This window comes from Choloepus didactylus, chromosome 4 (assembly GCF_015220235.1).
Source record: "Choloepus didactylus isolate mChoDid1 chromosome 4, mChoDid1.pri, whole genome shotgun sequence".
Classification (NCBI taxonomy): domain Eukaryota; kingdom Metazoa; phylum Chordata; class Mammalia; order Pilosa; family Megalonychidae; genus Choloepus; species Choloepus didactylus.
The window spans coordinates 1,313,876-1,385,964 of NC_051310.1; the positions used below are offsets into that span (position 1 = coordinate 1,313,876).

Here is a 72,089-nt window from a genome sequence, read left to right on the forward strand (position 1 = left end):
GCAATCTGACTTTGGGCATACTTCATACAACACTCATGAAAACGTGGAACTGCTGAGATCAGCGAAATCTGTAAGTTTTTGTGGCCAGGGGACCCGCACCCCTCCCTGACAGGCTCAGTCCCCTGGGAGGAGGGGCTGTCAGCTCCGGGAAGGAGAAGGGAGAACTGCAGTGGCAGCCCTTATCGGAAACTCATTCTGCTGATCCAAACTCCTACCATAGATAGACGGAGACCAGACACCAGAGAATCTGAGAGCAGCCAGCCCAGCAGAGAGGAGACAGGCATAGAAAAAAAACAACACGAAAAACTCCAAAATAAAAGCGGAGGATTTTTGGAGTTCTGGTGAACATAGAAAGGGGAAGGGCAGAGCTCAGGCCCGAGCCCAGGCCCTGAGGCGCATATGCAAATCCCGAAGAAAAGCTGATCTCTCCGCCCTGTGGACCTTTCCTTAATGGCCCTGGTTGCTTTGTCTCTTAGCATTTCAATAACCCATTAGATCTCTGAGGAGGGCCCTTTTTTTTTTTTTTAATCCTTTTTTCTTTTTCTAAAACAATTACTCTAAGAAGCCCAATACAGAAAGCTTCAAAGACCTGCAATTTGGGCAGGTCAAGTCAAGAGCAGAACTAGGAGAGCTCTGAGACAAAACGCAATAATCCAGTGGCTGAGAAAATTCACTAAACACCACAACTTCCCAAGAAAAGGGGAGTGTCCGCTCACAGCCATCATCCTGGTGGACAGGAAACACTCCTGCCCATCGCCAGCCCCATAGCCCAGAGCTGCCCCAGACAACCCAGTGTGATGGAAGTGCTTCAAATAACAGGCACACACCACAAAACTGGGCGTGGACATTAGCCTTCCCTGCAACCTCAGCTGATTGTCCCAGAGCTGGGAAGGTAGAGCAGTGTGAATTAACAAAGCCCCAATCAGCCATCATTTCAGCAGACTGGGAGCCTCCCTACACAGCCCAGCAGCCCAGAACTGCTCTGGGGGGATGGCACTCAGCTGTGACATAGCACAGTCATCCCTCAACAGAGAACCAGGGGGTGCACAGCCTGGAAGAGGGGCCCACTTGCAAGTCTCAGGAGCCATACGCCAATACCAAGGACTTGTGGGTCAGTGGCAGAGACAAACTGTGGCAGGACTGAACTGAAGGATTAGACTATTGCAGCAGCCTTAAAACTCTAGGATCACCAGGGAGATTTGATTGATAGAGCCACCCCCCATCCCTGACTGCCCAGAAACACGCCCCATATACAGGGCAGGCAACACCAACTACACACACAAGCTTGGTACACCAATTGGACCCCACAAGACTCACTCCCCCACTCAAAACCAAAAAGGCTAAGCAGGGGAGAACTGGCTTGTGGAGAACAGGTGGCTCGTGGACGCCACCTGCTGGTTAGTTAGAGAAAGTGTACTCCACGAAGCTGTAGATCTGATAAATTAGAGATAAGGACTTCAACTGGTCTACAAATCCTAAAAGAACCCTATCAAGTTCAGCAAATGCCACGAGGCCAAAAACAACAGAAAATTATAAAGCATATGAAAAAACCAGACGATATGGATAACCCAAGCCCAAGCACCCAAATCAAAAGACCAGAAGAGACACAGCACCTAGAGCAGCTACTCAAAGAACTAAAGATGAACAATGAGACCATGGTACGGGAGATAAAGGAAATCAAGAAGACCCTAGAAGAGCATAAAGAAGACATTGCAAGACTAAATAAAAAAATGGATGATCTTATGGAAATTAAAGAAACGACCAAATTAAAAAGATTCTGGACACTCATAGTACAAGACTAGAGGAAGTTGAACAACGAATCAGTGACCTGGAAGATGACAGAATGGAAAATGAAAGCATAAAAGAAAGAATGGGGAAAAAAAATTGAAAAAATCGAATGGACCTCAGGGATATGATAGATAATATGAAACGTCCAAATATAAGACTCATTGGTTTCCCAGAAGGGGAAGAAAAGGGTAAAGGTCTAGGAAGAGTATTCAAAGAAATTGTTGGGGAAAACTTCCCAAATCTTCTAAACAACATAAATACACAAATCATAAATGCTCAGCGAACCCCAAATAGAATAAATCCAAATAAACCCACTCCGAGACATATACTGATCACACTGTCAAACACAGAAGAGAAGGAGCAAGTTCTGAAAGCAGCAAGAGAAAAGCAATTCACCACATACAAAGGAAACAGCATAAGACTAAGTAGTGACTACTCAGCAGCCACCATGGAGGCGAGAAGGCAGTGGCATGATATATTTAAAATTCTGAGTGAGAAAAATTTCCAGCCAAGAATACTTTATCCAGCAAAGCTCTCCTTCAAATCTGAGGAAGAGCTTAAATTTTTCACAGACAAACAAAAGCTGAGAGAATTTGCTAACAAAAGCCCTGCCCTACTGGAGATACTAAAGGGAGCCCTACAGACAGAGAAACAAAAAAAGGACAGAGAGACTTGGAGAAAGGTTCAGTACTAAAGAGATTCGGTATGAGTACAATAAAGGATATTAATAGAGAGAGGGAAAAATATGGCAAACATAAACCAAAGGATAAGATGGCCGATTCAAGAAATGCCTTCACGGTTTTAACGTTGAATGTAAATGGATTAAACTCCCCAATTAAAAGATATAGATTCACAGAATGGATCAAAAAAAATGAACCATCAATATGTTGCATACAAGAGACTCATCTTAGACACAGGGACACAAAGAAACTGAAAGTGAAAGGATGGAAAAAAATATTTCATGCAAGCTACAGCCAAAAGAAAGCAGGGGTAGCAATATTAATCTCAGATAAAATAGACTTCAAATGCAGGGATGTTTTGAGAGACAAAGAAGGCCACTACATACTAATAAAAGGGGCAATTCAGCAAGAAGAAATAACAATCGTAAATGTCTATGCACCCAATCAAGGTGCCACAAAATACATGAGAGAAACACTGGCAAAACTAAAGGAAGCAATTGATGTTTCCACAATAATTGTGGGAGACTTCAACACATCACTCTCTCCTATAGATAGATCAACCAGACAGAAGACCAATAAGGAAATTGAAAACCTAAACAATCTGATCAATGAATTAGATTTAACAGACATATACAGGACATTACATCCCAAATCACCAGGATACACATACTTTTCTAGTGCTCATGGAACTTTCTCCAGAATAGATCATATGCTGGGACATAAAACAAGCCTCAATAAATTTAAAAAGATTGAAATTATTCAAAGCACATTCTCTGACCACAATGGAATACAATTAGAAGTCAATAACCATCAGAGACTTAGAAAATTCACAAAGACCTGGAGGTTAAACAACACACTCCTAAACAATCAGTGGGTTAAAGAAGAAATAGCAAGAGAAATTGCTAAATATATAGAGACGAATGAAAATGAGAACACAACATACCAAAACCTATGGGATGCAGCAAAAGCAGTGCTAAGGGGGAAATTTATAGCACTAAACGCATATATTAAAAAGGAAGAAAGAGCCAAAATCAAAGAACTAATGGATCAACTGAAGAAGCTAGAAAATGAACAGCAAACCAATCCTAAACCAAGTACAAGAAAAGAAATAACAAGGATTAAAGCAGAAATAAATGACATAGAGAACAAAAAACAAGAGAGAGGATAAATATCACCAAAAGTTGGTTCTTTGAGAAGATCAACAAGATTGACAAGCCCCTAGCTAGACTGACAAAATCAAAAAGAGAGAAGACCCATATCAACAAAATAATGAATGAAAAAGGTGACATAACTGCAGATCCTGAAGAAATTAAAAAAATTATAAGAGGATATTATGAACAACTGTATGGCAACAAACTGGATAATGTAGAAGAAATGGACAATTTCCTGGAAACATATGAACAACCTAGACTGACCAGAGAAGAAATAGAAGACCTCAACCAACCCATCACAAGCAAAGAGATCCAATCAGTCATCAAAAATCTTCCCACAAATAAATGCCCAGGGCCAGATGGCTTCACAGGGGAATTCTACCAAACTTTCCAGAAAGAACTGACACCAATCTTACTCAAACTCTTTCAAAACATTGAAGAAAATGGAACACTACCTAACTCATTTTATGAAGCTAACATCAATCTAATACCAAAACCAGGCAAAGATGCTACAAAAAAGGAAAACTACCGGCCAATCTCCCTAATGAATATAGATGCAAAAATCCTCAACAAAATACTTGCAAATCGAATCCAAAGACACATTAAAAAAATCATACACCATGACCAAGTGGGGTTCATTCCAGGCATGCAAGGATGGTTCAACATAAGAAAAACAATCAATGTATTACAACACATTAACAAGTCAAAAGGGAAAAATCAATTGATCATCTCAATAGATGCTGAAAAAGCATTTGACAAAATCCAACATCCCTTTTTGATAAAAACACTTCTAAAGGTAGGAATTGAAGGAAACTTCCTCAACATGATAAAGAACATATATGAAAAACCCACAGCCAGCATAGTACTCAATGGTGAGAGACTGAAAGCCTTCCCTCTAAGATCAGGAACAAGACAAGGATGCCCGCTGTCACCACTGTTATTCAACATTGTGCTGGAAGTGCTAGCCAGGGCAATCTGGCAAGACAAAGAAATAAAAGGCATCCGAATTGGAAAAGAAGAAGTAAAACTGTCATTGTTTGCAGATGATATGATCTTATATCTAGAAAACCCTGAGAAATCAACGATACACCTACTAGAGTTAATAAACAAATTTAGCAAAGTAGCAGGATACAAGATTAATGCACATAAGTCAGTAATGTTTCTATATGCTAGAAATGAACAAACTGAAGAGACACTCAAGAAAAAGATACCATTTTCAATAGCAACTAAAAAAATCAAGTACCTAGGAATAAACTTAACCAAAGATGTAAAAGACCTATACAAAGAAAACTACATAACTCTACTAAAAGAAATAGAAGGGGACCTTAAAAGATGGAAAAATATTCCATGTTCATGGATAGGAAGGCTAAATGTCATTAAGATGTCAATTCTACCCAAACTCATCTACAGATTCAATGCAATCCCAATCAAAATTCCAACAACCTACTTTGCAGACTTGGAAAAGCTAGTTATCAAATTTATTTGGAAAGGGAAGATGCCTCGAATTGCTAAAGACACTCTAAAAAAGAAAAACGAAGTGGGAGGACTTACACTCCCTGACTTTGAAGCTTATTATAAAGCCACAGTTGCCAAAACAGCATGGTACTGGCACAAAGATAGACATATAGATCAATGGAATCGAATTGAGAATTCAGAGATAGACCCTCAGATCTATGGCCGACTGATCTTTGATAAGGCCCCCAAAGTCACCGAACTGAGCCATAATGGTCTTTTCAACAAATGGGGCTGGGAGAGTTGGATATCCATATCCAAAAGAATGAAAGAGGACCCCTACCTCACCCCCTACACAAAAATTAACTCAAAATGGACCAAAGATCTCAATATAAAAGAAAGTACCATAAAACTCCTAGAAGATAATGTAGGAAAACATCTTCAAGACCTTGTATTAGGCGGCCACTTCCTAGACTTTACACCCAAAGCACAAGCAACAAAAGAGAAAATAGATAAATGGGAACTCCTCAAGCTTAGAAGTTTCTGCACCTGAAAGGAATTTCTCAAAAAGGTAAAGAGGCAGCCAACTCAATGGGAAAAAATTTTTGGAAACCATGTATCTGACAAAAGACTGATATCTTGCATATACAAAGAAATCCTACAACTCAATGACAATAGTACAGACAGCCCAATTATAAAATGGGCAAAAGATATGAAAAGACAGTTCTCTGAAGAGGAAATACAAATGGCCAAGAAACACATGAAAAAATGCTCAGCTTCACTAGCTATTAGAGAGATGCAAATTAAGACCACAATGAGATACCATCTAACACCGGTTAGAATGGCTGCCATTAAACAAACAGGAAACTACAAATGCTGGAGGGGATGTGGAGAAATTGGAACTCTTATTCATTGTTGGTGGGACTGTATAATGGTTCAGCCACTCTGGAAGTCAGTCTGGCAGTTCCTTAGAAAACTAGATATAGAGCTACCATTCGATCCAGCGATTGCACTTCTCGGTATATACCCGGAAGATCGGAAAGCAGTGACACGAACAGATATCTGCACGCCAATGTTCATAGCAGCATTATTCACAGTTGCCAAGAGATGGAAACAACCCAAATGTCCTTCAACAGATGAGTGGATAAATAAAATGTGGTATATACACACGATGGAATACTACGCGGCAGTAAGAAGGAACGATCTGGTGAAACATATGACAACATGGATGAACCTTGAAGACATAATGCTGAGCGAAATAAGCCAGGCACAAAAAGAGAAATATTATATGCTACCACTAATGTGAACTTTGAAAAATGTAAAACAAATGGTTTATAATGTAGAATGTAGGGGAACTAGCAGTAGAGAGCAATTAAGGAAGGGGGAACAATAATCCAAGAAGAACAGATAAGCTATTTAATGTTCTGGGGATGCCCAGAAATGACTATGGTCTGTTAATTTCTGATGGATATAGTAGGAACAAGTTCACAGAAATGTTGCTATATTAGGTAACTTTCTTGGGGTAAAGTAGGAACATGTTGGAAGTTAAGCAGTTATCTTAGGTTAGTTGTCTTTTTCTTACCCCCTTGTTATGGTCTCTTTGAAATGTTCTTTTATTGTATGTTTGTTTTCTTTTTAATTTTTTTTTCATACAGTTGATTTAAAAAAGAAGGGAAAGTTAAAAAAAAAAAAAAAAGAAAAACAAGGAAAAAAAAAAAAAGATGTAGTGCCCCCTTGAGGAGCCTGTGGAGAATGCAGGGGTATTCGCCTACCCCACCTCCATGGTTGCTAACATGACCACAGACATAGGGGACTGGTGGTTTGATGGGTTGAGCCCTCTACCATAAGTTTTACCCTTGGGAAGACGGTTGCTGCAAAGGAGAGGCGAGGCCTCCCTATATTTGTGCCTAAGAGTCTCCTCCTGAATGCCTCTTTGTTGCTCAGATGTGGCCCTCTCTCTCTGGCTAAGCCAACTTGAAAGATGAAATCACTGCCCTCCCCCCTACGTGGGATCAAACACCCAGGGGAGTGAATCTCCCTGGCAACGTGGAATATGACTCCTGGGGAGGAATGTAGACCCGGCATCGTGGGACGGAGAACATCTTCTTGACCAAAAGGGGGATGTGAAAGGAAATGAAATAAGCTTCAGTGGCAGAGAGATTCCAAAATGAGCCGAGAGATCACTCTGGTGGGCACTCTTACGCACACTTTAGACAACCCTTTTTAGGTTCTAAAGAATTGGGGTAGCTGGTGGTGGATACCTGAAACTATCAAACTACAACCCAGAACCCATGAATCTCGAAGACAGTTGTATAAAAATGTAGCTTATGAGGGGTGACAATGGGATTGGGAAAGCCATAAGGACCAAACTCCACTTTGTCTAGTTTATGGATGGATGTGTAGAAAAGTAGGGGAAGGAAACAAACAGACAAAGGTACCCAGTGTTCTTTTTTACTTCAATTGCTCTTTTTCACTCTAATTATTATTCTTGTTATTTTTGTGTGTGTGCTAATGAAGGTGTCAGGGATTGATTTAGGTGATAAATGTACAACTATGTAATGGTACTGTAAACAATCGAAAGTACAATTTGTTTTGTATGACTGCGTGGTATGTGAATATATCTCAATAAAATGATGATTAAAAAAAAATGAACCATCAATATGTTGCATACAAGAGACTCATCTTAGACACAGGGACACAAAGAAACTGAAAGTGAAAGGATGGAAAAAAATATTTCATGCAAGCTACAGCCAAAAGAAAGCAGGGGTAGCAATATTAATCTCAGATAAAATAGACTTCAAATGCAGGGATGTTTTGAGAGACAAAGAAGGCCACTACATACTAATAAAAGGGGCAATTCAGCAAGAAGAAATAACAACCGTAAATGTCTATGCACCCAATCAAGGTGCCACAAAATACATGAGAGAAACACTGGCAAAACTAAGGGAAGCAATTGATGTTTCCACAATAATTGTGGGAGACTTCAACACATCACTCTCTCCTATAGATAGATCAACCAGACAGAAGACCAATAAGGAAATTGAAAACCTAAACAATCTGATAAATGAATTAGATTTAACAGACATATACAGGACATTACATCCCAAATCACCAGGATACACATACTTTTCTAGTGCTCATGGAACTTTCTCCAGAATAGATCATATGCTGGGACATAAAACAAGCCTCAATAAATTTAAAAAGATTGAAATTATTCAAAGCACATTCTCTGACCACAATGGAATACAATTAGAAGTCAATAACCATCAGAGACTTAGAAAATTCACAAATACCTGGAGATTAAACAACACACTCCTAAACAATCAGTGGGTTAACCCTGACCCCGACCCCTGACCCCTGACCCTGACCCCTGACCCCGACCCTGACCCCGACCCCGACCCTGACCCCGACCCTGACCCTGACCCTGACCCCGACCCTGACCCTGACCCTGACCCGAACCCCGAACACGAACCCCTAACCCGAACACGAACACGAACCCGAACACGAACCCGAACACGAACACGAACCCTAACCCGAACCCGAACCCGAACCCTAACCCTAACCCGAACCCCGAACCCTAACCCGAACCCGAACCCTAACCCGAACCCGAACCCGAACCCGAACCCGAACCCTAACCCCGAACCCCTAACCCGAACCCAAACCCGAACCCGAACCCTAACCCCTAACCCGAACCCCTAACCCGAACCCGAACCCGAACCCGAACCCGAACCCGAACCCCTAACCCCTAACCCCGAACCCGAACCCGAACCCCAAACCCTCACCCGTACCCTCACCCCTCACCCTCACCCTCACCCTCACCCTCACCCGACCCTCACCCTCACCCTCACCCCGACCCCGACCCTCACCCCGACCCCGACCCCGACCCCAACCCCGACCCCAACCCTGACCCGACCCTGACCCGACCCTGACCCTGACCCTGACCCTGACCCTAACTAGAGATAGTTAGGGGCTTGTTAACCAGTCGAACATCTTTTAACCCTCTCACCTCCTGGGTTAGCCAGGAAATGGGTCTCCATCTTCAGATGAGCCGACTACAACCCAGCTGGTTTGCTCCCCTGGTTCTGTGTCTGCTGCCAGGCTCACGAGTCCATCCCAAGCCTGCAAGTGCCAATTAAATAAAATTGTTTTCCCCTAAGTGCTGGGTGAAATTATTAAACATGAGGGTGAAATTATTAGTCTCCAAAAATTAAGTTGCCCTCTGGGAGGACTCAAAGGAATTATCAAAATGAGTTACTGTCAAATTAGTTGTAAAGTGTAAAGATTAGGAGAAACTGGAAAACCTAGAAGGATCCTGCACTGACATGACCTCGAAGGTGATTTAAAGCTTTCTCTCAACTTTGAAGAAAGTGAAGTGAATCACACTGGCGAGGGTGGTTTTGGCAAGACGATGAGGAGCAAGGGTCACTGGACTGGGACTCAGGTGGCTTCTGATCTGCATCAGAAGGTCGTCACGAACAAAGTCCACTGATACGCTTTAAGGTCAATTTGAACGCACACAGCAAGTATTGCTTTTTAATTCCCCGGCTTTGACCGTTTTTTTAGAACTGCTGGCTCAGGTAAGAGGCTCCCCCGCCTGGACGTACTCCGGCAGCACCTGCTTTTTTTGTTTGTTTTGTGTTTAAGGCAGCAAAGGCCCTGGGGAGGATTCCTAGCCTGGGCGTAAGGTTCAGCCTCATCTCCCTGGAGGTGCTGAAACGTTTTTCCCTGTTCCAGGGCAGAACGGAGGTCCCCAAATCTGTAGGGACACGCCTCCACTCCAAGGTCTAAAGACCCAGCAGGTCCTGGCTCAGTGGGCAGGGGTGATGGACCGGGAGTGGTGGCCTGAGCAGGGGCTGCCCACACTGGATGAGACCAGCCTGGTCTGTATGGTCTCATGTCTTCTTGGCCTCTTCTCTCCATGTTTTTGTTGAGGGCTAAAGTGCTGAGAACCTTAGACGGAAGGATCAGCTTAGAGGAGACCACTGTCCTGATTTAGTTCTAGGCTGCCTGGGTCTGCTTTCCCTGGGCAAACGCAGTCCTGATGGGAAAGCCAATGTCACCACTTTATTCACAGATGTCATTAGATTTGGAGGAAATTTACAACCATGCTGTTTCCTTGACTGGCATTTCCCCATATCCCATGCCCGCCTGACAGGCCAGCCCAGTATGAAGCAAGCCACTTCCATACCCTGGACTGGGGCCATGTTGGAAGCCACTGCATTATCCTGTGGGTGACTTTTGCAGCATGTCTCTATGACTGAAATTAACAAGGGTCATAACTGACATTTGACTTGATACATTGCCTTTGGTTTATGGATGCCCCCCAAATTTCCCATGAGAAATAGGACAAAGAATAAGAAATTGTGGACTGAATAATAGAGTACAACTCAAGATGCCGTATCAAGAAGATCTCATCATAAATGATGGAAGTTCACTTTTCCGTCACCTAGCACGTCAGGGGTGGTTGCGCACCGGGCAATGGTCTGCGTCTAAAGATCAGACCCGCCTACCAAGTCCCTGTCATGCCCTTGGGTGGCTGTTGTTTCTGGGAAGTCTCCGTATTGGAGCTGTCTCCTGTCCTGAGTGATTTTTCACTTGCAGTGAGTTGACTTTCACCGTGTCGGGTTTATTTGGATTCTGGGGAGTGCCCAGGCCTCCACATGGGTGCGTTTCTGGAGCAGCAGAAAGATCTGACTGGCAAGGACCACAAAAGGAGTTAGATTCTTCTCTCTTTTGCTGTGCTGCCACTTTCTGCCACTCTGCACCTCACAGCTCCCTTCATAGGCAAGGGAATCAAATGGAGGCTGAGCTGCCCCCAGGCAGAAAGACGTCCCTGAACTGGTGGAGCCAAATGAGCTTGTCTGGCTTCTTCCAAGACCTCTGACATGGAGCTGTGGCCTCTGGCCACAGAAACCCCCATTTCCTGAGCCCCAAGGTGAATGTAACCACTGAAGTGCAAATGCTTTCCAAAAAGTCTCCTTCCCGAGATTGTTCAGAACTCCTGGGCATACCTAGAGCCAAACGCACCGGCTACTCCACCCTTGCCTTTCATGGTTTTCACCCAGAGACCTGACTCTCTTACCTATTCCACCCAACCCCAGGGATGACCCGGGTCCACCCACTGCCACACCCAGTGGTTGTGACCTAATAATAATGCCCTCTGGTAACCAGGTGACCCACCCAGGCGTGGGAGCCCAGAGCCCTGATCAGCTCTGTGTTGCCTGTGAGGACCTCCCTAGGGGACGTGTCCTCAGCTGATGGTGCAGACCAGGTTCCCTGAGTAAATGCCCTTTACCCATTCTCTTCAGACAGCATCACGTGGCTAGGGCATGAGGCTGAAAGAGGACCGGGGGACTCTCAGGGGAGGTCCCATCTTGCTGCTTGGGCTGTGGGCACTCCTGGGTCCAGTCCAGTGTTCTCCCGGCCGTCCCTTGTGGCGCTATATCTCCTCTGAGGTGGTGATTCCCAGGAAGCAGATGCACCGTGGGAGAGGCATTGAGGTGCCAGGCTGGGTGTCCTACAGCCTAAAATTTAGCGGCCAGAGACACGTCATCCACATGCGACTCAAGAACCTGTTCAAGCCCAGACATCTGCCAGTGATGTCCCAGGATGACCAAGGAGCCTTACAGATGGACTATCCCTACGTCCCAAGAGGCTGTTACTACATCGGCTACCTGGAGGACATTCCTTACTCCCTGGTCACCGTGGACACGTGCTATGGGGGAATTGAAGGTATTATGAAGTTGGATGACTTCTCCTATGAAATCAAACCTCTCAAGGATTCCCTCAGGTTTGAACACGTTGTTTCTCAGATAGTGGCAGAAAGAAATGCAACAGGGCCTTCATATAGACCAGGATACAAAGAGGATACAGACTCCTTGTTCTCTGCAGCAAACATCAGTGCAGCCCCGAGGATATCTAGTAAGTACTTTTCGTCCCATCCATTCAGTATAAAAGGACTTCCTCAATGTTCTCTTTCAATGTATAGTGTATTCAACAATTTCACAAATTGCGTCCACTACATGGTTTCTTTTACTAGTCTAATTGACTCCCTTATATGGGGTCTTCATGGGAGGTACATTATTTATGGTTTGATCATATATAATGCAAAGGATCCGGCCCCTCTAAACAATTACAATGTGCCAGGAAGTCCATTTCATGCATATTTTTCAAGAAACATCTTTCAAACAATTAATCCCCATTCATCTTTCTTGTTGGATAAAAATGGACCTCGTGACTTTGAGTTTACTGCACACCGTTCGAGTATATGCACAGCAAACAGTCTAGTAATGGTTGGCCAACTAGGCAGACATTACTTTTTGATGTCTACGCTGACAACACAGCATGTTACAAGAACTATTGGGGTGGTTTATGATGACCCTTCTTGTTCTTGCCAGAGGAGGACCTACTGCATCATGACCCAATTCCCCGGAATGACAGATGCATTCAGCAACTGCACCATCAAGCAAATTGCAGAAATATTGCGTAGTGGAACTTATTGCTTATATAAATTGCCTGAGCCATTTATGAATGCAACTCTAACAGAGATTCGTTGTGGGAATGGCAAAGTGGAGGCAAGGGAGCAATGTGACTGTGGCTCCCTCAAGCAATGTTATGGCAACCCCTGTTGTGAAACTAACTGCAGACTGACAGCTGGGAGCGTTTGCAATGTGGGAGAGTGCTGTACAAACTGTACTTACTCCCCGTCTGGGACACTCTGCAGACCTATCATAAACATATGTGATCTTCCGGAGTACTGCACTGGGAACACCTTTCAGTGCCCTGATAATTTTTATCTGCAAGATGGAACCCCATGCACTGAAGAGGGCTACTGCTATAGAGGTAACTGCACGGACCGCAACATGCACTGCAGAGAAATATTTGGTAAGCAGGCTGTGAATGCTGCAGACATTTGCTATCAAATAAACACTAAAGCAAACCGATTTGGACACTGTACGAGAAATGTGGAGGATCCGAATTTTTTTGCATGTGCAGATGAAGATGTTAAGTGTGGAAGGTTGCAGTGCAGCAACATCACTCAACTTCCAAGGTTGCAGGAACATGTTTCATTCCATCAGTCCCTCATCTCGGGGGCCTTGTGTTTTGGATTAGATGAACACCGTGCGACAGAAACAACTGATGTTGGACTTGTGAGAAATGGTAGCCCCTGTGCCAAAGGAAAGTTCTGTAATAATACCTATTGCAATGCAATTATGTCTGCAATTAATTACGACTGTTTGCCTCAGAAGTGCAGTTTTAGAGGAATTTGCAACAATCGAGGAAACTGTCATTGCCACACCGGCTGGGAACCTCCACTATGTCTACGAACAGGTTCTGGTGGAAGTGTAGACAGTGGGCCCCCTCCAAGGAGAACCCGGGCCATAACACCACGTAAAGAATCGGTGACTTATTTGAGAGTGATCTATGGTCGCATTTATGGCTTGATATTTGCATTCCTCATTGGGTTGGCCACAAATGTACGCGCTATCAAAATTACTGAAGTAGAAAAAGAGGAAGAAAAAGAAGCAGCAGAAGCAGAAGCAAAAGAAGAAGAAGAAGAAGAAGAAGTAGTAGAAAAAATGCCAGAGAAAGATATGGAGAATGAAAAGTAATAAGAGAGCAAAATAAGTCAGCCCCCTGATTACTGTAAAAATGCAAGACATACTGAGAAGGAAGATATGTGGGGAATTTTCATCACAGTTAAAGAGACTGCAAAACTTAAATCAAGATTTTATAAATTCAAGAAATACAGGAATCCTGTGTGGGACTGGAAGAATTGACCATTTTGAGATCAGTGCTCTTTGAGAGATCCATGGCACTCACTCTGAAATAAATTTTTAAAAATCACACATGGATGTGGTCTACATATTTTTATAAGGTGATAGAAGCTCAAACTGAACTGAATTGACAGAAAGACCCGAGTCAGCATCGGAGTCATGCCTGGAGATTTCTGGGTCCAGAATTAATGGGAATTGGCCAGAGGCTCCTTTGGGGGCACATTCATTCTCCAAAAAGGCGTTCTTGAGAGTGGAGGTTTTCCTTATTCTACAAGTAATCAGTGCTTCTCTAAAGCCAAGGTGGGTTTAGGGGTTATTCAGAATCCCCACTGCCTGCTGCTTCCTGCTGTGGAAGGGAAGGGGGTGCAAATCCCCACCCAGCACAGGCTGTACTGACTTGGGGTGCACATGTCCCACGGGAGCACCCAGGGCCAGAGATACTCTGGAGACAGTTGGGTGGATGTGCCGCACAACGGCGCTGGACGAGTAAGGACAATGGAAACTGGTCTTTCAAAAGGACAGGACTTTGAGTGTGGGAGACCAGACCATATTCCATTAAACAGAAAATAAATTGACTTTTTTTTCAATGTAATTCATGTACATCTATGAAATTACAGCCATATCATCCTCAGAAAACCACTTTAAGGCTATAGTAATATTATTTCCTTTCTTTTCTAAATGCATGTACAGTTAAATATTACTTCCCTCTAACTACATTGTTCTGAAAATCCCTCTCCTGCAAATGCATCTTGATATCATACTCGAACATTCTTTGAGGTGTAGCATTTGATCTATATTTTGCACACTTCTATGGCATTCTGTCTCTCTCTCAACATACTCCATTATTTTGTAAGTGAATATAAAAGTGAAATTTTAGTGTGCGATCAGATGAATTAAATGCTTACTACAATCTGTCCTTTGGACTTGAAGGTTCCCGTCCGCGTTTCCTTTCTCCCTCACCTCACACCTCGCACTGATAAAATCCCCTGGGACTCTCACGTGGGATGCGTGTTGGGTTGTCAGCATTACGGAGGGCGATGATGACAAATAAAGAATTCACTCTTCAAGGTGTAATGGGTGGTCTGAGAGTATTAAACTCAATGTTATTTAAAGTTTAAGAATAATAAATACATTCACTAACACAGATCTGATTTATTTCTTATACAAGACAAATAAAAATTCTGTCAACCACAAGAAACAAAAAGAAAAGCATATGTAAATATTTCACTTGGGGGAACCTTCATCCAATGTAAAGTCTCTTTCAAGAAATTAGACATTAATTTTATTGAGGTTGCTAGGCTTCTGCTTGTAGGGTTTTAAACCATCCACTTGATTTATCCTTGATTTAGACAAGCAGGGATGCAACATAGCAAACACAGGAAAGAGAATTGAAAAAGAAATCCTTCCTTAGGCAACGAGACGTTAAAATGCCCCCAGATGTAAGGGTCCCCCCTGCTCTTCTCCTAACCCCCTGCAGCCAGAATTTCCAGGCCTGGGATGCTGCTCCTTGGGTCCACAGAGACCCTTCCCACTGGGAAGAGGACTGTATGTGTGTAGGAATTTAACCACGTCTATGAACTCGTCTGACTCCTCCACACTGGGTGTTGGCATATCACTGTGGAGACCTGCAAGCCGGGCCTTCTTGCTTTTATCTCCTCATTTATCATGGACAACAGGGATTCAATTGCCTTTTCTAATTCTCTATCAAACTGTTCCTCTGAGGATTATGTGCTACATGACATGTCCCTAAGATGGGATATCCCTTTGCCCTTGTTGGCACTATGGTCTTTAAGTCATGTTTCTTGGTCTGAAAACAATGTTAGCATTGTAATTTGTCACAGTATCTTCTGTTCCAGCCATTTAAATATATTGTGGGCATTTGAATCTATCACCAAATTTGCAGAGCCCTGTCCAGATGCTCTGTTCTTGTAAACACCCATTTACAGCCTCAAGGGGCTGCCGTCATCAATCTGACTTGCCAGCTATGTGCCTCTGCCTGTTACTCAATTCCAAAGCCATCTCCACGATTTTTGGATGTTTGCTACATGCCCCCTCCCCCATTTCTGGTATCCTTTAGCTAATTAAAACGAACTTGGAGATTTTTTTTTTTTAAGTACAGGTATATTCTCTTGATGTGCTGGTGGTTAGAAGTCTGCGATCAGTTTGGCTGGTATGAATTCCAGGTGCCAACAGGGATGCATCTCCCACAGAGCCTGTCGTGGAGAAGAGGTTCCTCCGGCCACATGGCAGTGTCTGCTGCTCTCTCCCTTCTCTTCTGGTTTCACTGTGGCAGCATCTTGCTTCCATGACTTTCTTTTTCCTCTCTGTCTTCATTCTGGTTGTAAAGGACTCCAGTAAGAGGATTAAGACCCATCCTGAATAAGGTAGGTCACACCTTAACAGAAGTTGTCTCATAAAAAGTTCCTTACAATGGATCCACACCCGCAAGAATGGATTAAACTTAAGAACGTATTTTTCTGGGGTTCATACAACTTCAGTCCACCACAATAGGATCTTGTTTCAGTCATCACCTTCCCTTCCCTTCCCGTAGTAGAAGTTCCCGTTTCCCGTCCGCACCCCAGCTGTGACTGGTGACTGTGGCAGAGGGGGCTAAAGGCACGTGGCCAAAAGGGAGAGTGTGGTGGACTGCTGTGGCAGACACCAAACATGGAGAACATTAAAGTTAATGTCACTTGAAGTTTAAGAATAATAAATATATTCAGTAACACATATCTGATATATTTCATATGCAAGAAAAATAAAAGTTCTCCTGGCCCCATGGATACGGAAGCTCTAACCCCTGAGACTCAGTGACTAAGCAACTACTGGGCCAGGAAAAAGCGGGGGGCCTAAATATTGTGCTACCATCTCCTAAAACACCAGAGGAGGTTCCTAAGTTGTTTGGGAAATATATGACTCCCAGGCAACATGCATGGGCCCCACTTGGTGGTGGTGTTTATCAGCACGCTTAGCCCTAGTGCTGCACTCTGATGGTCTGGGGACTGTGCCTAATGATCCTGCCACCCTCACAGTCATGAAAGCACACCCAATTGGGACACTCTAGAAAGGGTCAGTGGGTTTCAAGTCCAGTAGTCTTACCCTCTCCACTACAGGTACTGATGTTTTCAAGTTACCTGCAATAAGATCAAATTCTGGGGCTTCCCCCCCACCCCATGGTACTGTCCCTGCCCATCAGGGTGATAAAAGCCACAATATCTCCTGAAACAACTAAGGGGTTCACGCCTACAACCAAATCCTCAAAGAAGGACTCGAAAACCCACTGCCTTCCCATATAATTGGCCAGTTTGGCCAGATTTAAAGCCTCTGCCAATAAACAACAATTAACCATCAATTACATCAGTCTTAAGGCAAAGCCCTGCCCATCACATCCCTTATTCCTAACTTCATATAATTAATAAATGATATACACAGACACAAGGGTGATTGCTTCGCTATGACTGATTGGCAAAAATGATTTACTCAATGACAATACCAAAAAAAATTTATAACCCCTGCTAACAAGACCTTAAATGTTTTTGCTTTTTGTTTTAAAGCAAAAAACCACTTGATAGGGCCCTACATAGATGACACCTGATTAAGAGGCAACTCAAAGGGGGGCCTCAAGAGGGCCCAGCCACACTCACACACCGTTTACGGGCACAAGGCAGGGCGAGAGCTACCCATCAGGTCCTCTAGGCAGAGCCTGATTCCCACCTCGGGCACTAAGGCATGCACAGCACCTGTTAGGGTCATTCGTGTTCTGGAGGTATAGAAAGGGTCAGCAGCTTTCAAGTCCAGTTTCTCACCCTCATTACAGGCCAAACGGAAAATCACTTCTGAATCTGCTGCTCTCCACTGGCGACAGCCCCAACAATGCACCTTAGACTTGGCACTTGGAACAGGCTCTTTTCTCAGCCATGACCCTTGCCCCACTGGAAATGCATTAGGGCGCAGAGGCCCTGGCTATCTCTAATTATCCCTCTTGGAGTCTTTGGACCAAGCATGCAAACAATGGAGCCTTTGGTTTTTCAGAGTAAGAGGCTTCCCTTGTCTGCTGCCCAATATAACCCATTAGAAAGGGCAATTCCCAGCTTCTTATTGGGCTCTTGTAAAAACATGGGTGCTTACAAACCACAGCCTGTCGGACTGTGCACACGGATTCCCACAACGCCGTGGGTGAGACAGAATTCCCAGGCAGCAGCTCAGCACAGCCGTTGAAGCCTCACTGGTAAAATGGAAATGGCACCTCCAGGAGAGGCTGAACTTGAAAAACAGGGCCTTCTGGAACTGCAGGAGGATGTGGCTTCCCCCACGGGTATCCCCTTTCCCTTGGACCTTGAGACACGGGCAACGGTGACCCCATTGCCTCCCCCTCTGACAAGTAAGGAGACCCTTGGGACTAACTATCTGGCATGGAAAGGAATTCGATAGATCTACCTAATGGTAATGCCATCATTGTACAGAACGTAGCTCACTCGAGGGTCATGCATTCCAAATGTCCTTGAATTTCCTATTAGCCCTGAGGCCTGGGCTCTTCATAGTCCACAGACAATGAGGGAGTCCAGTTAGCCCTCCAGCATGATCTGTACTGACAGTTCATCACTCCACAAATCTTCACTGATTCTTGGACAGCAAGGAGGTCAAGCCAATGGTGACAAAATAATTTTTTCAAACAATGAAGTCCCTTGTGGGTTTTACACATTTGCAAATAGCTCACAGCCTTATCTGTTTCCACACTTGCTAACTAACCACACTGAAGTCACTGTTCAATGGCATTCCCGATAAACCATCTACAGTCGACTCCTACACAGCATATCAAGCAGGAGCCTCGGAGACTGCCCACTCAGGCCCACCAACCTTCCCCTACCAGCTGAGCCCATAGCATCTCAGCCTCCAAGTTGCCCTGATAGGGTGTGCATATAAAAACGGATAGCCTCTAGGCCCATCGTTGCCCAGAACAGTTACTAAGGGCAGTGACTTATGCTCCAAAGCCAAGCATTGTCATCCCATAGATTGGGTCTCAATCCGTGTGGTAGCGATATACTTTTCCCCCAAGCCCACATTAATTACAAAGACCATTTCCCATCACTGTCGGAGCAACCAGGAAATAGAGATTATTGCTCCCAAACAAAGCAGAGTCTGGATAACATTTAGAGGTGAAGTAAAGCTATGTGTGGTAGATGCTGGTCACATAAAAAAAAAAAAAATGACCTCCTTTATTCTGCTAAGAGTGCCCGTTAACACATGCAAGGGAAACACCAGGCACAGAACAAGCCTGAGAAAATCACCACGCAACCTCTCAACAAGGGAGAAACAACACCAAGTCTGTCTGTTATGATGCAAGTAGCAAGTTCAGAAGCCACTCCTTGTTGAGTGGTGTGATGACAATGTCCACCCTGGCTCTGGGTTTTAGTATTTTTGTTGGATGCATGGGTCATAGGCTCACTTACTGTCCCGCAAGGCCTCACCATGCAGGCCCAGGAATGCTCAAGCACTCCTTGGATACTCCTAAATTTGTACCCAGAGATGAGACAGAGGAGATTGCTGGTTGTCTGTCCTCAACCACCTGAGCCCAGCAAGCTGCTCAGCAGGGCTAATGACCCAAGTCCTTCCAACCCTCATACCAGTGCCACCAGAACATAAAAGATTCTCAACCCAGGCATAACCTAAATAAGATTTTCATCCAGCACCAATAGCTTCATGAGTGTAATTAAATCAAACCTGCATGACTAATCGTGCTCCACCCCAGCTTCTGGACACACTACTGTAAGACAAGAGCTTAGATTGCAAAGAGGGCCCACAGAGTTAGCACCCAGATGGCAGACGAGTGTGGACAGAACACATTCTTTCTGAGGGGGGAAGTGCAGGGGCTGTGTGGGGACACCCAGCCAAAGCCTTTGCCAGGTCCATCCCAGATGACCCCCTAAATTCATGGAGCTCTGGGATGACAACCGTTTTACAAAACCTACAAAGACATCAAGACTAGAGCTCCCCAGAGGAATTTGAAAGCTCATGACCAAATTCCCCACACTTTATGGATTGCTGCTTGGGAGGGATACCCACCCCCAGAGATGGCCCCTGGTGATCACCCTCTTGTGTTACATGAGAATGCCCAGCCCACCAGTTCACCAAAACAGAGGGGAGCACCCAAGACCACCACTGAGGGTCACACTGCTGACATGGCACCACCATAAATCTCAGCTCAAGCCAGCTAATGAACCTGAAAGCTGCATTTAGAAATAAAAAAAAAAAAAGTCAGGCTCCTACCTGGATAAAACGACAGACTGGCTTACCATGGGCCCCTCCTCCTCATGCAATGCTTGTCACCGTGTGTTGTGTCTCCCATGACTGTAAAGCCTCCTTGCACTCTGCCACTCCCTACTCGCAAGCTAAATGCTGTATCTTTAACATCCCACAGCAGGAACAGCCTTCCAACATGTAGGGGACCACGTGCTTGCCCTCGGTTCCTTTGCGCCAGCTCTGGTCCCTCTATGTGCTACTAAGGGCTGATGCATAACAAATAGATTCCCTAATCACCTGGCCTTAGAAAGGGCCATAGGAAACACCTCCTGCTGCATATCAATAACTCCTGCAGGTCAAAATTAACACACAAAAGAACGCTCAGAAAAGTGAGGAGCACGTTTCTTGCTTGCCTCAACCCACCTCTTCAGCCTAGCCATGGGGAGCGCAAAGGAAGGCAGTAGGCGCAAGCCAAGCGGGCCCGGACCGCTGGAGCCCGTGCTACAGGGCAGCCTCCTCACCTGCAACATGCAGGAGCACAAGGCGCAGAGGAGGCTTACAGCCTGCTCAGCAAATACGGCGACCACAGGATGGGGAAAACGTTTACAGGGAAGGATCAGTAACCCTCTGGAAGTGAGGAAGAAGACAGTGATGTGGAGGCTGCCTTGAAGAAAGCAGTTGGTGACACTAAGGCATCTACAGAGACAAGTCTAAGAAGCTTCCAGTCAGCGGAGAGTGGAGTCAATCATCTAGGTCTGAGTACTGCTAAATATCAGGACACTGGGAACACAACCTGAGACACTGGTGCATCAGAGTCTCCAGGACATGTACAAAACCATGAAGAAGAAGACTGAGTTATTCTACAAATGTTACCCATTTCTGGTATGTGCAAGCCTTTCTTAGAGGATATGAAAAATATGCAGAAACATTTTTGGAACCCTGCTTTAAAGCTCCAAATAAAGGACATTTCAGAGAGTGTATAAATCTCAAAGTAACAGTCACATGAACAGACAACAAGTTATCAAAGAATTGTCAGGAATAGTTGGCAGCCTCAATTTGGAATATAAAGTGGATTTTACCAACCAACTGTGCTCAGTGGTAGTAGAAATCATCAAAGCTGTCTGTTGCCTGAGCGTGATGAAAGATTACATGTTGTTCAGAAAACACAATATCCAAGAAGTGGTAAAGAGTGCTAAGGACCTGTCACAGCTTAATCCAAAGCAGACAGTGCAAGCAAGAAATAGGAAAGAAGCTATATTGGAATCTGGTGACAAATCATGTCAAAATGACCCAGCAGGAGGAAAAAATAACCGGCAGGTGGTACCAGAGAATAGTGAAGAAGTGGGGCAGACAGAAACAGTCTGACACAGTTACTGAATGAGGGAGGAGCTAAACCTGAACTTGCGAGTTAAGTCACAGAAGAACCCAAGTCAAATGACCTCTCACAGGAAAAAAAAAGCCAGTGTTAGAGATAGCTACTGCTATCAAAACTTGGAGATGAAGGTCTGAGTAATGCTAGAAAAAATTTACCTTTATTGAAGACCTGCCTGTGCAAGAATATTAAAACAACAGCAGTAGCAGCAGCTAAAATCTGGACAGAGCACATAGATCTCCCACTACCCACCAAATCCTGTGAACGGGTGACTGCGCTAAACAGTGAATGGCCAGGGCACTTGCAGGAAAACTGTAGGCCAGTTTTAAAGTAACAGGATTCTAAGATTTGAAAGGACTCTGGAAAACTCACGTTGCCAAACAAACAAAAAACCAGATTAAATAAAATTTACAGTGAATATACCCAGCAAACATCTGTGTTTGCAATTAAATACTATGTCTGCTACTACAAACACACATACTTCAAACCATATACAGGTTTTAACTCTGTGGGGTTTTGGGAGACAAGATGAGGGAAGTAAGAGGAAGGGGAAATCAATTTTGTTTTTTTTTTTTAATTCTATCCATATAAATATATTCATAAAAAACAAAAAAGAAAAGGGACCTTAGGATAGCAAGGAAATAGAATAGAGGAGTGTGGGACCCTCCCAATTCCACCTGAACAAAGAATATGGAAGAAATTAATTTCAAGGTGGGAGAAGAGGTAAGAAATGATGGAAGAGCATGGGAAGGGTAGGGAAGCAGAGAGGAGCCAAATGGGGACAGAGAGGGGACGACGGCAGGGAGAGAGGCGTCCAGTGCCTGTGTCCCTCTTCCCGTCCGCATTCCCACTGTCTCAGGTTCCAGTTCAGTGCCTGTCTCCCGATTTTCTGCCTCTATCAGTGGTCCTTCTGGAGCCCTCGACCCCTCTTCAACTTGCCCCTACCTTACTGGGCCAGTTCCTTAGTCCCTCCTCCACTTATCGGGAGCTGGCTCACTCCAGGAGCCTCAGGTCATAGTTCTTTTTGGCCACTTGACATTTGAAGTGACTTGCAGAGTTGTTGAGGTGAGGGGAGGCATTTTGGGTAGCCAGGGGGGTTGGGAAACACAGCCACGATGGTGTACGAGGCAGAACGGTCTGCACGGCGGCTGTGCTGGGCAGTCCCACTGTTGTCCCGCCAGCCCCCACCAGGCAGTCCCTGAGTATTCTTGAGCCACCGGACCTTGGTGACAGACAGGGTGAGCCCTCAGGGAGATCTGTCACCTCCAGCACCCGCACCTAGTGGCAGCATTGTTATTGGTGTGAGATGATATCTCACTGTGGTTTTGATTTGCATTTTCCTAATACTGAAGGTGAACATTTTTTCATGTGATTTTTAGCTATTTGTATTTCCTCTTTGGAAAAATACCTTTTCCTATCCTTTGCCCATTTTATAATTGCGCTGTTTGTACTACTGTTGTTGAATTGTAGGATTTCTTTATATAGGCAAGATATCAGTCTCTTAGCAGACACATGGTTTCCAAAGATTTTCTCCCATTGAGTTGGCTCCTTTTCAACTTTTTGACAAAGTTTTTTGAGGCACGGAAGCTTTTGATTTTGAGGAGTTCCCTTTTATCTATTTTTTCTTTCACTGTTTGTGCTTTGGGTGTAAGGTCTAAGAAGCTACCTCTTAAAACTAGGTATTGAAGATGTTTCCCTATGTTATCTTCCAGGAGTTTTATGGTACTATATCTTTTATTGAGGTCTTTGATCCACTTTGAGTTAACTTTTGTATAGGGAGTGAGGTAGGGGTCCTCTTTCATTCTTTGGGTTATGGTTATTCAGTTCACCCAACCCCATTTGTTGAAGAGACTATTCTGTTGCAGTTCAGTGGATTTGGAGGCCTTATCAAAAATCAGTTGACCTTATATCTGTGTGTCTAGTTCTGAGCTCTCAATTCAATTCCATTGATCAATATATCCATCTTTATGTCATTACCATGCTGTTTTGACTACTGTGGCTTTGTAGTAGGATTCAAAGTCTGGAAATGTAAGCCTCCCACTTCATTCTTCTTTTTTAGGGTGTTTTTGGCAATTCAAGGCCCCTTTCCCTTCCAAATAAATTTGATAACTAGCCTTTCAAAGTCTGCAAAGTAGGTTGTTGGAATTTTGATTGGAATTACATTGAATCTGTAGATAAGTTTGGGTAGAATTGACATCTTAACAATGTTTGGTCTTCCTATCCAAGAGCACGGAATATTTTTTCAGCTATTTAGGTCCTTTTTTATTTGTTTCAATAAAATTTTGTAATTTTGTGTGTAAAGGTCTTTTATATCCTTGATCAAGTTTGTTCCTAGGTACTTGATATTTTCAGTTGCTATTGTGAATGGAATTTTTTTGATTGCCTCTTCAGTTAGGTCATTACTATTGTATAGGAACATTACTGATTTATGTGCATTAACCTTACATCCCATCACTTTGCTGAATTTGCTTACTAGTTCAAGTAGCTTTGTGGTCAAATGCTCAGGATTTTCCAAATATAAGATCGTATCATCTGCAAATAATGACAATTTTACTTCTTCCTTTCCAATTTGGATACCTTGTATAGCTTTGTCTTGGCAAATTGCTATGGCTAGAACTTCTAGCACAATGTTGAATAACATTGGTGACAGCGGGCATCCTTGTCTCATTCCTGATCTTAGGGGAAAGGCTTTCAGCCTCTCACCTTTGAGTACTATGCTGGCTGTGGGTTTTTTCATATATGCCCTTTATCATATTGAGGAAGGGTCCCTGAATTCCTACGTTTTTAAGTGTTTTTATCAGAAGGGATGCTGAATTTTGTCAAATGCATTTTCAGCATCTGTCGAGATGACCATCTGATTTTTCCCTTCTGATTTGTTAATGTTTTGAATTAAATTAATTGATTTTCTTATGTTGAAAAATCCTTGCATGCCAGGAATGAACCTCACTTGGTTGTGGTGTATAATTCTTTTAATATGACTTTGGATTCAATTTGCAAGTGTTTTGTTTAGGATTTTTGCATCTATATTCATTAGGGAAATTGGCCTATAGATTTCCTTTTCTGTAGTATCTTTATCTGTTTGTGGTATCACAGTGATATTGGATTCATAAAATGAGTTAGGTAGTGCTCCTTTTTCTTCAATTTTTTGAAAGAGTTTCAGCAGAAATGGTGTCAATTCTTTTTGGAAATTTGGTAAAATTCCCCCTGTGAAGCCATCTGGCCCTGAGCTTTTATTGGTAGGTAGATGTTTGATGACAGATTGGATCTCTTTTCTTGTGATGGGTTTATTGAGGTCTTCTATTTCTTCTTGGTCAGTCTAGGTTGTTCATGTGTTCCCAGGAAATTGTCCATTTCCTCTAAATTGTCTAGATTGTTGGTGTACAGTTTTCATAGTATCCTCATGATTTTTTTTATTTTTTTGGTATCTGTATTAATATCGCCTTATTTCTGATTCTGTTTATGTGGGTCTTCTCTCTTTTTTACTTTGTCACTCTAGTTAAGGATCTGTCAATCTTGTTGATCTTCTCAAAGAACCAACTTTTGCTTTTATTTATTCTCTCTACTGTTTTATTGTTCTCCAGCACATTTACTTCTGCTTTAATCTTTGTTATTTCTTTTTGTCTACTTGCTCTAGGGTTAGTTCGCTGATCATTCTCTAGCCTCTTCAGTTGTTCAGTTAAGTCTTTGGTTTTAGCTCTTTCTTGGTTTTTGATATATGCATTTTAGAGCTATAAATTTCCCTCTCAGCACCACCTTCACTGCATCCCATAGGTTTTGATATGCTGTGTTCTCATTTTCATTCATCTCTAGATATTTACCAATTTCTCTTGCAATTTCTTCTTTGACCCACTGGTTGTTTAGGAATGTGTTGTTTAACCTCCATATATTTGTGAAAGATCAGGTTCTTTGGTGGTTGTTGATTTCTAGTTGCTTTCTATTGTAGTCAGAGAACGTGCTTTGAATAATTTCAATCTTTTTAAATTTATTAAGACTTGTTTTGTGCCTCATTATATGATCTATCCTGGAGAATGCTCCATGGGCACTGGAGAAGAATGCATATCCTCGTACTTTGGGATGTAATGATCTATATATGTCTGTTAAGTCTAATTCATTTATCGTGCTGTTTAGGTTCTCAGTTTCCTTATTGGTCCTGTCTAGTTGTTCTATCTATTGAAGAGAGTGGTGTATGGAATTCTCCCACTATTATTGTAGATGTGTCTATTGTTCCCTTCAGTTTAGCCAATGTTTGTCTCATGTATTTTGGAGCTCCTTGATTGGGTGCATAAACATTTATGATTGTTATTTCTTCTTGGTGAATTATCCCTTTTATATTAATATATAGTATCCTTCTTTGTTTCTTATGTCATTTTTGCACTTACAGTCTATTTTGTCTGATATTAGTATAGCCACCCCAGCTTTCTTTTGGTTCCAGCTTGCATAGAATATTTTTTTCCATCCTTTCACTTTCAGTCTTTGTGCTGCAGGGTCTAAGGTGAGTCTCTTGTAAATGGCAAATTGATGGGTCATACTTTTTAGTCCATTCTACCAGTCTGTACCTTTTAATTAGAGAGTTTAATACATTCACATTCAAAGTTATTACTGTGAAGAGAGTTCTTGAACCAGCCATCTTATCTGTTGGTTTTTGTTAGATCCATTTTTTTTTCCCTTTAAGTTACCCTTACTAATAACTCTTCAATTCTGTGCTCTTCTCCAGGCCTCTCTCTCCTTTCTTTTTTTCTCAGCTGGTAGATTTCCCTTTTGTATTCCTTGCAGAACAGATCTCTTGCTAACAAATTCTCTCAACATTTGTTTGTCTGTGAAAATTTTAAACTCTCCCTCAATTGTGAAGGAGAACTTTGCTGGATAAAGAATTCTTGGCTGGCAATTTTTCTCTTTCAGAATCTTAAATATGTCATACCACTGCCTTCTTGCCTCCATGACACCCGCTAAGTAGTCAGTACTTGGTCTATCTTGTTTCCCCTGTATGTGGTGAATCACTCTCTCTTGCTGCTTTCAGAAGTTTCTCATTCTCTTCAGCATTTGACGATCTAATCAGAATATGTCTCAGAGTATGTTTATTTGGATTTCTTCTATTTGGAGTTCATTGGGCATCTTTGATTTGCATATTTATGTCATTTTAGAAGGTTTGGGAAGTTTTCTTTGACTATGCCTTGAAACACTCTTCCTAGCCCTTTACTCTTCTCTTCTCTTTCTGGGGCGCCAATGATTCTTACATTTTTTTTGCTTCATATTGTCTATCATTTCTCTGAGATCTAGTTCCATTTTTAAAAATTTTTTTCTCATTTGTTGTTTTGTTTGCTTGCATTCAATTACACTGTCCTCAAGTTCACTAATCCTTTCTTCTGCCTCTTCAAACCTACTATTGTGTGCTTCTGGTATATTTTTAATTTGATCCATTGTGTCTTTTATTTCCATAAGCTTTGCTAATTTTTTCATTTACTCTTTCAATTTCTTCTTTATGCTCGTATAGAGTCCTCTTTATTTCCTTTATGTCTTTAGCCATTAGTTGAAGTTGTTTTGGAGATTTGTTTGTACTTCTTTAATTGATCGCTCCAAATTTTGCATCCCTTCTTTCTTTTCAATTTGTTCATTTGACTTGTCCATCTCTTCTAGATTCTTCATGTGCTTTGTAATTTTCTGTTGCCTTTGGGGCATTTGTTTGTCTTGGTAGGGTTATTTTGTGAAATGCAGGATTATTTGAGCATTTATATATAATTTGGTAAAGCTATAGCTTGCTGGAGTGCAGTTTCCCTAACCTACCAGCAGGTGGTGCTCTCAAGTAGTTCTGCCATGAACTTCTCCTCTGTGGTGGTGAGTCCAAACTGGTTGGGGAACCAATCAGTGCACCATATCTCTGTGTGCTCTGGGGAATGCCTGTCCTGGTGCTGCAACTTGGGCCCTGGGAAGTTAGGCAGGGAATCTGCTCAAGGGCACCCCACAGATGGAACATGGGCCCTGCATGCCTGCTCTCTGTCTGTCATCCACCTGCAAGTCTCTGGGTGGAGGAAGTGCTCCTGATCATCAGTATGGCACCTCTCCCTTCCCTGCTTCTGATCATTGTATCCATCCCCCCCCCCCGCACCTTGGGACTTCTGTGGGGGGAGAGCAAATGTTGCCCACTGGGTTCCCTTATGGGAGCTCCCCATTGTCTGACCATGGAGGATCATCTCCCAGCAAACTCTCAAGGTAGGTGCACAGGAGTGGACAGCCACTGCTCACTCCTTTGCCCAGCAAGGATCCTGCTGCTGCTGGCCTGGGAGCAGAGGGAGGTGGACCAGAGAGGAACAAACTCACCCCATCCCTCAAGCCATGGTGTCTCTTTTGTTTTGGTTGGTGTCCACTCCACATACTGTGGGGGCCCCTTTGTTCTAGTTTGCTAATGCTGCCAGCATGCAAAACACCAGAGATGGATTGGCTTTTATAAAGCGGGTTTATTTCATTACAAAGTTACAGTCTTTAGGCCATCAACTGTCCAAGGTAACACATCAACAATCGGGTACCTTCACTGGAGGATAACCAATGGTGTCCAGAAAACCTCTGTTAGCTGGGGAGGCATGTGGCTGGTGTTTGCTCCAGAGTTCTGGTTTCAGAATGGCTTTCTCCCAGAACGCTCCTCTCTAGGCTGAAGTTCATCAAAAATGCCACTCTTAGTTGCTCTTAGGGCATTTTTCCTCTCTTAGCTTCTCTGGAGCAAAAGTCTGCTTTCAATGGCTGTCTTCAAACTGTCTCTCATATGCAGCTCCTCTCTCAGTTCCTGTGCATTCTTCAAAGTGTCCCTCTTGGCTGTACCAAGCTCGCTCCTTCTGTCTAAGCTTATATAGTGCTCCAGTAAACTCATCAAAGCCCATGCTGAATGGACAGGGTCACACCTCCACAGAAACTATCCAATCAGAGTCATTACCCACAGTTGGATGGGATGCATCTCCATGAAAACACTCAAAGAATTGCAATATAATCAACACTGATATGTCTGCCCACACAAGATTACATCAAAGATAATGGCATTTTGGGGGACATAATGCATTCAAACTGGCACATTCCACTCCCTGGACCCCAAAATGACATGATCTTTCCATATACAAAATACATTCACCCCATCACAATATCACAAAAACAAATTATTTCAGTAACAATAGATAAGCACAAGATCCCATCAGAATCAATTATAGGTATGGTCAGTCCTAAGGCATAATTCCCTTCTAGCTGTGGATCTGTGAAACTTTGAATAAGTTATGTGCTTCCAATATACAAAGGAGGGACATTCATAGGATAAATATTCCCATTGCCTTTAGGAGAAACTGAAGGGAAAACAGGGCTTAAGGGACCAAAACAATTCCTAAAGTCTGCAGAGCAAACTCCATTAGGTTTCAAATTCTTAGAGTCATTTATCCTTGGAGCTTGAGAGAGCAGGAGTCTCACCCTTCCTAAGGGCCTTTGTGGTAGCCCTTTTCTCTCCATATGCTGAGGTGAGTGCTCCCACATATCCACACATTGGCAAGACCACCTTCTCGGCCCCACCCTCCTCAAACATTGGGGCAGCACTTGGATTCTCTTCCAACTCTGGGGCACATGCTCAACCCCTTCAGAACAGTGGGGTGGTGGCCAGGCTCTCCTCAATTCCCTGGCAATGTGCTCCACCCTCTTTGGGGCCTCAGGTGGCAAAATTCTTCCTGAGCATTAAGGTGGAAGGCCCACCCTCAACTTCTGGGGCAAACTCACCCTTTCCATGCATGTGGGCCACTATGCTCTCCCAGCCTGAGACCTCTTGACTCCAGACCTCAACCTCCATGGCTCTGTCTTTGAAGAAATTTTTCCTTCAATTTGTTCCTTGTCTTTCTCCTCCAGTCCCAACTGGCAGCAGCTCTGTCTGTAAAGAGCTTGCAAAAATTCTGTTGGCTTCACACGAAGCACACAGGGATCAAAGCCATCAGACAATAGGACTTTCCACAAATCCTTTCTGCTTAACTCTTTTTCCAATCTCGTACTGAAATGGCAGCTGGGTTCCATGTTTGTTTACATCTTCATGTTGGGCTGTAGCTCCTGGGGTTTCACCCCCTGGAAGCCCAGAGTTTTTCAGGCCATTAATTTCCAGTTTCTTTGAAACCGAGAGTTCATTTCTCAGCTTATTTCTGTCCTCCTGCATTTTACTATAAGCTGCAAGTAAAAGTCAGACTACTTATATATTTTGCTTGGAGATCTCATCAGCTAAATATTCCAGGTCATTGTTTTCAAATTCTGCCTTCCATCCAACACCAGGACTCAATTTTGCCAAATTCTTTGCCACTTTAAAACAAGGATTGCCTTCCTTCCAGTTTGCAGCCACACATTCATCATTTCTGCTCAAGGCCTCATCAGAAGTATAGTAGAGTCCATATTTCCACAAAAGTCTCTTCAAAGCAGTTTAGGCCTTTTCTATCAAGCTCCTCACAATTCTTCCAGAATCTTCCCCTTATCCGTTTAAAAAGCCACTCCAACATGTTTGGTATTTGCAAACTCAGCAGCACCAGCACCCCACTTCTGGTACCAAAATCTGTTGTAGTTTGCTAATGCTGCTGGAATACAAAACACCAGAAATGGATTGGCTTTTATAAAGGGGGTTTATTTGGTTACACAGCTTCAGTCTTAAGGACATACAGTGCCCAAGGTAAGGCATCAACAACTGGGTACCTTCACTGGAGTATGGCCAATGGCATCTGGAAAACCTGTGTTAGCTGGGAAGGCATGTGGCTGGTGTCTGTTCCAAGTTCTGGTTTCAAAATGGCTTTCTCCCAGGATGATCATCTCTAGGCCACAGCTCCTCTCCACAATGTCAGCAACTCTCAGTTTCTCTTTTGGTGTTTGTCTTCTCTTAGCTTCTCTGGAGCAAGAGTCTGCTTTCAATGGCTGTCTTCAAACTGTCTCTCATTTGCAGCTACTCTCTCAGCTTCTGTGCATTCTTCAAAGTGTCCCTCTTGGCTGTAGCAAGCTTGCTCCTTCATCTGAGCTTATATAGTGCTCCAGTAATTTAATTCAGACCCACCCTGAATGGGTGGGGCAATACTTCCATGGAAATGATCCAACCAAAGGTCTTGTCCACAGTTGATTGAATCACATCTCCACGGAAACACCAAAAGGATTCCAAAATCTAATTAACACTAATATGTCTGCCCACACAAGATTGCATCAAAGATAATGGCCTTTTGGGAGACATAGTACATCAAACAGGTACACCCTTTATGGCTGGTCACACCCTGAAACCATAGTCCCTGGTGTCCTCTGGCCCCTCTATAGTTACTTTCATGGAAGAGAAGTCCATTCTGCCTCACCTGCTCAGCCATCTTCCTGGAAGTCTTTTGAGCATGTTATTTTATAAATGATGAGATTCAAGGGTGGGAATTTAGTGCTTCTTTTTTCCTTTTAGTTTTTTACCTTAAAAAATTTATCCTGGGAGCAAACCCTCCAGTGTTGTAATTTAGTTAATTTGTTTTGCTCTAGAGAGTAAAGAGTGTTAAACTTGGTATATTTCTAAACATGCTTCTCAATGGTTAAACATGATTTCCAAATATTACTTGTACTTTACTTTTGCTATGGCCAAATATTCAGATTATTTTTCATAGTTCCTGAAATTTTCTGAAAAAAATAAAATAAATTCATTCAACCCCACCCCCCCCAAAAAAAGAAAGTTGTCTCAAGAGATCAAGGTGTTTCACAATATAACCAAGATTTTTTAACAAATAGTTCAGACCCTAACAAACTTCTGACACTTCCAGCTAGCCATCCCCTGAAGGTGGGGAAGATAGGTAAACAAAGTCTTCCAGCTCTTGTTTTTGCTATTTATTGACATTTTATAATAACCAATATTTTCAAGTACCTTATGCCCTGTGCTCCTGGCAGTAAATGTATCAGCCACCAAAACTGCCCAATGAATGATGCTGAGGGATGGAGGAATAGATTGTCATAGCCACCAAAGTTTTTTCTGCACTGCCTTGTCATCCATCTTACTTTGGCTAAGTCACTTGCCTCAACATTGACCTTTGGCCTAGTTAAAAGGGAGCTCTCCAGTCCTTGCACATGATTCCTCCAGAGCCCAAACCTTATCTGAGGCCACCACCCACACCATACATACAGCTGGCCCAAAACCCACAACTGGTCCCAAATGATAAGCTAACCATCCCTACTGTCTTGGACCTCCAGTCCCTTTCAATATTCAAGAACATTTCAAAGTAACCAATCCTTGACACCCCACATGAATTCTGCAGACCTCCAATTTTTGACCCAAATAAAGGTACAAGCCCAAGGTTCCATTTCGCTCTGTTTTCTCCCACCTGCTGGGTCAACTGATCCTATCATGCTTCCCATTAACACCTTTTATTATTATTATTATTATTATTATTATTATTATTATTATTATTATTATTACTGAAGCTCTGTTCCACTCAGCCACTTTACTGAATTCATTCATTAGCTCAGGGAGCTTTGTTGTGGAATTTTCAGAATTTTCTGTAGATAGGATCATATAATCTGCAAATAAGGAAATTGTTGCTCCTTCCTTTCCAATTCAGTTGCTTTTATTTCTTTTTCTTGCCTAATTGCTCCAGCAAGAACTTCCAGTACACTGTTGAATAGCAGTGGTGACAGTGGGCATCCTTTTCTTGCTCCTGATCTTGGGGGAAAGCTTGCAGTGTTTCTCCATTGAGTAGGATGTTACTTGTGGGGTTTTCCAGTATGCCCTTCATCTGTTGAGGAAGTTGTCTTCTATTCCTAGTATCCTAAGTGTTTTTATCAAGAAAGCGTGCTGGATTTTGTCAAATACTTTTCTGTATCAATTGAGATATCACATTTGTTTGTTTGTTTCTTTTTACTTCATTCTCTTAATGCAGTGTATTTCATTAATTTTCTTATGTTGAAACAACCTTGCATACCAGGGAAAAATCCCACATGATCATGAAGCATAATTCTTTTATTATACTCTTGGATTTGGTTTAGTAGTATTTTAATGCAATTTTATTGATATATATTCACACACCACACAAAACATCTGAAGTATACAATCATTGGCTTACCATAACATCACATGGTTGTGCATACATCCTCATGATCAATTTTAGGACATTTTCATTACCCCAGAAAAGAAATAAAAATTAAAAACCCAAATCCCCCCATACCCCTTATTCCCCCCTCCCCATTATTGACCCATATTATTGGTGTGGTACATTTGTTACTGTTGATGAAAGAGTATGTTCTAGTTTGCTAATGCTGTGGAATGCAAAACACCAGAAATGGATTGGCTTTTATAAAAAGGGGTTTTATTTGGCTATACAGTTACAGTCTTAAGTCCATAAAGTGTCCAAGGTAACACATCAGTAATCAGGTACCTTCATTGGAGGATGGCAAATGGCGTCTGGAAAACCTCTGTTAGCTGGGAAGGCACGTGGCTGGCGTCTGCTCCAAAGTTCTGGTTTCAAAATGGCTTTCTCCCAGGACATTCCTCTCTAGCAAGCTTGCTCCTCTTCAAAACGTCACTCACAGCTGCACTGCATTCAGTCTCTTTGAGTCAGCACATTTATATGGCTCCACTGATCAAGGCCCACCCTGAATGGGTAGGGCCAAGCCTCCATGGAAATATCCCATCAGTTATCATCTACAGTTGGGCGGGGCACATCTCCATGCAAACAACCTAATTCAAACGTTCCAACTTAATCCCCACTATTATGTCTGCCCCACAAGATTGCATCAAAGAATATGGCTTTTTCTGGGGGACATAATACATTCAAACCGGCACAGAGTATTAAAATATTACCATTGACTATAGTCCCTAGTTTGCAATAGGTACATTTTTCCCCATATAGCCCTCTATTATCAAGTCCTTACCATAGTGTCATACATTTGCTCTAGTTTGTGAAAGAACATTTTTATATTTGTACAGTCAATCATGGACATTGTTCACCAAAAGATTCATTGTGTTATGCATTCCCATGTTTTAACTTCCAACATTCCTTCTGGTGACACACATGACTCTAAACTGCCCTGTCACAGGATAATATCTCTACTGATGAATCTGATAATGAAGATCCTGACTTCTTCTGCCTATGCTTCTCCCATACACTACCTGATGCTCTCTGTCCTAATAGTGAGGAACCAGTTATTCCTTCTGATATAGAAGCATATTTAACATTACTTTTACCCCAAAACACTCAAGTACAATTTCCAAATGATAAAAAGTGGAAAGGCCTTACTGTAATAAGCGGGACAGATGATTCACATCCTTCAAGTCATATATTATAAAACTGTAAGTGAAGCAGAAGCTTAACAGTTAAAAGCTGTGAATATTTTCAAGAAAGCAAAAAGCCTTTCTCAAGCTTCTTAGATATAGATAACATGTAAACCTCTGGTCCTCTGTGTAAAAAGAAAACAGGATGGGGCTGTGGATGTTGCTTCAATCATAGATAAATCATAAGTAATGTAACAAGGCTGAATACAGTTTTAATCAAATGCATGCTTAGCAACATGATATAATGGCTAAACTAATTATAGAATGAAATAAGAAAACTATTAATAAGTTAGAGGTAAGTAATAGTAATGTCCCTTCTACTTTTTAGTTTTATGTAAGTAAAAAGTATGACGTATTGCTCTTATAGAAGTCATAGCTTAATTAGTAGACATATTCTCAGTAGAGTTTTGCAGAGATTCAAGGTTACATCTGATCACAATGTGAATACCCTCCTTTGATCTTGATTCACTCATGGTTCACCACCTGTCCTTCACCACTTGTGGTTCAAATGTGACTTAGTTGAATGTACTCTAAATCAAAAGTGCTATAAATACTCTATACCTCAGACCAGGGGGAGGCCTCTGATTTCATGTCCAGCTGCATCTGGAGGAGTGGGGGCTCCCAGGTTTGGTAACATATCAATTTATTTTACATTGTAAACTTGTTCCTGTAACCTGACATGCTCCTTTAGTAAAAATGTGTTGAAGTTGAATCCTTGTCTTGAGTGTTCTTTACTTTTAAACCATTATCTGTCCCTATATTCTTATTTGAGTGGAAGGTTACTTGATGAAGCCCAAACTGACTGAACCATGACCTGATAAGACTCAGGCTTTCTTCTAATGGAAATTACGGGTTTCAGATGTAAACAGTTAAATGTGTGACTTTCCCTTCCCCTACATTCAGACACCATTCAGCACTGTTAATTATTTTCACAATGATGTGCTACTGTCACCTCTGTCCATTTTCAAATGTTTAGGTTCAACCTAAACATTCTTCACATATTAAGCAACTGCTCCCCATTTTTTAGCTCCATTCTATATCCTGGCAACCTATATTCTATATTGTATGTCTTTGAGTTTACATATTAGAATTAGTTCATATCAGTGAGATTCATGCAATATTTGTCCCTTTGTGTCTGACTTATTTCAGTCAACATAATGTGCTCAAAGTTCAACCCTGTAGTCATGTGCTCCAGGACTTCATTCCTTCTTACTGCTGAATAATATTCCAACATATCTATAGACCACATTTTGTTTATCCATTCATCAGTTGATGGAAACTCGAGTTGTTTCCATTTTTGGCAGTTGCGGATAATGCTGCTATGAACGTTGCTGTACAAGCATGTTTGCATTGCTGCTTTCAGATCTTCTGGATATAGACCAAATAGCAGGATTGCTGGACCATAAGGCAACTCTACACTTAGCTTTCTGAGAAAATGCTGAACTGTCTTCCATGGTTTTGAATAATTTTACTGTAAAAGCCATTCTTAATTCCACTATACTATCCTTTTGCTTTAACTTGTCAGTTCTATTATTTTTCTCTATTTTCATCCTATTAGTTACCCTTACTAATAATTTTCATTTCTGTACTCTACTCCAAGCCTCTCTCTCCTGTCTTTATTTTTCTTCAGTTGGCAAAACTCCCTGTAGTATTTCTTGCAGGGCAGGTCTCTTGATAGAAACCCTGTCAGCTTTTGTTTATCTGTGAAAATTTTAAACTCTCCCTCTCTTTTGAAGGACTGCTTTGCTGGATAAAAAAAATTCTTGACTGGCCATTGTTCACTTTCAATATCTTAAATATATCAATCCACTGCCTTCTCACCTCCATGGTGTCTGTCAAGAAGTTACCACTTAGCCTTATATGCTTTTCCTTGTATGTGGTGAATCACTTTTCTCTTGCTGCTTTCAAGATTTTCTCCTTCTCTTTGGTATTTGACAGTATGATTAGTATGTGTCTTGTGGTAGGTCTTTTTGGATTTATTCTGTTTGGAGTATTTCAGGCTTCTTTGATTTATAGATTTACATCTTTTATAAGGGTTAGGAAATTTTCAGCCATTATTTCCTTAAATATTCTTCCTGGCCCTTTAGACTTCTCTTTTTCTTCTAGGACACCTATGATGATATATTTGTGGGTTTTGAATTGTCAGTCATTTCCCTGAGATCCAGCTCAAATTTTTCCATTTTTTTCTCCATTTGTTCTTTTGTGTGTTTGAATTCAGTTGCTCTGTCTTTCACTGATCCTTTCTTCTGCTTCTTCAAATCTGCTACTGTGTGTCTCTAGTCAGTTTTTCATTTCATCTGCAGTATCTTTCATTTCTGAGAGTTCTGCTATTTTTCTATATATTTTTTTAAATTCTTCTTTATGCTTTCCTGGTGTCTTCTTAATATCCTATATCTCTTTAACCATTTCATTGAAATTATTTAGGTTATTTGTTTGAATGTCTTTGATTAGTTGTCCCAAATTCTGTGCCTCCTCTGACTTTTAAATTTGATCATTTGGCTTGGCCATATCTTCTTGTTTCTTGATAGGCATTGTAATATTTTGACGGTTTCTGGACATCTGATTATCTCGATAAGATTATTTTGAAAGTTGATTTCCCTCATTTGTCTAAGATTTTGTTATTGTTTGGGTTTATGTTGAAGGCCTCCTTTGGCACTTGCTTCATCTGTGTTTCCCAACCAAACCAAGGCCAGGGGTGCAGACCCATTCCACAGGTGCTTAGAGAGGGCTTCTGCACTTTCTCAGCCTTTCCAGCAGATGGTGCTCTTCAGCAACATATTCCCCACAGACCCAACTCTGGGCCATCTCAAAACTGCTGGCCTTGAGGGTGGGGGGTGGGCACCAGAGGCCGTGGTGGAGCTTAGTCATTCACCACAGCTTCTCTGTTTGTGGAAATAGTGGATCCATGGGTGTCCTGGGCTCCTGCATAGAAAGATTCAAGGCTGTGGAACTTAGAGGGTCACCCTTGCTGGCTAACTGCTAGGTCAGGACTTTTCCATGTCCCCCTCTTTTTTTCAAGAGGAGGGCCTCCCTGTCTCCCAAACCACTGCAGCTCACTGGGCAAGAACTATGCTTACGCAAAGCTTCTGGCCTCAGATGTGGGGGATTCATCATGCCAAGAACCATGGTGGAGATTGGTCTCTCTCTGAAATCCCTGTTTGTGGAAATAATGGAGCCACAGTCTCCTGAGTTCCCATGTGGAAAGAATCTAGCTGTGGGATGGACAGGGTTAACTTTGCTGTCCAACATTTGGACCAGGACTGTGCTTTGTCTTGCCAACCAGAGGAGAAACAGGCTGCTCCACAGCTTCCAGTCCCAGGGGTGGAGGATTGGCACCAGGGCTGTGGTCGAGTTCACTCTCCACAATTTCTCAGTCATAGTTTCTCTGTTTCTCCACCCAGCTCTTTCCTTATATGTTGCAATAGTCCTTGCCTGATCTCCCAAGCCCCAGAACTGCTGCTTTGGACACTTTCTGCCTGTTCTCTGGGTGCTTTTGGTGTAGGAGTGTGAGTTCTGCCTGTCCTTATTCCACCATCTTCCTGGAAGTGCCCCTGAATTTTGACCCTGAGGAAAATAAGGAAAGAAAAAAAAGTACTCTTAGGGGAGGAGAGGGCTCCAGGGGAATCTGTCTGTTTGGAGGGAGCAAAACTGAGAGGTTCAAACAGGAATCTCCTCATCCTCCCAAGCAGGGAGTTGGGCTCTGTGCTCTGTGTGCAGGAGTGACCCCTCAGCCCACTTGCTCTGGGCATCCCAGCGGGGTGAGGTTTGCATCCTCGTCCCTTCCCTGGGGCCCCTGGTATTTGCTAGCACAGCATGTGCACACCTGTGTCCTCATGTCTCAAAGGCTCACTTTTAAATGCATCTGTGAGTGGTGCTCCCTCTGCTGAGGATCCTGCCCACATATCCCAGCCTCTCTGCAGAAAGGTGGAATTCAGAAGATGCATCAGGCAAGGAGCCAGTCACCTCACAGTGCATGTTGCTAGTGTTCTGGAAGGGGTGTTCCCACCCCTGAGCTGTATGCCAGGAGGTGTACCCATGCCCTCACACCTGGAAGAGGACCTCTCATTCCTTAAACAAAAGGTGCACCAACAAGAATGCATTTTCCCAAGTGGTGGAGTGGAGCAGAGCGGAGGGAGACTGAAGCATCCTTGGCTCAATGTGCTAGAACATGAGGCCCAAAGGCCCGTCTAAGAGGCCCTGGTCTCCACGTGAGGACATCACATCAGCTCTGTCTACAGAAACCTGTGGAGGTGCAGGGAGGGCTAGGAATGTGACTCATTTCTTTCTGATGATCCTAACTGCTTCACAGATAACTATATCCCAAGCTTGAACATTTTAATTATATGAAAACACTTGATAATTTCAGGGCAAATAATACAAAGATAAATGATATATTAATATATTCATGTAAATTTAAAATAAAGGTCTTAAATATAAAGAGCATCAGGAATTCCTTTAGCAAAGCAAAAAATAAACATTTTGAATCTTTTCTTTTTATCTTATAATAATATATCCTCTACCAATACATAAATTGTAAAATTCCCTGTGTGTGTGTGTGCATGTGTGCACAAGACACAACAATAGCATCCTATGTAATAGAATAATAATTTATAAGGGCCTTAAAATAATTACAGTGACCTGGTCCTTGAGGCAGCATAAGTTGGAGAGAACAAAATAAAGCATCTGGGCATAGCCCCTAAGGCCATGCCATGCTTTCCTTCTGTCCTCATGGAGGTGGGAAAGGGGAGATATTTTGCCTGAGCATTCCCCAGACAGAACCTCAAGTTGAGAGAATTACTTTCACAGAATCATTTGAGAGCAAGTTTTGTTTACACTTCCAGACAAATCCAGAAAATGAGATGAAAAATATTCACCTATATATGTATATATGTAATAACATTTAGTAAATCTCTTCTGTTTTTAAATTTCAGAAACATCAAAGAATGTGTCTATGAAACATTTACTAGAAGGTCTCTAGGGATTAGTTGGTGTTAAGCAGGACAGGAAACTTCCCAGTCCCTCTCTGCAACAGCTCTCGGTGAAATTCCCCTGAGCTCTGTGGGTCCTGAGCAGCCCCTTCAGACCAACACCCCCTGTACCCCTGCAGGGGACATTTGTGTCTGGGCTCACGCTGCCTTCTTACACTGTGACTCCTGCAGCTGCACCTGGGACAAGGACGCCAGGGAAACAAGGAGAACCAAGGCACGTCCTGTGCTAAGAGGCATCAGCCCATTATCTTCATGTCTGAATCCTCGAGACACCTACATTGAGGAGCTGCCACCAAAAGCGTGTAGAATAACAAAGGTTTCACATTCTTGTAGATGAGGTCTGGGACTCCCAGAACGTATATTCCTCCAGTCACCTCGGTGGTGATTTGCTGTAGAGAGAATTGATACAGATAGTAGATATTTAGCACATATCCACCACAAATCCAAGGACTCCAACTTGTCCCATACCCATTGTGCCAGTTTGAATGTATTATGTCCCCCAGAAAAAGCCATATTGTTTAATGCAATCTTGTGGGGCAGACATAATAGTGGGGATTAAGTTGGAACGTTTGGATTAGATTGTTTGCATGGAGATGCGCCCCACCCAACTGTAGATGATAACTGATGGGATATTCCCATGGAAGCGTGGCCCCACCCATTCAGGGTGGGCCTTGATCAGTGGAGCCATATAAATGAGCAGACGGGCAGAGGGAACTCAGTGCAGCTGTGAGTGATGTTTTGAAGAGGAGCAAGCTTGCTAGAGAGGAACATCCTGGGAGAAAGCCATTTTGAAACCAGAACTTGGAGCAGACACCAGCCATGTGCCTTCCCAGCTAACAGAGGTTTTCCGGATGCCATTGGCCATCCTCCAGTGAAGGTACCCGATTACTGTTGTGTTACCTTGGACACTTTATGGCCTTAAGACTGTAACTGTGTAGATAAATAAACCCCTTTTTTATAAAAGCCAATCCTTCTCTGGTGTTTTGCATTCCGCAGCATTAGCAAACCAGAACACCCATTATAATCTGTTTCCTTCCTCTGTTATCTCATATTTATGGGATAATCCAAAATTGTGAGGCAGCAGCTAAAGGTAGTGATAGCATTCAATTCAGACAAAACTAGGTTCAATACTGTTTGCCATTATTTAAAATTCTCTTTGATTAACTCGCCTAATTGGGTAGGTTTTCTTCATCTGAATTGACTTTCCTATCATGGATATGCAAGGGTTTCTGTGGAGTTAAATTCATTCATTTCACTCTCTCATGTAGTTTATTTTTGGGAAAAGGTTTACATTTCTTTGTGTATGGAAATTATTCTCAACCCTGTTGAAATAGTTGGCAGCTCCTGAACCCTCCTTCTTCCCTTTACAAGGATGAAAGTCTATAAGAATATCCTGGACCTCTAGACTCTCTCCTTGAGGAAAAATTAACATAAGCAGTGCCACATACAGAGAAAATTAACTGAAGTCCTCAGATGGCCATTAGCCTTGGTCTGCGACCTGAACCTCACCATTTCCCGATTTCCGGGTCACTGAGTTTTGGATACAGTGCAAATCTTTACCACTACACTGGGGAGAGAACATGAATGGTTCTTGGTGATAGTTTTATGTTGATATCTTGAGTTGAAAATTTTCACAGCCTAAGAAATGTAAATTCTAAGTTGCTAAATCCTCATTGCATTTTGTCAGCTTTAGCAAACCCAAACAGCCATATTAATAATATTTTGTCTTCCAATCAGTGAACATGGAATGTCTCCATTCACTTAATTATTCGATTATTTTCAGAAATGTTTTGTAGTTTTCAATGTAAAAGTCTTATATCGCCTTTGTTAAATTTATTCCTAAATATTCGATTTTTTATGCTATTGCCCTTTGTGGAGTTGGTTTATTAGTTCCATGATTATTTTTAGTGTTTTTCCTAGGGTATGCCACATATAAGATCATGTCCTCAGGGAATATAGATAGTTTTATGTTTCTTCCTTTCCAATTTGTTTGCCCTTTATTTCATTTTCTTGCCTAATTATCCTGGTGTGAACTTACAGTACAACTTTGAATAGCAGTAATAAAAGCGGAAATCCTCTACATTTTACCTTTTGCTTTTATATGTCTCAAGACATGTTAGTTCAATTATTCTTTCTTTACTGCTTTCTTTTGCACCAATTGAATTTTTCCCTATGTAATAGTTTTATTCCTTTAATGATTTTGCCACCATATATTTTGAGCTATTTTCCTAGAGTTTTGTCTTGGTTTTACTATAAACATGTTAAACTAACCAAATATATTTCAGCTTTATATTAGCTTAATTCCAGTGTGGTATAAAATGCAGTGCCCCTCTATAGTTATTAGCCTATTATATATATATATATATATATATATATATATATATATATAAAATAACATGCAATGATATATTGCTGTGATAATTACCTCATATAATTTTTTTCACTTCTGATTATTTTATTTTAAAATATTTATTATAATATTTTAATATTATCTTATTTAAGTCCTTTTTTTATTTTGAAATAAATTCAAAGTTATAGGAACAGTTGCAAAAACAATATTAACCCTATACACAGAATTCCATCATACCCTGACCCCCTCCCCCGATAGCTCAATCCACTAACTTTAACATGCTGTCACATTGCTATTTCTTTCCCTCCCTCCCTCACTGTCTATCATCCATTATCTATTGCCCTGTCTTCCGAACATATGAGAGCTAGCTGCACACATCCTTGAACATACACTATAATTCACATATACACTTCCCATGAACAAGAACATTCTTTTATGCAATCCCATTAAGCGCAGCTAAGAAGTACAAGAGATTCAACAATGATACGAAGCTTACATTCTATAATTCCTTTTCCTTATGTCTCAACTGTGTCCCTTTGAGCCTCCTCTCCTCCATCCTCAGATCCCATCCAGGGTCATACTTGGCATTCAATTCCCATCTATTTAGACTGTCTTTTTTTTTTCAGTTGTGGAAACATATATACAGCCTAAATCTTCCCATTCCACCCCCTCTCTATCCTTCCTTTGGTGGGATTAATCACATTTAGAATGTTGTAATGCTCTTTCCCACCATCCATTACTAGAAATTTCCCTTCACCTCAAACAGCAACCCTACACTCATTTCTTAACTCCCCATTGCCCCTTCCCCCATTTCTCTAAACCCATACTCTACTTTTCATCTCTATGGTTATATTCTCTGATAATTTCTTTGTGTTTACTGTGGGGCTTAAAATTAACTTCTTAAATCCATAACAATCTTCTTTTTCTTTGATACCACCTTCACTTCAATAGAATACATAAACTGTGTTCCTATTCTCCTCCATTACCCCACCTTTATATAGTTGTCTAAAATTACATATTTTACATTGAGTTCAAAACCACTGATTTGCCATTAGAGTTTGTGTATTTTATATCATGTAGGAAGTAAATAGTGGAATTACAGTTCAAAAGTTATTGACTTCTATTTGTATTCCATTGTGGTTGGAGAATGTGCTTTGAGTATATTCAATTTTTTTTTTTTTAATTTCGTGAGGCTTGTTTTATGTCCCAGCTTATGGTCCCTTCTGGAGAAAGATCTGTGATCACTGGAGAAAAATGAGTGTCCTGGTGATTTGGGATGTAAGGTACTACATATATCTGTTAAAATTCTCTATATATCTTTCTCCTTTCTTTGTTTCTCTGTTGGTAGGGCTCCCTTGAGAATCTGAAGTAGGGCAGATCTTTTATTGGCAAAGTCTCTCAGCATTTGTTTGTCTGTGAAAAATTTAAGCTGTCCCTCAAATTTGAAGGAGAGTTTTGCTGGATAAAATATTCTTGGTTGGAAATTTTTCTCTCTGAGAATTTTAAATCTGTCATGCCACTGCCTCCTAACCTCCATAGTGGCCACTGAGTAGTCACAACTTAGTCTTATGTAGTTTCCTTTGTATGTGGTGAATTGCTTTTCTTTTGCTGCTTTCAGAGCTTGCTCCTTCTCTTCAGTATTTGAGAATCTGATCAGAATATGTCTCAGAGTGGGTTTATTTGGATTTATTCTATTTGGAGTTTCGCTGGGCATTTATACTTTGTGTATTTACATTGTGTAGAAGGTTGGGGAAGTTTTCCCCAACAATTTCTTTGAATACTCTTTCTAGACCTTTACCCTTCTCTTCCCCTTCTGGGACACCAATGAGTCTTAAGTTTGGACGTTTTATTTTATCTATGTATCCCTGAGATCCATTTCAATTTTTTCGATTTTTTTCTCCATTCTTTCTTTTGTTCTTTCATTTTCTGTTCTGTGGACTTCTAGGACACTGAGACGTTGTTCAGCTTCCTCTAGTCTTGTATTGTGAATATCCAGAGTCTTTTTAATTTGGCCAACAGTTTCTTTTATTTCCATAAGATCTTCTATTTTTTTATTTACTCTTGCAATGTCTTCTTTATGCTCTTCTAGGGTCTTCTTTATGTCGCTTGTATCCTGGGCCATGGTCTTCTTGATGTCCTTTAAATCCTTTGCCATGTTTTCATTCCTTGATTGTAGTTCTTTGATTAATTGTGCGAGGTACTGTGTCTCTTCTGATATCTTGATTTGTGTGTTTGGAGTTGGATTCTCCATATTGTCTGGTTTTATCATGTGCATTAAGGTTTTCTGTTGATTTTGGCCTCTTGGCATTTGCTTTGCTTGATAAGGTTCTTTCAAGTTGTAAAAAAAAAATACCTAATTTTTCAGAAACACAGTTTGGTGGCGTACACTTTCTCTAACTAACCAGCAGATGGCGTCTGTGAGTCACCTATACCCCTCCAGTCAGTTCTCCACCTTGTCCCCACGGTGTGTGGGGAAATGATTCTTGTGGGGTTCAGTTGGAGAACTCAGTTTGGGTGTGTCGCTGGAGCCATCTGCCCTGAATGTGGGGCATGTATACGGATAGCCAGGGAGGAAGGACAGCTTTAATATTCAAATCCCCCAGGTTCCTGAGGATTCAAGGCTGCTGCAAGAGTCCAAGCCTTCATTTCATTTCAGCCCCAGACCCTCTCTCTTGCTGTCCCACAAACCACCGGACTTGGCGTAGTGTCCCTAGGTTCTCCAAGCGGGTCTCCCCTCCCAGCCACGATCCTCCAGGAGCTCTGCTGAGGGAATGCTGTGCTACATCACCAGTGCGTGCTGTCCCTCAGGGGAAGCCCCGGACCGCTGGGCAGTGCCAGGGCACGCTCAGCCTGATGCAAAGATAGCCGAACGGGGCGTCTCAACCCCGCCTCCTCGCACAGTTCCTCCTTCCCAGCTCCGGGACAACTGGCAGGGCTCTGGGCTGTGGGCACGGCCCCGGGCAGGAGTTTATCCAGCCCCCCAGGGAGCCAGCTGCTAGCCGTGGGGTTTCTTTCAGCTTCCGGCTTTCCCCTCCATTTCCCTGGCCCCAAGGTTATCTGCAGCAGGCTATCCTCCAGGCCAGACACCGAGAGGCCAGCCCAGCCCCCTCCTGCTGTGTTTTACTGCGTGGTTCCCACTATCGCAGCTGCAGCCATTCCTGGGTTTTTCCCTTTTTTTTTTTTTTTCTGAAGAGCCTGTCGGTCTCCAAACGCCAAACCCTGGTTTTCCCAGACTGCCACGTGGCTGTGGGTCTTCCAGCTAGCTTACTCACTCGTTTCAGAATGCAGGCTCCCGGTTTCACCAAGTATACGGCCCCTGTGGAACTAGAAGACCTCATCCAGCTGGCACATGGCCGTAACCAGTATTCTGGATCACTTTCTGGTTTTTATCTAGTGTTTTTCATGGAGGTATATTTTTGCCCTGTCTCACCTAGCTGCCATTTTCTCATATAATTTTATGTCTTTTATGAGTGAAGAAAGGATAGCAAGTATTCACTTCTACTTTGCATTATTAAGCATTTTATTTACAATTTTTCATTCTTTTTCATTTGTTCTCATGGGTTTGATTAACCATCTTGTGTCATTTGTTATTCTCATACAGCTTGTCTCCTAACAACCTCCTTTATGCTGTTATTATCAACTATATTACATCTCTATATGGGCTTTAATTGATCCAAAATAAATGTAGGCACTTTTGCAGAAGCAGTTTTAGAGGTCAATCTCTGAGGTTTACTATGAACCCTGGAGAATTCTTTTTAGTGCCACTCTCCTTGGTTCTCTCTCATAAATTATTTGCCCTATAGTTTAGTTTATTATCTCATGATCCTCCTCTAAATTTCTTACCACCAAAATCTCCTTTCTTTTGAGAATACCCTTAGATTTAAGTGCTTTAACAGTGTGATTCATATAAAGTAACTTACCTCCATAAAAGCTTTGGAGTTAAGTTTTATGACCTGCCTACCCCATTTGGAAAAAATCTCTGAGTCCATTGTCTGGATTTGTTGGTAGAGCCAACTTGCTTGACATGACAACCCTGGAAAGGGTGCTGGCACCTTGCATTCTAAGTTTGATTCTATCAGCATGGAATCTCTGTCCTATGAGGGAGCTGGTGTGAGGGCAATTGCAGCCCCAGTATCCTCTACCTCCATAACTGGGCCCAATAGCTCTCAGCCATATTTGCCTGGAGTTTAGCATCTACACCTCAGAACTGGGGGATATGTGGATGAAAAGTTCTGTTGTCCTGACGATACCAGGTCTCTATGACTCGGATATGACAGAGGGTAGAGCCTGGTTGTCTTAGTCTGCCAGAACTGCTATGACCAACACCACAAAATGGGTTGACTTTAAACAACAAGAATTTATTATTTCATGGTTTTGGAGGCTAGAAGTCCCAAATCAAGATATTGGCATCACTGTGCTTTCTAACAGAGTCACTAAAGGTCTGGTGATGGCAGCCCTTCATTGCTTGTAGACTTCTTGCTCCTCACTGGCTTTTAAATTCTGGCTTCTTCTTGTGACTATTTATAGGGCCTCAAGTTATGTGGATTAATGTAACTTGATTCAATTTGGCCGGAACTTATCTAATAATAGCATATCAAAAGTACCTATTTACAAATGAGCTCTAACAGACAAAAATGAGGATTAGGATTTGAAAATATCTTTTGTGGGATACATAATTCATTCCCCATCAGCTTGCCCTCTAGACCGCAAAAGAACATGATCTTCCAACATGAAAAATATATTCATCCATCCCAATATCCAAAGAAACTTATGTCATTTTAAATAACAACTCTTGAGTACAAAATCTCATCAAAGTTGATTATGGGTGTGGTCCATCCTGAGTCAAAACTCCTCTCCCTCTGTTTGCCTGTGAAACCTAGAAAATAAGTTATCTACTTCCAAAATACCATAGACAGGCAATGGATAGACATCCTCTTTCCAGAAGTAAGAAATTGGAAGGAAATCAGGGATCATGAATGGTGACCAGGTTCTCCCTGAATACTGGGGCATATCCCCTAACCTCTCTGAGCATTGGGGTGGCATTCATGCTTTCTCTGAAAAATGTGGCAGAAGCCCCCCACCCACACAAGCAGTGGAAAGATGCCCCACCATACTCACAGGAAAGATTGAAAACCACTCACTCTTGGCCTGAGGCAATCTCTTGGGTCCAGACCTCAGCATTCATGATTATGCCCCTGAAGTTATTTTTTCCTTCACTACCTGTGCTCATTCAAAATTCTCAAAAGGTTTGTTAGTTTTGAATGTGGTTTAAGGGGGTCCAATCCACAGTCAAAAGGATCTTCCACAGATCCTTCCTAGATAATTTGCATCTCCATTCCTGACTTCCTCTGACATAATTGATTGGGTCCACCATCATACACATAATCTCATCAGATAACTGCTCTTCAACCACACCCTCACTCTCAGTCCTGTTCTTTGGGGTCTCATCTCCCAGGAGCTTAGGGGAAACTTTTAGGGCCACTTCTGGCCCAAGTCTTAAAGAACACTGTCTGGATAGGCTGAGAATTTCCAAATCATCAATTGCTCATTCCTTTGTGCTTAACAGTTCAGTCCTTAATTTATCTCATCACTATGACATTATACAATTAACAGTAAGGGAAACCAGGCTGCAACATTTACACTTTGCTTGGAAATCTCCTTAGCTAAAAATTCAAGTTCATCACTTGTAAGTTCAGTCTTCCACCTGACATCAGACCACATTTTCACCAAGTTCTCTGGTACTTTATAAGAGAGAATGATTTTCTTCAAGTTTCAAATAAAATGTTCATCATCTCCTTCTATAGCCCCACTGGAAGCACATTTAACATCCATATTTCTACCAACATTCTGTTTGTTCATAACAATGCATTTATTCTCTAAAATGATTGAATCTTTCTCTATAACTATCTTCACAGCAATGTTTTTTCTGTCTATAGCCTCAAAATTTCCCCAGCCTCTACCCATTAACCAATTCCAAAGCAACTGCCACATTTTTTAGGTATTTGTACTGGCAGCACCCCATTTTTCATTGACAAAGCTGCAACTCCTATCTTAATATCAAGCAATCCGAACAAGCTGCTAGATATGAGTGGGGACAGGAACAAAACAGAGCTCTGCAACAGAACCAGGCTGCCATGCAAGCTGATCTGACACTTGAACGATATGTTCCAGCAGATCCAGTCATGCATGAAGTTCAGTGGCAGGTAGGGAATCACAGCATGAACCATTAGCATTTTGCAGCAAAGTTCTGCCATCATCTGCAGGTATCCACTCTCACTGTGAGGAACAGCTTTTGGCCTGGTACTGGGTCTTAGTAGAGACTGAACATGTAAGCATTGGCCAACAAGTTACCATGAGATCTGAGCTTCCATCATGAAATGGGTATTTTCTGATCCACCAAGCCATAAAGTTGGGCATTCCCAGCAGTTCTCCATCATAAAATGTAAATGGTATATTTGAGGTAGGGCTTGAGCAGGCCCTGAAGGCACAAGTAATTTACACAAAGTAGTGTCCCCAATGACCATGGCCTCCACTCCTGCTTCATAACCTTCACTTTCCCAACCCACTTCTATGGCCACTTGGGGAGTTCCCTGTGATCAACTGACTGAAAAAGAGGAAAAGCAGACCTGGTTTATAGACAGTTCCTCATGATATAGATGTGCCAACTCAAATTGGACAGCTACACTACAACAACCCTTTTCTGATACATTCCAGTCAGACGGTGGTGAAGAGCAATCATCCCAGTGGGCAAAATTTTGAGAAATGAACCTTGTTATTCATTTCTCTTTGAAGGAAAATGGCAAGGAGTGCATTTGTAGACTAATTTTTTGTCTATGCTAACAGGTTGGCTGGCTGGTAGAGAAATGGAAGAAACATGGTTGGAAAATTGTTGACAAAGAAGTCTGGGGAAAATATATGTGGGTAGACTTTTCTAAACTGGGGGGAAATATGCAGATATTTGTGTCCCATGTGAGTGCTGGCCATATGGTGACTTAAGCAAAGAAGTGATTTAATCATCAAGTGAATATGATGACCCATTCTGTGGATACAAATCTGCCTCTTTCCCCAGATTCATGAACAAAGTGGTCCTGATGGTAGCAATGGAGACTATAAATGGGCTCAGCAACACAGAATTCTACTCACTAAGGTCAACCTGGCTACATCCATTACCAAGTGTTCAATCTTCCAGTAGCAGAGACCAACACTCAGGTCCCAAAATGGTACCATTCTTCAGTGTGATCAGCCAATTATCTTGTGGCAGGTTAAATACATTGGTTGGCTTCCATAATGGAAGGAGAGGCATTTTATTCTTACTGGAATAGATGGGTACTCTGAATACAGATATGCCTTCCCTGAATGTAAGGCTTCTGCCAAAACTGAATGTAAGGCTTCCGGACTTACAGAATGACTTATCTATAGTCATCATATTCCAAACAGCATTGCTTATGATGAAAAAATAGACATCACAGCAAATTAAGTGTAGCAATGGACAGGTCTAATAATGTTCTCTGGCATTTTGAAGCAGTTGGATTGATAGAATGGTGGAAGGGCCGTTTGAAGATCAATTAAGGTGCCAATTGGGTGGCAATACATTATATATCTGGTACAATGCTCTGAAGAGGATTAATATGCTTTAAATTAGCATCTAGCCTGCAGTGCAGTTTCTCCCATAGCCAGGATTCACAAGTCTAGGAATCCAGGTATGTAAATGGAAGTGGCAGTACTCATTATTACCTCTAGTATACTACTAAGGAAATGTTTGCTTTCTTGTCCCTGTGACTTTATTCTCTGATGGCCCAAAGATCTTAGTTCCAAATGCGGGAGTGTTTTCACAAGGTGACACAATAATGATTATAGTTAAATAGAAGTCAAAACAGCTACCTGGCCACTTTGTGGTCTTCATGCCTCGAAACCCACAGGCAAAGAAGGAAGTTACTGTACTGGTTGAGGTGATTGATCCTGATTACAAGGTGAAATGGGATTGTTTCCATTCAGTGAAGGAAAGGAAGTGTATGTCTGTAATATAGGCATTCTCTCAGGATGTCTCTTAGTACTGCCAAGTCCTATAATTAGTCAATGTAAAATTAAAACAACCCATTCCATGCAGTACTAAAAATGACCTAGAATCTTCAAGAATGAAGATTTGGCCCAGGCAAATAACTGTGATCATCTAACACATTTACTAAGAGTAAAGGGACTATGGAATGGTGAATGGAAGAAGGTAGTTATAAATACCAAATATTACCACATAACCAGGTGCAGAAAATAGGAATTAATTGTTGTTCTGTTTTGCTAATGCTGCCATTTTGCAAAACACCGGAAATGGATTGGCTTTTATAAAGGGGGTTTATTTAGTTACAAAATTACAGTCTTAAGGCCATAAAGTGCCCAAGGTAAGGCATCAACAATAGGGTATTTTTGCTGGAGAAAGACCATTGGCATCTGGAGAACCTCTATTGTCTGGGAAGGCACGTGGCTGGCATCTGCTTGCTCCTAGGTTGCATTTCAAAATGGTGTTCTCCAAAATTCAGTGTTGGCTTCCAACAGCCATTTTCAAAATGTTTCTCCGTGTAGCTGCATATAGAAAGGATTCTGCAAAGTATGTCCCTATCGCCTCACCCAAAGGTTAATATATAACATCTAAATAATAGAGGCCCATGGAAACATGTACATAAAGCTTAATGTGCCATATCCTTAGGAACAAAGCATCCTAAATAACACCAACAACATCATGGGGAAGTCTTGCCTTGGAGGCGTGAAGTCTGACCAGCTTCAACTTTAGGGGAACACTCTTGATTATGACAAATGTAGTTTGGACTTTAAAAGGGAAAGCCCATCTTGGATTCCCTGAAGTCTTCACCTGCAAAGTGGATGCACTTCATATGGCTGATGAATTCCCTTTAGGGGTTCAAAGGACCACTGTAGAGTGAAAGACTTCCTGGCGTGTTGCTTTTTTAAACCCATGGATGCTGCTGCCCAACTGCTGATGTATTCTTATCCTTTCTATTTTGTTCTATTTCTGTAATGTTGGAGCTAGTCATTTAATTCTAATCATTTAATTCCTTTAATGTTTCCTTAATTTTGCTAATACCAATAACATTAGCTTTTAAATTCTAAAAGTAGTGTGAGAGTATCTATTTCTTTCATTTGAATTAATCCTATCTATTAAGCAAAACACTCTCTAAGCTGCATCTGTTCTGAGGTCCTTCTAATGTGTGAGCATTCATAGTGCTCCAGTAAACTAATCAAGACCCAGGCTGAGTGGGCGGGGCCACATCTCCATGGAAATAATCCAATCAAAGGCACTACCCACAGTTGGGTGGATCACATCTCTATGGAAACAGCCTAATCCAAAGATTCCAATGTAATCAACACTAATACGTCAGCCCCCATAAGACTGCATTAAAGAACGTGGCATTTTGGGGGACATAATACATCCAAACTGGAACAATTGTTATGCTTATTTCCCTGTTATTTTGTTATGGATATGTTTATGTGTGCATACATATGCAATATATATGATATATATACATATATCAAAGATCTTTTTCCCTTCCCTCTCTTATCCCCTTATCATATAACATAAATTGTGCTAACTTTACATCATAGTCTTTAAGTTACAGAATATCAAGGACAAGAAAAAACATCACAGAAGGCAGCATAAGACACTCCAAGGTGTGGTTACCCCATGAATCTTTGAACAACTAGCAAAAACTGATAGAGCCATTGTCCTCAGATCCCTGAAAAACAGTTAAAGGTTGTAGTAACTGGACAAGTGTTAAAGCAAGAGAATGCATCTTTATAAAATGGTAGAAGTGTGTGGCACCCTCACTGGCCCTTTCCCCACCCCCTCCACAGTGTGAAATAGATGCAGCCTAAGCTCCCATTATGGGGCCCTGGCCCTGTTCTGGAGACAGCAGAATAACCCCTACATACACACTTGGTGACTGTGTGAGAGTGACAATTTATCAAGTGGCAGTCTGAAAGAATGAAACTGGAAATGTATCTCTTCTAGTTCTTCCAACAACTTCTGCCAACAGAAGTAGCTTGCAGACAGACAAATCAGTGTAAGGAAAAATTACATCAAAGCAGTCAGGGACAAAGTATTGCCAGCTTTATGTCATGCAATAGTGCACCCTCAGGTAGAGGGAGAAAGTAGATTTCATAGGGTGAAGAGGGGACATTTGATTCCTGTACATGGGGGAGTACCTAAGGCCATGAGCAAGCACAAGCCTAAGATAAGATACAGGCTCAGAAAATAAAGAGATGACTCTGCACTTCACATTTTCCTGTTGATGATCTTCTTGATAGGATGGCAAAACCCTGAGAGAGGGGATAAGTCAATACAGAGCAAGTATACAAACGCTGTGAACTGTAAATGGAGTTTTTAGAATTGAGTTGTTTTTGTTTACTGCTGGAACTCAAAGTAAATGCTGTCATATTCCTTACTGGATAACAATTTAAGGAACAGACAGCTCAGGGACCAAACTCCAGACTTAACACTTTAAAATATTAGAACATACACTGTGCAACAAAAGATTAAATGACAAACAAGAAACAAGGAAGGATAGCCATGAAGAGGAAAAAGATAAAAATCCATAAACCATCTGCGGGTGACTGAGCTTGTACCTCGGCTTGCCAGGCCTGGGCCAGGGGACCTGATCACCCCCTGGGGAGGGTAGTAGGTACGGGCGTGAGTGCCCTCTGCAGCCCCCCCGAGCCTGGGGAGCGAGGTCAAGGCAGCTCCCTTTTCCTCACCCAAAATGCCACTGGCAGGGGAGGCTTGCCGGAGGAAACCGCCTTTCTCCCAACTGCCCTTTCCCCACTCCCTTATCTTACCCACACACTCCCTTGTGCCAAGGCCACTCCTGCCACCGCCAGCGCGCATGCACCGTGGCCAGAACAACCCCCGCCCCGCTGCAACGGCTCCTGCGTTCTCTCAGAACCAATCCTAGCCCCTATCCCTTCAGTATTGCCATTTAAGGCTGCTTCACCTCCTTTCCAGCCCTGCCCTTTTTACCAGCCTATATAACCTGTAATCACCCCTGAATAAATCTCTTTGGCGCATACTCCTACGGGATGAAGAGTGTCTTGTCCTTATCGCCGCCCTCCACACCTTGCACGCCTCTCGCCGAGGACCCGGCCAAGTCCTCCGCCTCGCCCTCGCCTCCGGGAAAGAGCCCCCGCCACCGGTACCCCTTAAGCAGCCCCGAGAGCTGAGGGCTCAGCTACCGGCCGCCCCTCCCCCTAGAAGCAGTAACCGCGACCGCAACCATCAATAAAGCGGACAAGACTTTGGACATACAAGACAAAGACATTTTTAAAAATGATCCTCAATATGCTCAAGGAGATAAAGGAAAATACAGGAGAAGAACTGAAGGATTTAAGGAAAACAATAAACAATATTATAATCCCAATACAGTGATAGAAATTAAAAAACAAAACAAATAAAAATGCTGTGGTTGAAGATCACAATAACTGAAATGAAAAATTTCTCCAGAAATTTTTAAGAGCAGATCTGAGCTGGTGGAAGAAAGAATTGGTGAGCCTGAAGACAAGCATACCAAGAGCACATTATGGGAGTCCTAGAAAGAGAAGAAGGAGAGAAAGGGGCCAGAAGATTCTTCAAACAAATAATGGCAGAAAATGTCCAAAATTAAAGAAAGATATGAATATGCACATTCAAGAATCTCAATGAATTGCAAAGAGGATAAACTCAGAGAACCAAATCCAGACACATAGTAGTCAAACTATCAAATGCTGAGGACAGAGAGAGAGAGTTCTGAAATATACAAGGCCAGAAACACACTCTTTACAAGGGAGTCCCAATAAGATTAAGTGCTGCTTTCTCATCAGAAACCACAGGATAGGAAGGTAGTGGGATGAAATATACAAAGTGCTAAAAAGAAACAATTGGCATTTAAGAATTTTATATCCAGTGAGACTGTCTTTCAAAAATAAAAGATACCCAGGGGTGTTAGTCTCCCTGGCAATGTAGGACATGACTCCCAGAGTGAGCCTGGCCCTGGAATTGTGGGATTGAAAATGCCTTCTGTACCAAAAGGGGGAAAAGAAATGGAACAAAATAAAGTTTCAGTGGCTAAGAGATTTCGAATAGAGTCAAGAGGTCATTCTGGAAGTTACTCTTATGCAAGCTTTTGCCAGATATTGCAAACTATCACAGTACACCAACCCCAACCAATGGTATTCCTGAAAACCCTGGGGAATGCCCTGGGTTCTAAGTCTTTGTAAAAGTTTTTCTTAGTAAAGCCTCCAGATTGATCCTACGCCAGACAAGCCCTGAAACCCAGCGGTATCAGTCTCTCCAAGAACATCTACCAGTTTCATGCCTCTACTCCATAAGGCCAACACCCCTTTCCAGCACAAAGAAGTTAAAATGGTCATTGCCCAGATATCCCTGAAGATTGAGAGAAAGATTAAATGAGAGGGAGGAGGAGTAACTGAGAAATTTGGATTTAACAAATGACTGCCAATACTGACCCCTTATATAAATATTTCTTTTTAATATCTAGTGTTTTAGAACAGCCAGAAAGAAGTACCTGAAGTTGCTGAACTGTAATCCAGTAGCCTTGATCTTTGTTAATGAATGTATAACTACAGAGCAAAAATAATCAGTTGCCCATGTTTGTGTAGATCCACTTCTGGATGTTTTATTCTGTTCCACTGATCTATATGTCTGTCTCTGACAATACTAAACTGTCTTAGTTAACCTACCTTTATTGTAAGTCTTAATGTTGTGTAGAGTGCAATACTCGTGATGAATAAGAGGGAGGGGTAAGGGGTATGAGATGTTTGGGGTCTTGTTTTTCTTTTTATTTCTTTATCTGGAGTAATACAAATGTTATAAAATGATCATGGTGATGAATACACAAATAGGTGATGATACTGTGAACCATTGGTTGTGTACTTTGGATAGATTGTATGGTGTATGAATATATCTCAATAAAATTACATTAAAAAATGAAAGAGAGAGATTAATACATTCCCAGATAAGCAAAAAATGAGGGAGTTCATCACTACTAGTCCTGCCTTACAAGCAATGCCAAATGCAGTTCTTCATATTGAAAGGAAAGGACACCAGACAGTGGATCAAAGTGGCATAAAAACTAAAGGTAACCAGGTGGCATAATTGTAAATTTCAATAACATTGTGTGGTATTTTTTGGTATGAAACCCCACCATTTACTTCTTACAATTTCTAAAATGAAAATGTGTTACGGAAACAAAATGCATAAAGATATCCTTTGCAGCAAGCACAAAAGAAGGTGGGGACCAAAGGACATATGAAAAATGTGTGTGTATGTTATTGACATGAAGTTGGTATCAAATAAAATATGATCATTATAGATCATTATAGATTTAGGATGTCATATTTAAGCCACATTGTAACAACTAGAAAATATATGAAACTATATACAGACAGAAATGAGAAAGGACTCAAAATGGTGCAATACAAAAAATTGAATAAATAAATATAAATGCAGATGTTAATGGAAGAATATAGGGTCATAAAAGACTTGCAAAGGCCAGATAACAAAATGACAGGAGATAGTCTCCATTATCAACAGTTCATTTAAATTTAAATGAATTAAACTTTCCAAAGGGCAGAGATTAGCAGAATGATACAAAAGCATGACCTAACTATACACTGTTTACAAAATACTCACTCTAAATTCAATGACACAAGAAGGTTGAAAGTGAAAGGATGGAAAAAACATATCATGCAAATAGTAACCAAAAGAGAGCTGGGGTATATTATTATCAGATAAAATAGAATTTAAGTAAAGTAAAGTAAAGAAACTAACACAAGGGGCAAAGTTGGTAACTACATACTAATAAAGGGGTCAATTCAACAGGAAGACATATAAATTAGAAATATATATGCACCTAATGGCAGAGCCTGAAAATATAAGCAGACATTTACAGATTTGAAAGGAGAAATAGATAGTTCTACATTAGTAGTAGGAAACATCAATATATAGTGGATAGAAATTCAATAATGGACAGAACACTGTTCCAACCCAGCTTAGTCCCCAGACTGAAGTACATGCCAGGCATGGAGTTAGACATGAGTTTAATAGGAGTTACTTACAGGAGATATGGTTCCATAGCTGTGGCCAGCAAGGAAAGATGGAAGCTAGCACTCCACAAAAGCAAGAGGTGTCAGGGAGTGGGACAAGGAGAGCATGAGAGTTTCAGCAGGTTCTTGTGACACAAGGGTCTGGAGATTTATCACCAGTGATCAGGGTAGGGGAGTTTCCATGCTTTGTTTACAATACATTTTTAAAAGTCTGATGACTTTAAATGTCTGTCCTGGTCAAGTATGTGGCTATGTGAAATCACTATGGAGGGGAGGGGCCTGGGCCCTGGGTCAATCCCCACAATCCACCACCACATAGCAGACTACATTGGCTGTAGGACAGACATAGCATCCATAAACAATGGAACACTAGAAGACCCCCCGACAGAGGTAACAACTTCACAAAGATATGCCACCATGACCAAGAAAGGGAATTAAACCATTTAGACAACAGGTCTACTGGTAATTTCTGAGTTCTTCCAGACAGCAGGATATTCCGTGCAGTCCAAATCCAAGGAAGGTCAGTAGCACCTGAAGATGGCAAATCTGTGCAAACCTCCCCATTGTTATGCATAAGGTTCCCATGGGAATAGGAGGCCCCAATTGGTGAGAAAGATTTTTAAAGGCATTTAGGTCTTATTACAATATTTTGGGTAACTCCTGTTCCCCAGGACTTAGGATTCCTAACCAATGCAGCTGCATAGGCCAGCTCCAAGACCAATTGACCTTGTTTTCCCTGTTTTGTGTGGTCTGAGGCACAGGCAACAACAAATTACTACTATTTCCCCACTTAGGCTGTAAAGCGGCTGACCCTGTATCTTGGATTCTCAGTGCTTGCATTGGTCCCTCTGATAGCATTTCCATAGGAGCTGGGGCTGCAGCTCTTGGTATAGAGTTCAGGCAGCTTAGGGTCAGATAAAACCTTTTTGTTGTAAACATTTTATAGTCTATAGCCCATGCTTGGGTCATTTGTTCAGTAAACAGGGTCTCCTAATAACTGTCTCTGTAGATATGCTGTAGAGTGCACACCCTTTTCAAACAGTTGATGGTCATCCACTGGTTCCCTACCGGGAAAGCTAACAAAAGTCTGGTAGCCATGTCCATCCCAAGAACAGAAGGGGACCAATGTAGTCTGCATGTCCTATCTGGTATGGTAGCCTATGTGGTCAATGCAGGGAACACAGAGGGCACACTTTAGTGATGTCCACTTGCTGCTGGCAATGGTTACCTTTTGTCATTGGCAGACATCCCAGGTATTTTTCCACAATTTTTGTCATCTCAACAGCTACCTCAGGTGCAGCAACTTCAGCTGTTGAATCCTCCATATAGGGCACTGGCCTAAGAATCTCATGCATTTCTGCATTCAGAGGGCTGGTGTGCCAGTTTGAATGTATTTTGTCCCCCCAAATGCCATTATCTTTGATGTAATCTTGTGTGTATTAGTGTCGATTAGATTGTAGTTCTTTGATTGTTTCCATGGAGACGCAACCTACCCAACTGTGGGTAATAACTTTGGATAATTTCCATGGAGGTGTGGCCCTGCCCACCCAGTGTGGGCCTTGATTAGTTTACTAGAACACTATATAAGCTCAGAGAGGAGCTAGCTTGCTACAGCCAAGAGGGACACTTTGAAGACTGCACAGAAGCTGAGAGAGTAGCTGCAGATGAGAGACAGTTTGAAGATGGCCGTTGAAAGCAGACTGTTGTTCCAGAGAAGCTAAGAGATATCAAACACCCCAAGAGGAACTGAGAATGACATTTTGAAGAGGAGCTGTGGTCCCAGCTAACAGAGGTTTTCTGGACACCATTGGCCATCCTCCAGTGAAGGTATCCAATTGCTGATGTGTTACACTGGACACTTTATAGCCTTAAGACTGTAACTGTGTAACTAAATAAATCCCCTTTATAAAAACCAATCCATTTCTGGTGTTTTGCATTATGACAGCATTAGCAAACTAGAACAGCTTGTATTGAAAATGCTGCTCTGTTGCAGGTAGGCTTTCCATGTGGTTAGTGTGGTCACTTGGGCACTGCTAGAACATGGCTTAGAAGCTGTGCCAGTTATCAACCCCTGAATAGGAATGGCCATTTTTAAGGTGACTGGGCATCTTTGCATCAGTCCCTCCACTTGCAATAAGGCATTATATGCAGCACACAGTTGCTTTTTCTTAAGGGGTTGTATCTCATTTCTGTCCCTATCCATAATTGTGACCAAAGCCAAGGGGCATTCATTTAGAATGTTGCCTGTGCCGCAGACCCTACCCAAAGCCAATATTAGTGTTGGCTCTATCCAACTCACACAGCAGGTCTGGATCTATACTCCCCAGCGCTTATGCCTGTGCTATTTCCCTTTTTGCCTTTTCAAATGCAGCCTCTTCTGAAGAGGAGTCTATGGTGGCCTCATGCTTTGGGTTCCTATCCCAGAGTAGCTAAAATTCTCTGGACTTGAGCCCAAGGCAACTTGTGGCCTTTGACTTGTACATATCTGCATTTCAGAGTCTCTAACTGAGCATCCAATCAGAGCAGGTGACTAGTCAGAAAGTCCTTCATTTCCACCTGTGCAAGGTGCATATCTCTCTAGTTTTATTTTCTCTTCTAAACAGCATGCAGTAGTTTTTTCCACTTGTTCTGCCTCAGCAGCCATCTGCAAGGCTCCTAACAGTGGCCATGCCATGGCTGCTGATATTTGGTGGTCCCTTTTCTTCTCACTCAAATCTAGTTGTCCTGCTGTCTTTTGCAAAACACTTAGCAACCCCAACTGAGTTTTCAGGGTGTCCCCATACTCATGGTGGTTTCCATTCATCCAGAAAGACAGCCACCCCACCCCATGTGGACAATATGGGGCAATTTAGAATTATCCCCATGGATATCCCTTCCTAGAATTCATGTGTTCTATGGCCATTGGAAATTTGGTCCTCTTGGCTGGCTTTCTAATTGTTCCAACCCATCTAAGTCCCCAGACTGAAGAACTTGCAAGGTATGGAGTTAGGCATGAGTTTAATAGGAGTTACTTATAGGAGATATGGTTCCATGGCCATGGCCAGCCAGGAGAGATGGAATTTAGCATTCTGCAAAAGCAGGAGGTGCCAGGGGGTGATTTACTAAGGTTAGGACAAGGGGAGCATGAGAACAGAGTTTCAGTAGGGTCTTGTGAAACAAGAGAGCAGAAATTTGTTATCAGTAGTGATCAGGGGAGGGGAATTTCAATGCTTTGTTTACAACACATTTTTACTCCCCTGGGGATCTGTCCTGATCAAGTATATGGCTATGTGATATCACTATGGGGGGGAGGGAGCCTGGGCCCTGGGTACCCACAAATGCCTACAGAGATCAGTAAGAAAATAGATTTTAATGATACCATCAAGCAACTATACCTAACACACATGTATAGAACACTTCATCCAAAGGAAACAGAATGCACATTCTTTTCTAGTGCACACAGGGCATTCTCCAGGATAGGCCATATTACAGGTCACAAATCAAGTCTCAGTAAATTAAAAAATATTGGAATCATACCACATATCTTCTCTGACCACAATGGAATGATGCTAGATATCAATAAGAAAATGGAGGGGGTGGGGCAAGATGGCAGAGTGGTGAGGTGTGGAATTTAGTCTCTCCTCTAGGGCAGCTGGTAATTACCCAGGAACTGTATGAAACAGTGTTTTCAGGGTCTCCAGTAACCAGTCATACATTGTTCACAAGTTTGAAACCAGTGGAAAAGCTGAGATCACAGGGAAATTTTTAAGTTCCCCCTGAGTGGGGGTTCCTCCTCACCCAGACCCCACAGACTGCCTTGCAGCTGGCTCCTTGAAAGAAAGGAAGAAAGCAACCTGCTTGGAGCAAGAAGGGGGGTTTCAACCCAGCCTCAACTGCAGAATTAATTAACAAATTAATTAATTTTTGGAACTGGGGTGCTAGAGAAAGCCTGGGCTCTGGGAAGGAGTGACACATAAAAACAGGCACCCATTCCCAAAAATGCTTTTTTTTCCTACATTTTGTCCCTTCTCCTTTCTCACTGACTCCTTATCTTTTTGCACTTTAATAGCCCCCTGGCAAGGGTGGAATCAAAGCTGTTGTAGAGTAATTATCCAGACAATAGCACAAAGCCCTTCTTTAAATACTCCATTCTGACACAGACAAAACTTCTAAGCTGAGGAAAGGCTTTAAAAAGGGAATTCTTTTTCACTTTTTTCTTTTTTTAAAATTTAAAAGTAACATATGTGGTTATTTTCTATCAGACAGCCCAAGTTGACAGTCTAGGCTAGTCTTGGGGGAAGACAGAGTACCCAGAACTTCTTGGAATTCCAGATTCACTTCTGAAGAAGTCTTTAATTGGCAACTCAGGCTGACCAAGGAATTAAGCTGGAGTTACCCCAAAGAGGAGAGGGGAGAAGGGAACAGTGCCCCTGGGAGACAGCTGGAGTCCCTAGGATTGGGGGAGTGGAGGAAGGTCCAGCTCAATTGGCAGTCCTCCTTTGGGGAACTCAGACCCCAGGGGCTGGAATTCAGATTCCATCTTCAGTCAGCCATGCCCCTGACAGGCTCAGAGTCTGCAAAGAATTAAAGGTACAGCAACTCCTTACACTGGTGGGGGAACTGCAGGCTGGAAAGTGACACTTGCTTGAAAGGATAGGAAAAGCACTGAGTCTAGAGGCCTCACAGGAGGGTCCCATTCTCAGGAAACTCCATATCCCCCTCATGAGACCTGGGCATCTCTACACTGGGAAAACCTGACTGGGGTTGACCATATCTGAGGAGACCCTCTCACAAAAAGGCTACACAGAGGTAAGGCAAGAAATAGGAAAACAAGAGGTGAAAAGTTCTGATCAACTGAATAGAACATAAGTTGAACTAAACAACTAATAGTTGAACTGAACAACTAATAGAACTTAAGTTGAACTGAATAACAAAGATTAGAGAACAAAGCCAACCAACAAGAAATCCCTAGGTAAAAGAGTGAAAACAAGCTCCAGAATAAACTAATCAAGAAAATCAGATGCCTAGACAACTTAAGATATTTAATCATACTAGGAAACACAAAAATATCGACCAGCCAAAGGAACAAACTAATAGTTCAACTGAGATACAGGAGTTGAGGCAACTAATGCTAAATCAATTCAATGAACTGAGGGAAGAACTAATTAAAGATGTTCAAATAAATCTCCTAAATCAATTCAATGAGCTGAGGGAAGATATGGCAGAAGAGATGAAGCATATAAAGAAGACCCTGGATGACCATAAAGAAGAATTTGTATACTTGAAAAAACAAATGGCAAACCTTATGGGAATGAAGGGCACAATGGAAGAGATGAAAAACACAGTGGAGGGATACAACAGTAGATTTGAACAGGCAGAAGAAAGGATCAGTGAACCAGAAGAAAAGACAATTGAATTCATACACACAAAAGAAAAGATAGTGAACAAATGGAAACATATGAGCAGGGTCCTAGGGAGCTGAGTGACAACATGAAGCACACGAATATATGTGTTATGGGTGTTCCAGAAGGAGAAGAAAGGGGAGAAAAGGGCAGAAAGAATAATAGAAGAAATATTCACTGAAAATTTCCCAAGTCTTATGAAAGACAGAAAATTATAGATTCAAGAAGTACAGCATACCACAAACAGAATAGATCCCAATACACCTATTCCAAGACACTTACTAATCAAATTGTTCAATGTCAAAGACAAAGAGAGAATTCTGAAATCAACAAGAGTAAGTCAATCGATCACATACAAGGGAAGCTTGGTAAGACTTTGTACATATTTCTCCACAGAAACAATGGAGGCAAGAAGACAGTGATGTGATAGATTCATGATACTGAAAGAAAAAAACTGCCTACCAAGAATTCTATATCCAGAAAAATTGTCCTTCAAAAATGAGGGAGAGATTAAAATACTTTCAGAAAAAAAAGACACTGAGAGAGTTTGTGAATAAGAGATGAGTGCTACAAGAAATACTAAAGGAAGTGCTACAGGCTAATACGAAAAGACAAGGGAAAGAGAGCTGGAGAAGAGTGTAGAAATGAAGATTATCATGAAGGATAAAAGGAGAGAGCAGACAAAATAAGATATGACATATAAAATCCAAAAGACAAAATGGTAGAAGAAAGTACTGCCCTTACAGTAACGACACTAAATGTTAATGAATTAAACTTCCCAATAAAAAGACACAGACTGACAGAATGGATTAAAAAACATGGCCCATCCATATACTGTCTACAATAAACTCACTTTAGACACAAGGACAAAAATAGGCTGAAAGTGAATGGTTGGAAAAAGATATTTCATGCAAACAACAACCAGAAAAAAGTGGGAGTAGCTATATTAATATCAGACAAATTAGACTTCAAAAGTAAAACAATTAAAAGAGACAAAGAAGGACACTATATATTACTAAAAGTGTCAATTCATCAAGAAAACATAACAATCAAAAATATTTATGCACCAGGCCAGAGTGCCCCAAGTTTATGAGGCAAACACTGAGAACACTGAAAGGAGAAGTAGATACTGCTACAATAATAGTTGGAGACTTCAATGCACTGCTCTCATCAATGGATAGAACATCTAGACAGAGGATCAATAAAGAAATGGAGATGTTGAATTGTATGATAAATGAACTAGACTTGACAGATATTTACAGAACACTATACCCTACAACAGCAGGATACATTTTTTTCTCAAGTGCTCATGGAACATTTGCTAGGATAGACCACATGTTGGGTTGCAAAGCAAGTCTCAACAAATTAAAAAATATTGATATTATACAAAACACTTTCTCAGACCATAATGAAATGAAGTTGTAAATAAAGAACAGGCAGAAGGTCATAAAATTCACAAACATATGGAGGCTAAACAACACCCTCTTAGAAAACCAGTGGGTAAAGAAATAAGTTACAAGAGAAATTAGTAAATACCTTGAGGCAAATGACAATGAAAATACAACATATCAAAAGTTATGGGATGCAGCAAAGGTGGTGCTGAGAGGGAAGTTTATTGCCCTAAATGCCTATATTAAAAGAGACAAGAAAGCAAAAATTCAGGAATTAACTGTTTACCTATAGGAACTAGAGAAAGAACAGCAAACTAACCCCAAAGCAAACAGAAGGGAAGAAATAAAAAAGATTAGAACAGAAAAAAATGAGATTGAGAACAAGAAAACATTAGAGAGAATCAACAAAACCAGAAGTTGGTTCCTTGGGAAAATCAATAAAACTGATGGACCCTTAGCTATGGTAATGACAGAGAGAGATTAAGAGAGAGAGAGAGAGAATGCAATTAAATACAATCAAAAATGAGAAGGGAGACATAACTACTGACCCTGCAGAAATAAAGGAGATAATGAGAAGATACTATGAGCAACTATATGCTAATAAACTAGACAACTTAAATGATATGGACAACTTCCTAGAAAAGCATAAACAACCAACAATGACTCAAGAAGAAATAGATGACCTCAACAAACCAATCACAAGTAGAGATTGAGTCCATCACTAAAAAGCTCCCAAAAAAGAAAAACCCAGGACCAGATGGCTTCACATGTGAATTCTACCAAGCATTCAAGAAAGAATTAGTACCAATACTGATCAAACTCCTCAAAAAAATTGAAGAGGAGGGAAAGCTACCTAACTCATTCTATGAATCCATCACCCTAATACCAAAATCAGAAAAAGATGCTACAAAAAAAGAAAATTATAGACCAATCTCTTTAATGAATATAGATGCAAAAATCCTCAACAAAAGACTCACAAATCAAATCCAGCAGCACATTAAAATAATTATGCACCACGACCAGGTCTGATTTATTCCAGGTATGCAAGGCTGGTTCAACACAAGAGAATCAATTAAGATAATACACCACATTAATAAATCAAAGCAGAAGAAACACATGATCATCTTGATTGATGCAGAAAAGGCATTTGAAAAAATTCAACATCCTTTCTTGATGAAAACACTTCAAAGGATTGGAATAGAAGGGAACTTTCTCAACATGATAAAGGCAATATGAGAAAAACCCATGGCTAACATCACACTCAGTGGGGACTGAAAGATTTCCCACTAAGATCAGGAACAAGACAGGGATGCCCACTGTCACCATGGTTATTCAACATTGTGTTGTAAGTTATAGCTAGAACAATTAGGCAAGAAAAAGAAGTAAAAGGCATCCAAATTGGAGAGGAAGAAGTAAAACTTTCACTATTTGCAGATGACATGATTCTATATGTAGAAAATCCAGAAAAATCTACAGCAAAGCTACTAGAACTAGTCAATGAATACAGCAAAGCGGCAGGCTACAAGATCAACATGCAAAAATCTGTAGTGTTCCTATACACAAATAATGTGCAAGAGGAGAAAATCGAGAAAATCAAGAAAAAATAATTGCATTTATAATAGCAACCAAAAGAATCAAGTATTTAGGAATAAACTTAACCAAGGACACAAAAGACCTTTACACATAAAACTACAATAAACTGCTAAAAGAAATTGAACAGGGCCTAAAAAATGGAAGAACATACCATATTCATGGATTGGAAGACTAAATATAGTTAAGATGACAATTTTACCTAAACTGATTTATAGATTCAATGCAATACCAATTCAAATTCCAACAACTTACTTTGCAGAAATAGAAAAACCAATAACCAAATTTATTTGGAAGGGCAAGTTGCCCCAAACAGCCAAAAATATCTTGAGAAAGAGGAACGAAGTGGGAGGCCTCACACTACCTGACTTTGAAATGTGTTACAAAGCTACTGTGGTCAAAACAGCATGGTACTGGCATAAGGATAGATATATCAACTAATGGAATCAAACTGATCTTCAGAAATAGACCCTCACATCTATGGACAATTGCTCTTTGATAAGGCAGTCAAGCCAAAGCAAATGACAGAGCAGCCTCTACAATAAATGGTGTTTGGAGAACTGGATATCCATTTCCCAAAGAATGAAAAAGGACTCCTATCTCACACCTTATACAAAAATTAACTCAAAATGAATCAAAGACCTAAACATTAGCACTAAGACCATCAGACTCATAGAAGAAAATGTAGGGCAATATCCTAAAGATCTTGTGATAGGAGGTGGTTTCCTAGACCTCACACCCAAGGTGCAAGCAACCAAAGAATAAACAAATGGGATCTCCTCAAAATTCAGCACTTTTGTACATTAAAGGACTTTGTCAGAAAACTAAAAAGGCAGCCTACACAATGGGAGATGATATTTGGAAACCACGTATCAGATAAGGGTTGAATATCCCAAATATATAAAGGAATCCTAAGACTCAACAACAGAAAGACAAACAATCCAATTTAAAAATAGGCAAATGACATGGACAAATACTTTTCTGAAGAGTAAATACAAATGGCTCGAAAACAAATGAAAAAACGTTCAACTTCACTGGCTATTAGGGAGATGTAAATCGTCTCACACCTACCAGAATGACCATTATCCAAAAAGCAGAAAATTACAAGTGATGGAGAGGATGTGGAAAAAGAGGCACACTTATTCATTGCTGGTAGGAATGTAGAATGGTGCAATCACTCTGGAAGACAGTGTAGAGGTTCCTCAGGAAGCTAAGTATAGATTTGCCATATGACCCAGCTATTCCATTGCTAGGTATATATTCAAAGGAACTGAAAGTTAAGACAAGAACAGACATTTGTAAACTGAAGTTTATCACAGCATTATTCATGATTACCAAAGGATGGAAACAGCCCAAATGTCCATCAACAGACAAGTGAATAAGCAAATGGTGGTATATACACATGATGGAATATTATGCAGCTGTAAGACAGAAAAAAGACATGGAACATATAATAATATGGGTGAACTTTGAGGATGTTATGTTGACTGAAGTTAGCCAGAAACAACAGGACAAATACTGTATGGTCACACTAATATGAGCTAACATTAATGAGTAAACTTTGAGAGTTAAAAGCTGGTAACACAGGCTGTCAGGAGATAGAAAGAGGGTAGAGATCAGACATTTGATGCTGAAGGACTACAGAATGTTCAGCAGGATTAATTGTATAGATCTAGAAATAGATAGCATAATACTGTGAGATGGTAACACAATATTGTAAGTATACTGAACAAAGACATCCATGAGGAAAGCTGAAAGAAGTGTGTGCCAGTTTGAATGTATTATGTCCCCCAAAATGCCATTATCTTTGATGTAATCTTGCATGGACAGACTATCAGTGTTGATTAGATTGTAATTATTTGACTGTTTCCATGGAAATGCACCCCACCCAACTGTGGGTGATGACTCTGATTGGATAATTTCCATGGAGGTGTGGCCCTGCCCATTTAGGGTGGGTCTAAATTAAATCACTGGAGCCATATAAATGAGCTGACAAACAGAGGGAACTCAGTGCAGCTGAGAGTGACATTTTGAAGAGGAGTGACAGCCAAGAGGGACACTTTGGAGAATGCACAGGAGCTGAGAGAGGAACTGCAGTTTACAGAGACATTGTGCAGATGGCTTTTGAAAGCAGACTTTTTCTCCAGAGAAGCTAAGAGAGGACAAACACCCCAAGAGAAACTGAGAGTGACATTTTGAAGAGGAGCTGTGGCCTAGAGAGGAACATCCTGGGAGAAAGCCATTTTGAAACCAGAACTCTGGAGCAGACACCAGTCATGTAGCTTCCCAGCTAACAGAGGTTTTCCAGACACCATTGGCCATTCTCCAGTGAAGGTGCCCTTTGTTGATGGACACTTTATGGCCTTAAGACTGTAATTTTGTAACCAAATAAACCCCCTTTTATAAAAGCCAATCCATTTCTGGTGTTTTGCATTCTGGCAGCATTAGCAAACTACAACAAGGTGGGATAGGGGAATGTATGACACCAGAGGTAAAGACAGATGATAAAGACTGAGACTGTATAACTTGGCAAAAACTAGAGTGGCCAATGATTCTTACTAAATGTACAAATATAAAAATGTTTTTACATGTAGAACAAATGAATGTCAACCATGCAGTGCTGGAAAAAGATGGTATTTGGGAAAAAATATAGTCAAAGCAAACTGGAATCTATGGTCAATAGTAACATTGTATTATGCTTCCATTAAATGTAACAAAGGCAATATAACAAAGCTAAATGTGTATGAGAGGGGGATATAAGGGAGGGACATGGGATTCTTGGTAGTGCTGTTGTTTTCTGTCCTTACTATTATATTGTATTGTATGACATTTTATTTTTCTTTTTATTATCTTTTTTATTATTTGCTAAAAAATAAAAACTTTTTTTTGTAGTAATCAATATGTTCAAGAGCTGACTATGGTGATAAATGTACAACGTATGATTTTACCGTGAACAACTGGCTGTACACTGTGGATAATTGTATGATATGTGAATATATCTCTATTAAATTATAGGTAAAAATATAAATAGGGGTAAAAGTGCTGGATAAAACATGGAGAGAGGGATGCACCTATTTACTGTTGATGAGAAGGCAGAATAGTGTAGCCTTTCTGGAGGTCAGTGCGGTGGTTCCACAAGAAGCTAATTATATGGGGGCTGTAAGGTCCTGCAACCTCATTATGGGGTATGTACTTGGAAGATCTGAGAGCAGAGACATGAATGGACATTTGCACACTGGTGTTTATGGAGGCAGTATTCATCATTTACAATGGATGGAGGTGGACTAAGGGTACATCCACTGAGGAACAGAATGGTGAACTGTGGTGTATGTGTACAACGGAATATTGAGCAACTACAAGAAGTGAAGCTGTGAGACATGCAATGAGGTGAATGGAACCTGTAGACAGCATGTTGAGTGAAGTACACCAGAAACCAAGGCAAACACTTTAATGCCTCACCAATATGGACTAAGTACAATGTGTAAACTCAGAATTGAATCTTAGAGCACAGCCTATCAGGGGAACAATTACTGTAATGGTCCCTAGATTGTAAGCTCTTACAGTAGTCAAATCTATTCCTGAATTTTAATGGCTATCTCCAAACTCTGAGATGCTGATCCCTTTGTATAGTACCTGATTGGTCTCTGGAACATTTGTGTTCAAGTTTGCTAATGTTGCTGGAATGCAAAACACCAGAAATGGATCAGCTTTTATAAAGGGGGTTTATTTGGTTACAAAGTTATAGTCTTAAGTCCATGAAGTGTCCAAGGTAAGTCATCAACAATTAGGTACCTTCACTGGAGGATGGGCAATAGTGTCGGGAAAACTTCTATCAGCTGGGAAGGCACATGGCTGGCATTTGCTTCAAGATCTGGTTTCAAAATGGCTTTCTCCCAGGATGTTCCTCTCTAGGCTGCAGCTCCTCTTCAAAATGTCACTCTTAGTTCCTCTTGGGATGTTTGCATTCTCTTAGCTTCTCTGAAGCAAGAGTCTGCTTTCAAGGGCCATCTTCAAACTCTCTCTCATCTGCCACTCCTCTCTCAGCTCCTGGACATTATTCAGAGTGTCCCTCTTGGCTGTAGAAAGCTCGCTCCTTCTGTCTGAGCTTATATAGTGCTCTGGTAATCAAGGCCCATGCTGACTGGGTGGGGCCACACCTCTGTGGAAATCAACCAATCAGTTATCATCCACAGTTGGATGGGGTGCATTTCCATGGAAACAACCTAATCCAAACATTCCAAATTAATCCCCACTAACATGTCTGCCCCCACAAGATTGCATCAAAGAACTTGGCTTTTTCTGGGGGACATAATATATACAAACTGGTAAAATTGGGTATCTGTGTGACAACTGAAACTCAGAACTAGAGCTCAGCAGATATGAATGTCAGTATTAGCACACAGAGCAACTGGTCAAAAAAAATGCTGAAAAAGACCCCAGACTTCAATTAGAGATATGAATGAAGCAGATCTGGTTAAGACTAGGGCAAATCGGGCCAAAGGGTAAAGTTTGAAACTCACTGTGTTTTAAAACTTCAACTCCCATGTGAGACCAAGGGAAGAGATGTTTAGTTGGTGCAGGATCTATATTTTCTAAACAATATAACTTCTACAGTTGGTTTGCCCAGACACCACAAATTACATGGAACTTTGAACAGAAAGTGAGATATGGTAGGTTTGTATAGGTTAGAGTGAAATAAGCAACACATCCCAGAGTAATTTTGGCAGAGAATAAAAATATATCTGCGGGGTTCCCCTGAGGAGCTGGGGGTACACGCGGAGGTGTTGGACTTCCTCACCTGGATTGTTGCTGATGTTCTCACAAACATTGAGGACTGACGGCCTGGTATGCTGAGCCCTCTATCATGGGGCTTGCCCTTATGAAGCTCATTACTGCAAAGGAGAGGCTAAACCTGCTTATATTTGTGCTTAAGAGTCTCCCCCTAAGTGCCTCTTTGTTGCTCAGATGTGGCCCTCTCTCTCTCTCTCTAACTTAGCCAACCCAGCAGGTGAACTCACTGCCCTCCCCTCTACATGGGACCTGACTTCCAGGGGTGTAAACCCAGGATATGACTCCCGGGGATGAATCTGGACCCAGCATCATGGGATTGAGACCAAAAGGAGGATGTGAAATGAAACAAAATAAAGTTTCAGTGGCTGAGAGATTTCAAATGGAGTCAATAGGTCACTCTGGTGGGCATTCTTACACACTATATAGATAACACTTTTTAGGTTTTAAGGTATTGGAATAGCTAGAAGTAAATACCTGAAACTATCAAACTCCAACCCAGTAGCCTTGACTCTTGAAGATGGTTGTATAACGATGTAGATTACAAAGGGTGACAGTGTGATTGTGAAAACCTTGTGGATCACACTCCCTTTATCCAGTATATGGATGGATGAGTAGAACAATGGGGACAAAAACTAAATGAAAAATAGGGTAGGATGCAGAGGGATGATTTGGGTGTTCTTTCTTACTTTTATTTTTTAATCTTATTCTGATTCTCTCTGGTGTAAGGAAAATGCTCAAAAATAGATTGGGGTGATGGATGCATAATTATATGATGGTACTGTGAAAAGTTGATTGTACACCAAGCATGACTGTATGTGTTCTAGTTTGCTAATGCTGCCAAAATGCAAAATGCCAGAGATGGATTGGCTTTTATAAAAGGGAGTTTATTTGGTTACACAGTTACAGTCTTAAGGCCATAAACTGTCCAAGGTAACACATCAGCAATAGGGTACCTTCACTGGATAATGACCAATGGTGTCCGGAAAACTTCTGTTAGCTGGGAAGGCATGTGGCTGGCACCTGCTCCAAAGTTCTGGTTTCAAAATGGTTTTCTCCCAGGACGTTCCTCTCTAGGCTGCATTTCCTCAAAAATGTCACTCTTAGTTGCACTTGGGGTATTTGTCCTCTCTTAGCTTCTCCAGAGCAAGAGTCTGCTTTCAACAGCCATCTTCAAACTGTCTCTTATCTGCAGCTCCTGTGCTTTCTTCAAAGTGTCCCTCTTGGCTGTACCAAACTCACTCCTTCTGTCTGAGCTTATATATAGTGCTGAACGGACGGGGTCACACCTCCATGGAAATTATCCAATTAGAGTCATCACCCACAGTGGGGTGGGGCACATCTCCATGGAAACACTCAAAGGGTTCCAATCTAATCAGCACTAAAACCTCTGCCCCACAAGATTGCATCAAAGAACATGGCTTTTTCTCAGGGACATAACACATTCAAACCAGCACAGTATGATATCTGAATATATCTCAATAAAACTGAATTTAATTAAAAAATAACAAATTGGAAATTCACAAATATGGAGAAATTAAAGTCTGCATTTATTTTTTTTCCTTATTAGATAAGTTGTGCATTTACTGAAAAATCATGCATAAAATACAGGATTCTCATATACAACCATATTGCTAACACATTGCATTGTTGTGGAACATTACGTACAATTGATGATAGCATAGTTTTATAATTATTCTATTAAAGGTAGTCCATGTTTTAACTTAGGGTTCATGGTTTGTGTAATGTAATGCCATGAATGTTTTTTTAAAAAATTATTCTGTTACCATATATAAAATCTAACATTTCCCCTTTTAATCACATTCAGATATACATTTCAGTGCTGTTAATTATGCTGCTACCTTCTTTTACCAAAACATTTCCACTATTCCAAATCTGAACCCTGTACATTTTAAGCCTTAACTTCCCACTCCCTATCCCCACCTTATACCCTAGTAGCCTGTATTCTAGATTCTGACTCTATGAGTTTACTTATTCTAATTGTCTCAAGCCAGTGAGATCATTCAGTGTTTGTCCTTTTGTGTCTGGCTTATTTCATTCAACATGATGTCTTCAAGGTTCATCAGTGCAATGCACATGAACCAGAACTTCATTCCTTTTTACAGCTGAATGATGTTCCATTGTGTTTATGTGCCACATTTTATTTATCTGTTGATGGACATATGGGTTGATTCCATATTTTGACAATTATGAATAATGCTGCTATGAACATTGGTGTGCAAGTATCTGTTCAAGTCCCTGCTTTCAATTCTTTGGGGTATATACCTAGATGTGTGATTGCTGGGTCATCTGACAGTTCTATACTTAAATTTCTGAGGAACCACAAAACTGTCTTCCACAGTGGCTGCATCATTTTACATTGCCAACAGCAATGAATGAGTGTTGCTATTTCTCTGCACATTCTCCAACACTTGTTTTTTAATAGCAGCCATTCTAATGGATCTGAAGAGGTATCTCATTGTGGATTTGATTTGCATTTCGCTGATGGCTAATGATGTCAAGCATCTTTTCATGTGCTGTCTGACCATTTGTGTATCTTCCTTGGAGAGATGTCTATTAAAATCTTTTGCTCATTTTTAAATTGCATTGCTTGTTTTTTTGTTGTTGTTGATAAGTTGAAGTATTTCTTTATACATTCTGGATATTAAACATTTCTCAGATATGTGGTTTCCCAATATATTCTCCCATTGTATTTTTTTTAAATTAAGTTCTATTGAGGTATATTTACATACCATACAATCATCCACAGTGCCCAATCAATTGTTCACAGTACCATCATATAGTTGTGCATTCATCACCACAATTTCTAAACATTTTCATTGCTCAAAAAAGATAAAAATAAGAATAAAAATAAAAGTATAAAAGAGCACCCAAAACATTCCATCCTCCATCTCACCCTATTTTTCATTTAATTTTTTCCCCATTTTTCTACTCATCTGTCCCTACATTGGATAAAGGCAGTGTGAGCCACAAGGTTTTCACAATCACACAGTCACACCTGGGAAGCTACGTACTTATGCAATAATTTTCAAGAATCAAGCCTACTGAGTTGCAGTTCAATAGTTTTAGGTATTTCCTTTTAGTTATTCCAATGCTCTAAAGACTAAAAAGGGATATCTATATAGCACATAAGAATTCCCTACAGAGTGAACTCTAGACTTCATTTGAAGTCTCTCAGCCCCTGAAACTTTATTTTGTTTCATTTTGCTTCCCCCTTTTGGTCGAGAAGATTTTCTCAATCCCACATTACTAGATACAGGCTCATCCCTGGGAATCATGTCCCACATTGCCAGGGAGATTTACACCCCTGGGATTCATGTCCCATGTTGGGGGGAGGCAGTGGGTTTACCTGCCAAGTGGGCTTAGAGAGAGAGAGGCCACATCTGAGCAACAAAGAGGTTCTCTGGAGGAGACACTTAGGCACAATTATAAGTAGGCTTAGCCTTTCCTTTGCAGTAACAAGCTTCATAAGGGCAAGCCCCAAGATTGAGGGCTTGGCCTACCAAATTGGTAGTCCTCAGTGCTTGCAAGAACATCAGTAATAACTCACATGGAGAAGTTTACTGTTTCCACATTTCCCCACTTCCTCAAGGGGGCCCTGCAAACACATTTTTCTAATCTGCCCAAATCAATTTGGGATGTATCAGGATTTCACACTAACCTGTACAAACCTACCAGATCTCATTTCCTATTCAAAATTCCATGTAATTATGGTGTTTGAATAAAATGACTGTACAAGTTAAATTATT

General features: G+C 41.4%; 1 protein-coding gene and 1 pseudogene across 1 annotated transcript; both read left to right on the plus strand.

The window, feature by feature from the left end:
- The first annotated feature begins 11,400 nt into the window (after positions 1-11,400).
- LOC119530965 (disintegrin and metalloproteinase domain-containing protein 29-like) lies at positions 11,401-16,886 on the plus strand. The gene is made up of 2 exons (XM_037831615.1): positions 11,401-13,572; positions 16,881-16,886. The coding sequence occupies exons 1-2, from the start codon at positions 11,401-11,403 to the stop codon at positions 16,884-16,886; spliced, it is 2,178 nt and encodes a 725-aa protein (XP_037687543.1).
- Positions 16,887-20,526: 3,640 nt separating this feature from the next.
- On the plus strand, positions 20,527-21,500 carry LOC119530966 (annotated as a pseudogene).
- Positions 21,501-72,089: the final 50,589 nt, after the last annotated feature.

Bases quoted from the DNA above. Each gene is read 5' to 3' on its own strand.
- LOC119530965 (XM_037831615.1), top strand. From the start codon at position 11,401: ATGAGGCTGAAAGAGGACCGGGGGACTCTCAGGGGAGGTCCCATCTTG.